Consider the following 60,847-nt stretch of genomic DNA (forward strand, 5'->3'; position numbering starts at 1 on the left):
TTGCAAACCTTGTTTGCATCCTTTGATATGAAACCTTCAGGCTGCATCATATATACATCCTCAAGCAGGTTTCCGTTTAGGAAAGCTGTTTTCACATCCATTTGCCAAATCTCGTAATCGTAGTGAGTGGCAATAGCAAGCATTATTCTGATTGATTTGGACATGGCTACAGGAGAGAAAGTTTCGTCATAATCAATTCCTTGCTTCTGACGATATCCTTTCGCTACTAACCTAGCTTTGTAGGTACTAACATTTCCATCCATGCCAGTCTTCTTCTTGAAGATCCACCTGCACCCAATGGGTTTTATCCCTTCGGGTGGATCAACCAAAGTCCACACTTGGTTGGTGTACATGGAATCCATTTCAGAATCCATGGCCTCGAGCCATGCTTTAGAATCTGGACTGGTAAGAGCCTCTTCGTAGTTTTCGGGTTCATCGTCTAACACGGGAACCTCATCATCATCTCCCACTAGAAAACCATATCTAATTGGGAGTTCACGAACTCTTTGTGATCTATGAATAGGTGGCACTTGAGTCTCATCCAATGGGACTGCTTCGGGTTCCTCAACCGCCTCTGTTGTTTCAGTCGGTGTTTCTTCTTCTTGAACTTCATCAAGTTCAATCATTCTTCCCTTTTCTGTTTCTTCGAGAAAGTCTTTCTCCAAGAAGGTTGCGTGCTTGGATACTATTACTTTCTGATCATCTGGATGATAGAAGTAATACCCCATAGTTTCCTTAGGGTATCCAACGAAGAAAAATTTATCAGATTTAGAATCTAGTTTGTCTGACGATACACGTTTGACAAATGCTGAACAACCCCATACTCTCATGAATGAAAATGTGGGTTTCTTACCAACGAACAATTCATATGGTGTGGAACTAGCGGATTTAGTTGGTACTCGATTTAGGGTGAAGAGGGCAGTTTCTAAGGCATAGCCCTAGAATGTCTTTGGAAGTAATGCTATGCTCATCATAGATCGTACCATATCTAGTAAGGTACGGTTCCTCCTTTCGGATACACCATTATGTTGTGGTGTATAGGGAGGTGTCCATTGTGAGCATATTCCACATTCAGTTAGATAATTCAAAAAATCATCTGAAAGATATTCACCACCTCGATCAGATCGAAGTATCTTTATTTTCTTTCCTAATTGATTTTCTACTTCATTCTTGAAGCATTTGAATTTCTCAAAAGCTTCGGACTTGTGCTTCATCAAGTAAACATAACCATATCTAGTATGGTCGTCTATGAAGCTTATGAAGTATCTGAATCCTCCTCTTGCTTGGACTGACATAGGACCGCATACATCTGAATGTATTAATCCTAGAGTGTCTGATACACGCTCACCTTTATTGCTAAAGGGTGTCTTTGTAATTTCACCTTTTAAACATGCTTCGCATGTTTCCAATGATTCAGAATCAATTGAATCTATAAGCCCATCTTGATGTAGCTTAAGCATGCGTCTTTTGTTTATATGGCCTAAACGACAATGCCACAAGTAAGTCGAATTATCTAGCTTATGTCTTTTGGTATCAATTGCGAATACAGAAATTTTATCATCTAGCACATAAATCCCATTTTCTGATATTCCTGAAAAATAGAAAATCCCATCTCTATAAAACTCGAAATGTTTGTCTTTTATTGAAATATGAAAATCGTCGTCAACAAGACGGCTAATAGAAATAATGTTTCTGGACATTTCTGGAACATACAAACAGTTCCCTAATTCTAATACAAGCCCAGAGGGCAAACTCAAAACATAATCTCCAACAGCGAGGGCGGCAACTCTTGCTCCATTTCCTACTCGCAAGTTTATGCTTCCCTTTTTCAATTCCTTAGTCCGTCTGAGTCCCTGAATATTCATACAAATATGAGATCCACATCCGGTATCTAATACCCAAGATTCAGATAGTGAAATTGTATTTATTTCAATATAAAACATATCAGATGTTGAAGTCCCGGCTTTTCCCTTCTTGAGGGAGGCTAGGTATACCAAACAGTTTCTTTTCCAATGCACGTCTTCACCACAAAAGTGGCACTCTCCTTTGGGCTTCTTCACTTCCTTCCCCTTTATTTCGGTGAGCATGGCTCCCTTGCCCTTCTTAGGATAGTTAGGATTGGGAAGGTTCCCTTTCCTCTTCTGTGATCCTTCAATAGCAAGGGCTGGTATTCCCTTGTTTTCTTTCATATTGGGCTTGACTGTCTCGAGCATATTTGCAAGCTCTTCAAGAGAGGTTTGCAAGCCATTCACCTGGTAGTTCATGATGAACTGTGAATAACTCTCGGGGAGGGATTGAAGAAGTAAGTCTACACTTAGTTCATGATCTATCGCATCTCCAATACTAGAAAACTTGGTAATAAGGCCAATCATCTTGACACAATTTGTCATTACAGATGTGCCCTCCTACACCTTGCATCTATATAACTGCTTTGTTATCTCGTAGCGTTCGCACCGAGTTTGATTCCCAAACAACTCTTTCAGGTGCGCGACCATGGAATAGGCATCCATCTCCTCATGTTGCCTTTTCAATTCCGGTGTCATTGATGCAAGTATGATGCATCCCGCGTGATCGTCATCAGCCTTATGCTTCAGGTAAGCATAAATCTCTTCGTAGGGAGCATCATCCATCGGGTTAGGGGGTATCGGTGTATCAAGTACATACCCTATCTTATCGAACTTCAAAACGATTTTGAGGTTGCGATACCAGTCGGTGAAGTTTGAACCGTTCAACTTGTTATCAGTAAGTATATTTTGCAGATTGGTTTTAGTCATGATTTTAGGAGTGTTTTAATTTAACCTGAGAGTGAGAAAGAGTAAACGTACATTATTCATTTGTTTTAAAGTACATCAATCTAAAACTATAGGTCTTTTAATTCATTTTAAATTGTTTCCACTATTTTGCCAAATTAATAGCCCTCCATATTAATTCGAAGAATTTCACAAATCCTTTAGTGAGCTAGGATCCTAACTCCTGAGATTTCACCTTGAGTTTACTCAACAAGCTAGTCTCATTTGTTAGGTAGATTCATGTAATCAATCACATCTTCAATGTGATTCCTAGGTTATTGGGTTACTAATCACATTAGTAACTAATATGCTATTCATATTAATCCCAACCATATTGCCCATTAGTTTATGATAACATGAGTTTACCCATCCAATTATCACAATCTAATTTAAGTATTACCCCATATTCATGAAAAAATGATTTTTCGATAATTCTGGTATTACCATAAGACCCCGAGCTTGAGTTTACTCAACAACCCAAGGGCCCCCAGTACTGCCGGCTGAATTATAATATTAGGGAGGGGCAACCGATTTTAATAACTTGCTTATTTACTTAACTTTTAATTAGTGAGGGATTTTTATTTTAAGTCTCATAATCTAACCTATTCTTGATTTGCTTTAGCATACATCAGACACATACATTGGCGTTATGGACATATTATCTAAATTATTCCGTTGAGCCAGAAACGGAATAAAAGGCCAAACCTAGGGAAATACTAACTACTACATATTTCTCTTTAGGTCGTCCGTCTTCTCCATGGCGCCTTGAAATTACATATTAATTTCTATACTACTAAAGAAAACTTCAATTAACTTGAAGGGAATTAGATGAGAGGAGAAATTACAATAGATAGTAGATAGACAGGACTCGCAGACCCTATTTCAAAAATACCAAAAGACTAAATAGAGGGTCCAAATATATCCATAACTCCAAACATACATAGACTCAATTGAATAAATTTAATTGCTTGATTACATAAAATACTTATGTAATATTTATGTTAATCACATTAACTCATCAAATTAACTTTCACCCAATTTTAATTCTATCAGTTTCGTATCTTCTAGATTAACCTATTAGATTAATACAACTATACAAAACTTTATTTATGCATATCCCAATTATTTTGATTTTAATTCATTTAATACTTTTGATTTACAAATAGGTAAAACAAACTTTTAAATAAATTTTTCATTCGATAATCAAAACAGAAAACTGTTAATTTCTGAAACTTATATATATAAATATATTTAAAACTATTTTATTTTAAAACGGTTTTAAACAAAATAGGGTTTCACTCGTGTCGGGCCCACAAAGGGGGCCCGAGACCTAAGATACGCTGCTGCTGGCCGCCGCTGCCTTACGGCAACGACGTCCAGTCGCTAGACGGTTGCTGCCGCGATGCAGCAACCATGAACAGTAGTTCGGGTTGCTGCCTCGCGGCGCAACCCGGACTACTGTTCCGTTTTTTTAAATATATATATATATATATATCAGTATTAAAACGGTTTTAAAAAGATTTTCAGAAAAAAGGAAAACCTTTCAAAGATTTTCTGTTTTATCTTTAGGATTAATAAAACTAACTTTTATTAATCTAACTATAAAACTAATAGTTTTTGTTATAATGATTATCAACCAAAATAATCAGGAACATATGTATAATCTATTTTAATTAACAATTAATTAAAACTTATTTATCTTTAGAATTAATTAATCAAAACAGTTTCGTTAATTAACCTAACTATAAATATTTATTCAATCTGATTGAAAAACCTTTTAATTTTCATATATGAAATAACGGATTTAACGCAGGCTCTGATACCACTGAAGGAAAATAGGCAAACGTTTGGCAGCGAAAATATAAAAATTTTAACATTTTTCCATTAACCCAAGATCCGTTAATCGTTATTTCATATAAAGAGGGATAGAAGGAAATACCTTTTGATGTTCTATCTACCGTTGCAATCGAAGTGCCCACAACTCTTACTTCGAGTTCCCGAGCACAAGACAAAAACACAATTCAAAACCAAGTTAGAATTCAACCGTATGAAAGCAATCAAGAATAGATTGCGTCTAATTAATCAACACAAGATCAAGGAATAGAGAAAGAGATTAATAATCAATTGAAACGGAAGGAAGCGGTGAATGATCTCGTCCTCAACAGGGGGTCGAAATTCTCTCTCTTCGGTAGACTATGGCCTTGGCCAAAATTTACATATAAGGGGTTATATATACTCTCTTGTATCTAAACCCTAGTTAGATAGAATTAGGTTACTGAATAAGAATTTAATTCGGAATATAATTCTTATTTATTATCTATAATTATATCTAAATATAAAGATAATAATAATAACCTTTTAGGCTAATAATAGGAGCAATTTAATCTCATTAAACCTCCTAGCTTATTTATCCTTTAATTAATTTAATTCACAATCATAATCTAATTAGGATTGCTTAAAATCAAATTAATTTCTTTATGTATTTTACATACATAAAAATCGCCCCCCTTAAGTATTGGGCCATAGTGGACTCAGTTGGGCTTCCATCAATCAATTAACATCTGTTTCTCTTTTGGGCTCCAAGTCTTATGTGTGACCCATTAGGTTCTTATTGCTTCTAGCCGTATGCAACTATTAAATTAATTTTCTCAGAATTATATTTAATCTTTGCATAATGGAATGAGTACGCGAAATGTGATTAGCAAATCCGAAACATTCCCCCAGAGCTATAAGAAGACAGGTTGATTCTATCGTTGACCTTTCCGTATTAGTTACAGTATAATTCGATCCTTTATCAACTACATCCTTGAACTGAATCTTATGACTATGGATAATGTCAAGTCACATATAGCGAGACGTTTGTTTTACTTGTACAGGCTGAGTTAACTCCAATTAGATAGATTAAGTGAAATCTGCATTTCAAGTCTTAAGCTATCACCTTGCAAGGATTTAGAGTCAAGTCTTCCACAAGCGATCCTTGGACGTATCTCCCATTTATCGGGAGTGACAAATGCTCAATCCAATGTATAACTATCCTGCAATTGCTTCCTGTGATACCAACGTCTGTTGTTCACACTCCAGAGTCATCTCTGTTATGGATCGTGTTACAACAGGATCAAAGCATCACATTCCATAATTCAGAATCACTAATTAACATTCCTTTGAGTCTGAGGATTACTTATACCTATTAATACCAATGAGATGAACAGGTGACAAGGATAAATCTACCCATCCTGTTATCTCAAGTCGGGTCCCCAATCCTAATGAACTCCCTTTCATCGGATCCATGTAACTGTCCAGATATCTGTATATCTGAAGCTTGTGAGATCAGTTCTCTGTCTCGACAGAAGACATTGTTACATGCAAGTCTCAACAGTGATATGTCAATCCTATTGCTAAACATACTACTTGACTTGGGGTGGTTTTAAGTTTATTAGTTTATTATAAAGTTTTGTCTCACTTCATGCTTGTATGAACACTTTATAATCACTTTAAACAAACTTAGGGATTTCCTTTTATTAGACTTATTTAGTTCTTAAAAGAGGTTGCCTTTATATAGTTATGAAACCATATCTTATTAAAACAAATGATATAAAGAACACTTCATTTACATTTAGTTCATATCCTAGAACAATTGTCTATAGGACACTAAACCCCAACAATGCGTAGCACCCGGATCAATAAGCACATAATCATCTTTTCCAAATAAAGAAATCATACGAGTGATAACTTCTGCAGATGTAACAGATTCTTGTGGAGTCATAGCAAAAACTCGAGATTGAGTTGCAGCTCTATCTGACTGAGTACCCTGATCTCTAGCTCCCTGAGAAATATTACCAGCTCCTCTGGCCATATTGGTACCTCTACCATTACCACGACCATTTCCTCTTCCAACTGAATTACCTCCACTTGTTTTGTCACCCTGTGATCCTCGACCTCTCCCAATAGTGGTCAATTTAGGAAAATTAGTACGTACATGCCCTTCTTCACCACACTCATAACATGAAATTCTTCTTTTAGATTCTGTTATCCTCCCTGATGATGGGCAATCCTTTTTCAAGTGACCCCTTCCTCCACACTGATAACACCCTAGAGATCTTTTCCTGTATTCTCCAGAATGAAGTTTCCCACACAGAACACATTTTGGACCATTACCACTACTAGCAATGGAAGGACTATACGAAGCTTGGCTAATAGTATCAGATGCTCGGAAATTAGTACGGCTCATAGGTGCTCCTCTTGTGTTCTGACTCTGAGTTTGACCACCTCGAAACTGAGATGATCCTCATTTCACAAACTTGGATCTCCCAAAATCCCCTGACTGCTTCTGACTATTCTCAGATTCTAACTTGCCTTTCAACTTTTCTTTCTCCAATGCTTTTTCCACCCAGCCTCGGTAATGTGTACCTTCATACAAACTCAGTTCATTCTGATAAAATGCACTCAGACCATCTTTGAACCTTTCACATTTAACTTCCTCAGTAGGAAACCACTGACTTGCATAACATTATAAATCATCGAACTTGTCCACATACTCTCTCATAGTCATAGTTCCCTGTTTCAAATTAAAGAACTCATTCCTCTTCGCTTTCTGAAATGATTCAGTCAGATATTCTTTCATGAATTCACGTTTGAAAACATCCCAGTTGAAACCTTCAGGATACAAACCCCTAACTCTAGTTAACCATGTATCTGCTGGCCCATGTAATAAACCAAACACGGTCTTTACTTTATCTTCAGTACTTAACTGCATAGTACTAAAGGCTTTTTCTGTAGCTTTTAGCCAATTATCAGCTTCCTCAGGTTCAATTGTACCCCTGAAATCAAATACCCCACAGTTTTTAGCATCTTCAATTAACTCACTAGGCCTTCGACGTGCCTCATGTGTTTCCATCATAGTTACTAAAGCTTGAACCAATGTTCGGGGTTCAAGCTGCAGAATTTGTGCAACTTGTGGCATTGCGGCTTGTGGAGCCACATGTGGTATGCGATGTTCAGGTTCGGGTGGTATTGGTGGAGGATTAACAGGTTGATTTTCTGGTGGTTGTCCTTAAGGTTGGGAAACAGGTGGAACTCTAGCATCAGAGGCTACACTATCCTCTGTGCTTTCTGGACCCCATCGTAATTCTCTCCCTTCTGCATTTCTACCTCTACCCCTATTTAGAGATGGTCGGCCACGTCGTCGTCTTGGATGCATCTATATGATAAACAAACTATTACACTTACATTTTTAATATGCGTTATGCATGAATAATATTTATTGGACTTATCAATATACTTTAGTAGGTTATATACTTGACACATATATACCTATATTCATATACCTATGGACCAACCTATTGCTCTGATACCAAAATGTCAAACCCGGCCCAAAATAGGATCGGATATGACAGTGAGACATTACCACAGACGTGTACGAGTCGGAAGTAACATCTCACAATTAAAATTTAAGAATTTCAAATCTTGTTTGAAACTTTAGAAATATTTTCAAAATGTACTTTTACATCTAGAATAGTTTGAAAATCACTTATAGTATCCAATTATGAGTCATTTTCTCCTGCTTTTTAGCAAAACGAATTTGAAACATAGAAAGTTATGTCAATTTTAATATGTTAACTTTTAATCTGCCTAACCTCACAAATTAACGCCATAATTGAACAATTCAAACCAAAATCCTTCATCACACAACTTCATATTCGTTTCAAAATGGGCAACGTAAGTTCCTACATATTCACAAGCACAAAAACACACCTATATCTACATGTACAAAATGGTATGCAATACCCTAAAAGACGACTTGGACAATCGTGGCCGTGTCCAATCCTCGCCCTAGTGTCGAACACTTCCCTCAGTACCTCGTACTTCTTCGCCTAAAACATTAAAACATTTGAAAATATGAGACAAAAATCTCAGTAAGCAACTATCAACTATAGAAACTAGTTTTTACGTACAATAGCTATATGTATACATTTGTGAAAACATTTAACCAAACCAAACCTTAAACTTATTAACTTGTAAACAACTTCAAATTAAAACAGAATTTTAATCAATAATCTCAAATCAAACTTAATCAAAATGTAATGATTCTTATATAAACATTTACTAAAAAATCGAAGTTCAAATCAAATTCAATATCGTATCCATCACTGAGTATCCCCTCGTAAATCAATCCATAACACACAAACATAATCGAGACGTCTCTTAAACTGAGTATCCTACATATTCACAAGCACAAAAACACGCTTATATCTACAATCAAAATCAAAAGTATATAAACGATATATTTCAAACAATTTAATCAAAAGTATTCAAAACAACTCAAATATTATATAAATAATTTAAACTAAACATTTTTATCAGATCGTTTATGTTTGTTACTAAAATTGTAACGCGTAACGCTAATTTAGCATCGTTATTTTAGACCGAATATTTGTCATAAGTCTATTCTAGTGGCGAACCAGGACTCCGGATGATCCGGGGCTCAAACATATCAGTAAAAAAAATTTCAAAACGTAAACAAAAATCGAAATTAACTGTGCGGTTGACGGTATTCGAAGTCCAGCCCGTTAGGGCTGAGCAAAATTTTTTTAGCTTCCAACGCATTAAAACTGTAAAAATATTATCATTTTTTTAAAAAAACTAGCATTGAACTAGTAGAAAATTAAATATGTTTACTTTTTTTTAATGGTAAAGACATAATAAAATGAATATTAAATATGTCTACGTTTTTTTTAATGGTAAAGACATATTAAAAATGAATTCAAAAGTGTTATCAAAATAAATATAAAGAGTCCATTTTTTTTTAAAAGAATAAAAAGTCCATTTAAATTAATTAATAATGGTAACATGTTTTTATAATTATTGAAAATTAAAATAAAAATAAATAAAAAAATTTAAAAGAAAATGAGGTTGAAGGGCGCCGAACATAGGACCTCTCAAATATAAGTAAGCATTCTTAACCATCTCATCTATCTTTAAATATTGAAGTAATACTACATAAAATCAATATAATTCTCTGCAAAATATTACCGGACACCAATACTAAATTTTTTTTTCCTCAATTCTCTGGTCGCCTGCCGGGGCTCGATCCCCCCTGTGGTCTATTCGTACTAATTTTTATCTTCAAATTTGTTAAAATTGTCTGAATATGTAAATATTCAAATTTTGACCATCTAACTGACATCGTTAATTCCGACCAAAGGTTCAATTAAACTCGTTATATTAGAATAAGTTACTTGGACTAATTTTATATTCAAATTCTGGTACAAATTTTACATTGCCGACTCTATTTGGTAAATATCGGTATTAGTCCTTCTATTTTTAATGTATTATAATTCTAACTATTAAAGTTACTTAAAATATTTTATTAATACAATTTAGAATAATCAAAATATTCTTATTGGATTATTTTCGGTCGCTGAGATATTAATTCTAAACCGACTTAATTATTTTAGACCGATTATAATTTAAAACTCGTTACACGGCTAGAAGTCTTAATACGAAATTTCACTTCGATAAATCTAAAGGACAATTAATCTAAAATTTATATTTTTATTAGTAATTTATAGACACTAACTCATCAATCGTAAATTTATTAAAATTTGACGAAACTATCGAAACTAAACTTACTCGAAATCATACTCATAACCTTTTAAAAACAATTTAGATATAAAATACAGTTACCGAAATATCATCGTCGGTCACCAAAAATCAATTGATGTGATTTCACTGACAGCTAATCCAAAACGTAGATCGTCATCGGTCACCGGAAGTTAATCGGTACCCGTTAGACAGTCAAAAGACGTTTTTTCCTAAAACCTCTATTTTTTCCATCTTTTTTGTATTCTCTCCCAATATATATATATAAATATATGAGAACTACTATTTGTGAATACATTTGTAATTACATTTAATTGATTGATTAACCCTAATATCAAATTAGGACACACCTTTAATTTTTAAAAGTTTTCCTTAATTTCCCTTAATTATATATATATTTTAATATCACAACACATATAATTTTCTAAATATTAATCCTAATTTATTATTTAGCTCCCACATCAATTATATTAAATTTTAATCCTTAACTCTAGTTATAATTAAATAAAACATTATGAAACATTAATATTTAAAAAAAAAAACATTTTAATTATTCAAAGATAGATGTGTCATTATATGAGCAACTTTTGAAATTATTATTTTACAAGTGTTTTACACCTCTCCATAACATGCCACACATGTCATCCTTTTTATTTTATATATATACATAACATTTTCTCCCTTTTAATAAGGATAATAATAATAATAAAAAAAAATAATAATAACAATGACAAGGTTAGATACTATTTTCAAATAGTATTTCAAAATTTTAACCATATTTATATTAGTGTAATTGAAATATATAGATTTTAATTTATTATTTCTTTTAATTTATTATTTCTTTTAAACTTATATAAAATTTTAATTTATCCTATGTAAATTGAATCCAATAATGTAGTTATAATGGCTTATTAATTAATAATCTAAAATATATATTATCATGACTGAAACTTTCGGGCACGGTCGTGACATGACCCAGGCCTAAGGATAAATTTTCATGTACAAACCCGAGCTATAGGGACACGAGCGTGGGCGGGTCAAGCGGATATCTGAACTCTTGAACAAGTCTAATCACAACCCTAACAAATAACATTTATATATTATCGCTATAAAAAAAGTGGGTTGTTAAATACCGCCCCCAAATTATTTATCACCACTCTTATTTAGACTTTTTTGCCAACAAAAACTGAAAATTCTCTCTCCAAAATCATAAACCTGAACAACAATAATTGAAATTATGAAAATAATTAATGTGTGAGAACCCGAACCCCAAAAATGGATGATTACAAGTCGAAAACATTAAAATTTACGTTTTTTTTTATCAAAGAACTCATGAAATAATATATATTTTATGACGATTTTGCTTTTTTCGTCATAAAAAATTATAGAATTTTGCATTTTTCGTCAAAAAAATGAACGATTTAGTATTTTTCCTCACTAAAAATTTTACGATTTGCACGCCAAAATTTGGTCTAAACGGATGCCGCATCCGCCCGACCCATGGGTGGGAAAGGATGCGGCATTCACCCCCGCCATGGTTGAAACGGATGCGACATCCGTTCCCGCCATGGACCGGGTGGATGCGGCATCCGTTGAGGCCAAATTTTGGTCGATTGTCTCAAAAAAAAAAAAAAAAAATTCAATTTTGATTTTTTTATTTATGAAAAAGGTAAAATTGTCCAAATAGGAACCGTGCAGTAAATAGCAATACCCTAAAAAAATCAATGCTTAATGCCAACTTAATCAAATCAAATCAAAGTTTAAGGGTTGAAATTCAAAATTTGTTCAAATACATAAATTAAAAAAATTATGCACCACAATTGAGTGATGGTGTTCTTGTGGCTTATAGTATCTGATTTTCCTTGAAAATTTGGCAGTATTTTTTCATGAACTACACACTTACAAATATCATTATCTTCAGAAATTCCAAATTCATTCATCCTCCGCCACACTTTATATTTTCATAAATTACAAAATTTTAGATAATACATTAGTACGTGTGGATACATTGTGTTCATAAAAAATCAATATTTCATACATTTTATTTTTGCTATTATTTATGATTTTATTTTTAATTATTATAGAATTATAGTTTTAAAAAATTTAATATAATAGAAAATAGAGTAAATTACACCAATGGTACCTGAACTTTACCATAATTCACACTTTGGTACCTAGATTACATTTTGTCTCAAAAATATACCCGAAGTAACGATGACCGGACAATTAAGTATATTTTACCGGTTAATGGCCGGTCAATGCGATTTTAACGAGTAAATTACACTAATGGTACCTAAACTTTACCAGAATTCACATTTTGGTACCTAGATTTCATTTTGTCCAAAAAATACACTTCAAGTAAAGATGACTCAATATTTTAGTATATTTGACCGATCAGTGATTGATCAATCCGAGTTTGACCATTTTAAGTTAAAAATTGAGACCAATCATACACTAAATTAACATAAAATTATAATATTGTCATTTGACAATATTATAATTTTATGTTAATTGAGTGTATGGTGAGTCCCAATATTTAGTTCATGTTACCCGGTCACTAACCGATCAAATGAACTAAACCTTTCAGTCACCTTTACTTGTGTTATGTTTTAGGATAAAATAAAATTCAGGTACCGAAGTGTGAATTATGATAAAGTTCGGGTACCATTAATGTAATTAACTCGTGAAACTCGCGTTGACTGGTCATAACCGGTAAAAATATACTAAATTGTCCAGTCATCGTCAGGTATATTTTTAGGACAAAATATAATTTAGGTACCAAAGTGTAAACCATATAAAGTTCAGGTACCATTGGTGTAGTTTACCCATAGAAAATATATTTGCAATTATTTGTTTTTATAAAATATACTTGATAATATAAATAAATAAATATATATACATTCTACTCCGACGCTACTCACTCCAAACCGAATCGTTACAATTAACGCCTAATATTTTTTACAATCTTAAATATTATACATATAGACGTTAATTATTTGGAATAAGTTGCCTGTAGAATATTTTAGGCATTATAATGCCTAAAATAAAATGTATATTACTTCTCAACTATAATCTATATATTAAATAACATTTTAGTTTAAGTGGCATTACATATATATTTGGTGGTCATTATATTTCATATTAAAAAAAATAGGTTTAATACATCATTCCCATCTAAACTTGTCTAAAAAGCTTGATTGGCTTCCTGAACTTTCAAAGTATCCCAATAGTCATCTCAACTTACATAAAATATTCAATTAGCCTCCTGAACTTGCATGAAATGTAATAAATTGATCACTCGGTTGCAGAAAAGTAAGTTAAATGCGGAAGATGTATTGCACAAGTCTTAAAAAAAGTAAAACGACCAAAATCGGGGTATGCGGTTCTAATATTAGAGAATACAAGTTTTTTAGTTGAGCAAGTAATAACTTCCTTTTTAATCTATTTTTGAATTATGTAGTAAAATTCTAAGATGCGTGGAATACATATTCCGTATTTAACTTACTTTTTTTATGACCGAATGATCGGTTGATTACATTTTACACAAATTCAGGGGGCTAACTGAACATTTTATGCAAGTTCAGAAGACTATTCGGATACTTTGAAAGTTCATAGGTCAGTCAAGTTTTTTTTGGAAGAGTTCAGGACTCCAATAATGTATTAAGCCAAAAAATATTAATATTACAATTAACTATAAAAATAATATTCTTAGCCTTCTTTCAAAAAATATTCTTAGCCTTAAAAAATGAGAAGAAATGAAAAAAACACGAATGTGCTTTTAATTATTTATTAAAAGACTAAAAAGCCCTCGTAGCCTTTTACACTGTAGAAATATTTGAAGGGTCAAACTGGTAACTTCACAAACAAAGTAGCAGAGTTTAAATATAAACAATAAACAAAGATTTGGCCTTCATCTTAAGCTTATTCACTTTATTTCCTTCTCATTCTTCTTCTTCCAAGAACTAAATCAAAATGGATCCTTACAAGGTACCGGTTTTCAATGTTTCGTGTCCGTTTCGGTTTCGGTTTCCGTTTCCGTTTCCGTTTTACAAATTTGTTCTAATTAAGTTTTTCTGGTGCAGTTTCGGCCATCAAGTGCTTACAATTCTGCCTTCTTTACCACAAGTTCTGGTGCTCCTGTGTGGAACAACAACTCCTCCCTCACTGTTGGGGCAAGAGGTAATTAATTATTTATTTATATAAGTAACAATTTTAAAATATATGTTATAATTTTAAGAGAAAAATATAAAAATAAATCATTTCGTTTGGCCGATTTGCAAAAACAGTTCTCGTAGTTAAAATTTTCCAAATATGAATTTTGTGCTTTGTGAAATCTGCGGTTAAAGAATATATGAATCAATTTTTCGGTTAAACAATACGGACTCGTTTGGCTACTGCTGTTTACTGTTACGGTTTGTTACGGTTTCCTGTTTGGTTTTGGAAAAAATTGTTTTTCTAAAAAAAGTAGAGATTCTCTGTTTTTATATAAAAAAAAACTACTTATCAGCTATAAAAAGGCAAACAAGAAGTGTCTAACTAAACACCTATAATTCTGTCTTTTAAAGTGAAAAGACAAACAGAAGGTGTAAAGTAGGTAACAAAAAACCCCCCTACTTATGGTTTAATTAATTTGCAAAGTCGGATTTTGTATTTTGAGTAATTTGCAAAATCAGTCTTTTTAATTACTCTAAATAATTCCCTTTGTGAGGTAAATAGTCACGAAAATAATTTTTCATATAATGACTGAGTATGTAAAGTGCACAAAATACAGAACTCGGTTTTACGAACTTTTAAACTAAGAAAACTATTTTTACAAATATTTTTTTTTAACTTTTCTTTGAAGTTAAAGGAATTTATGGTACTTTTTTTCTAGTCAATTGTCAATCTTCTCTTTTCTAATTGATTTGGAAAAAAGAGAAAATAATGCTTGAATGGATAAATTTCAAAATAATAGTGTTTATCTTTAAACAAAATAAATTATCTAGGTAGAGAAAGTGAGCAATTGCATTTTAATTTAAAAAAAATGATTGATTTTTTTTATAAAGTTATTGACCTTTTATTTAATGGTAATACAATGATTCCAACCATTTCTGATAGAAAAAATGACTGGAATAGTGAGCTGACAATCATGTTAGAACTTGGAAATAATTGGCTCATACGTATAACATAAGAGCCATACAATCAATATATATATATATTTTTTAGATATATGCGATTGTCATGTTATATGTAAATATAAATATAAGTTCTTTCCAACGTGATTATCATATCGCTATTCAAGAACGAAAGTTTAATAACTTGTCGAAACAAAAGGGATAAAGACCAAATTTAACATTTTTAAATGAAGTGCAGATTTATCTTTAACGTATGGAATTATGTAAATTTAATCCTAAAGTTTCAAACAAGATAAAGAAAAAAAATTATATAATCCTCAATTTCAAAACATGAAACCATATTTATTTTAAACATTTCCTTCTTATTAGTCATATTTTCAACGTGTGACTAATTGATTAGGTTAAATTATGGTTGTTTTAAAATGGTCATCCAACTTCAATATTTTTTTCTTTTTTCGAAAAGAATGCATTTAATAAGCTTCTACCGGGCAATCAATGTTAAGTATATTTTGCAAAAAAGACGGAAATATCTTAATAAATCATTTAATTTTGAATTGTCTTAATAAAATCACTCTGGTAACTTCCACATCAACAGTAGTCAATTTTCATCACTCATCGAAATGACATGTGATGCTGCCTAACTGATCCAAACGACACGTGACTGCCACCTAGTTGATATATGTTATTTCGATCAACTAGGTGGTATCCATATGTTATCTTGGTGGCAGTCATGTGTCGTGTTGGCCAGTGGTGAAATTGACTACTACTGATGTGACAGTCAGATTACTTTTTCGGATTTATTTTTTTTTCTTAATGTCACCGGACAGACTTTATTGAGATAAAATTCAAAGTTGAATGATTTTATTAAGAAATTGAACAACCAATTCAAGAAGACCTTTAAAATTCAGTGACTTAGGATCCGTTTGTTTTACTTGTTGTTTCCTGTTATGGTTTGCTGTTTACGGTTTGAAAAAATATACTTTTCCAAAAAGCTGAAACTCCATACTTTTATGAAAAGCTGTTTTTCAGCTACAAAAGTCAAACCGGAAATGTCTAACCAAACACTTAAAACTTTCATTTTCAAAGTGAGAAGGCAAACCTGAAATAAAAAAGCACCAACCAAACAACCCTTAATTTGATAAAGAAAATACTAAGTTATATTTAAAGTTTATGTTGGAAGAAATTACCCTTCCCGCTAAATTCAGGCACCAAAGAAAAACATTGTTTAATGTTGTTACATATTGAATTTAGGGCCGATTCTGCTGGAGGATTATCATTTGGTGGAGAAGCTAGCAAATTTCGACAGAGAGAGAATTCCAGAGCGAGTTGTTCATGCGAGAGGTGCGAGTGCAAAAGGATTCTTCCAAGTTACACATGATATAAGCCATCTCACCTGTGCGGACTTTCTTCGAACACCTGGTGTGCAAACTCCTGTTATCGTCAGATTTTCTACTGTTATTCATGAACGCGGCAGCCCTGAAACTCTCCGAGACCCTAGAGGTTTTGCTGTCAAGTTCTACACTAGAGAGGTATTTTTTACAATTTACGATTTACAATTTCGTCCTTATAATAAACTGATGGATTGAAGTAAATAGAGTATTAATTAAACTATTAATTGTGCTGGTTTTTGGTTTATGAATCGATCAGGGCAATTTCGATCTAGTGGGAAACAATTTTCCAGTGTTCTTCATTCGTGATGGGATGAAGTTTCCTGATATGGTTCATGCTCTGAAACCAAATCCAAAGTCGCACATTCAAGAAACTTGGAGGATACTTGACTTCTTCTCTCACCATCCTGAAAGCCTCCACATGTTCACCTTTCTATTCGACGATATCGGAGTTCCACAGGATTACAGGTATGTTATGTTCGTGTAGCACCAATTATCGTGTCAAGTCAATCAATTTCGTATAGTTGCAGGTCAATGTAATGGAATCTAAGTTAACAGTAACATTTAAAAATATCATAACAGGATACGCTAAATTGCATCAATGGTTTGTAAAACGGTTATTGAATTGAATTTCATTTTGTTTCAATAGAGTAATTGAATTGAATTTCATTTTGGCGCAACAGTAAATGTTGTTGTCGTGTGAATGAGAGGTCACGGGTTTGAGTCTTAGGAGCAACCTCTTATCAAAAAAATTGGCAGGGGAAGTCTTGTTGCCAGTACACCCTTATGGTGGGACCCTTCCTCGGACCCTCGCTTAGCAGGGACGCTTAATGCACCGGGACACCTTTTTTTTTAGAGTAATTGAATTTTCATTTTTAGTTTAATAAAGTCATTCCAACCAATTCACATTAGAAAAAGTCATTGGCCCTGTTTGGGAATTAGCTGTTAGCTGATTACATTAGCTGATTTGACTAGCTGTTTGTGTAGACCTGTTTGGTAATTAGCTGATTGATAATAACGGTTTGTGCAAAAAGACGAATAAGGACATTTCTTTTTTTAATACATAAAAATATACATAAAATAATTAGGGTTAAAGAAGTCCATTAATTTTAATATTGCAAAACGCTTTTTGAAAAAGCTCCTAAAAGGAGCTTTTTCTAAATTAGCGTTTTCATCCCAAAACTCTCTCCCAAACCTCTCTCCACCAAACACTCCAATCAGCGGTTTCAGTGGTCAAACCGCTAAAGTTGGTCAAAACCGCTCTTTTTATCCCAAAACGCTCTTTACCAAACTGGGCCATTTTAATTGTGACGTAACAACCACATTGGAAAGAATCTACTTTTCCGTGTAATATGGCAACCACATGTATGCCACACGACAGAAACAAAAACATTAGAAATTGCTACCAGTTGATAAATCTAAGCAGTTGAATTAAGCAAATAAAAAATATATCTTTTTGCTGTCATTTGGCTGCTATGTTATATGTAAGAATCCACCATTTCCAACCTGGCTGTCATGTCATTGCAGTAATTTTTTCTATCTGAAATGGACGTAATGACTTTATCGCAATAAAAGGAAAGTTAAATGATTTTATTAAAACAAAGTGAAATTCAATGAATTTTTAGAAACTGATCTAGAACTCAGTGACCATCGGTGCAGTTTACTCTAGGAGGATATAGTATGGAATACTTCTAAATATTTATATTATTTTTGGGTTAGCCGGCTAACTTTGACGATTCAAAAGTTTGGCCTAAAACAAACCTTTAATTTCTTGCTATCTTGTTGAGTTTGTGTAATGTGTTTGCAATTCAAATTTGACTTTATTATCTATCTCTATTAAGAAATACATGTAAAAATAACGAAGTACGAGTCATGTTCATAGTTGTAATTTCATTATTTAAAATAGTTGTAATTTCATTATTTTATTAATTAAAGTGATATGTAAAAACATGAAAGAGTGTAATAATACTTAGGCTTAATACATCATTTGCCCCTTAAACTTGTCTAAAAAGTTTGATTGCCCCCTGAACTTTCAAAGTGTTCCGATAGCCCCATGAACTTGCATAAAATGTTTAGTTAGCCTCCTGAACTTGCGTAAAGTGTAATCAATTGATCATTCGGTCGTAAAAATGTAAGTTAAATGCGGAAGATGTATTCCACGAGTCTTAAAAAAAAGTAAAACAACCAAAATCGAAGTATACGATTCTAATATTAGAGAAAACAAGTTGTATAGTTGAGCAAACAATAACATCCTTTTTAATCTATTTTTTAATTATGTAATAACATTCTATGATGCGTGGAATACATCTTCCGCATTTAACTTACTTTTTTACGACCGAGTGATCAATTGATTATATTTTACGCAAGTGCAGGGGGCTAACTGAATATTTTATGCAAGTTCAGGGACTATTAGAACACTTTAAAAGTTCATGGGGCCAATCAAGCTTTTTGGACAAGTTCAGAAGGCAAATGATGTATTAAGCCTAATGGCTTATAAGGCTTAATACATTCATAGCCCCTTAAACTTGTCCGTAAAAGCATATTGCCGTCCAAACTTTCAAGTTGAAGCGTGTTCACTTTAATCAAGTTTAGAGTGTCAATGGGCCATTGTAAGCAAGTTGAGTGGACCAATAGTCACTCTAAGCAACTTTAATGAGTTAATCTGTCGTTTTTAAAGTTCAGTGGCCCATCGGCTTTTATAGCCAACTTAAAAGGGTCAACATGTATTAGGTCTACTTTTAAATATTCGTGTTTTTTTGAGTTAGAGATTAACCCAACTCAATCTAAAAACTTACATATTAATTTCGTGTGAATCCAAATTACTTATTTAATAAAACCCGAATCCACTTAATTTGCATTGTATTCGTGTCGTTATTGGATTGTGTACATAATTGTCACCTCTAAATACATATAGATGTGTTTATTCGAATTATCGTATCATAACTTGTTAAACATATCATATCAGTTGAATTGTTTTTATAAATCCTATTATCGTGTTACAGGCATATGGACGGCTCTGGTGTTAACACCTATACTTTGATCAACAAGGCAGGAAAAGCACACTATGTGAAATTCCATTGGAAACCAACTTGTGGAGTTAAGAGTTTATTAGAAGAAGAAGCCATAAAAATTGGTGGAGCAAACCACAGTCATGCTACTCAGGATCTTTATGATTCAATTGCAGCTGGAAATTATCCAGAATGGAAGCTTTTCATTCAAATAATTGATCCGGCAGAGGAAGACAAGTTCGATTTTGATCCGCTCGATGTTACGAAGACTTGGCCTGAAGATATATTTCCAATGATTCCTGTTGGTCGTTTGGTTTTGAACAAGAACATTGATAATTTCTTTGCAGAGAATGAACAGATTGCGTTTTGCCCGTCTATTGTGGTGCCCGGTGTGTATTATTCGGATGATAAGTTGCTTCAGACGAGGATTTTCTCGTATTCTGATACGCAAAGGCATCGGCTTGGACCGAATTACTTGCAGCTTCCAGTAAATGCTCCGAAATGTGCTCATCACAACAATCACCATGAAGGTTTCATGAATTTTATGCACAGAGATGAAGAGGTAATAATCTCTCTTTCTTAATTCCTCTCATAAAACATGTGTATGTGTGGAACTACAGAGGTTACTGAGGCTCTGTCGACCCCGTTTCCGGGAAAATAACGAAGATTAGATTTATCAACGGAATGGTCCATAGAAATAATTGGCAGCTTTGGCGCAACGTTGTTGTCGTGTGACCGAGAGGTCACGAGTTTGAGTCTTAGGAGCAGCCTCTTGTCAAAAATAATTGGCAGGGGAAGGCTTGCCCCCAGTACACCCTTGTGGTGGGACCCCTTCCCGGACCCTCGCTTAACAGGGACGCGTAGTGCACCGGGCTGCCCTTAATGGTCCATAGAAATAACGAAAATGAGATTTATCGATGGACCCCCGAGTATTTAGTTTTCGCTCTGGCATTGTGCATTTTTTTTTTATGATGTATGTTCATACTTATTTCAGGTCAATTACTTCCCTTCAAGGTATGATCAGGTTCGTCATGCTGAGAAGTACCCGATTCCTCCAACTATTTGTACCGGGAAGCGCGAAAAGGTTCGTTTCTACTCTTATTCAGGGATAGAGAATCAAATTGTTCTTTCAACTTGACAAGCATTAATGAACTATGTTTAAAATAAATTAAATGAAAATTCGATCTCCGACATACCATTTTTTTTTATCAAATTAGTTCAAGATCACGTTTGTCGTAATTTGACACGTGTAATGACATTGGTCACTTCTTTTAGACCATTTTACTAGACCTGTTTATAGATTCATCGACCCGATCTTTATGGGTTAGGTTTGAACATATTTATTTGATATTTGATCCGAGTTGAACAAATCAACACATAAAATCAATGAATTGCGCTTAGAATTTGCTTCAAAAGCCTAACCCGGGCCTGACCACTTTTATATTTTTTTTTTCTTTCTTTGATTTTTTTTATTGTTTGGTTGTATTTTCAATTATTGTTATTAAATATATTTTAAATTTATTTGTAATTTTGTTTTTTTTAACTTGTTTTTTATTATTATTATCATCAGACTATCATTTCAAAGGAGAATAACTTTAAGCAGCCTGGAGAAAGATACCGTTCTTTTTGCCCAGACAGGTACTTACATACTTTGTTTTTCATCTACTTGATTGCTTGCACATTAATATGACCAATGTTGTCAAATCCGGACCGGACCGGCCGGTTCCAACCTGTTGGACCAAGAATCAGCCAGTTGAACTGGGAATCGGTTAAATCTCTAATCTAGGTCATGCTGAGTTTGTTAATCTTCGACGGCCCGGTAAGAATTAGGATCAACTCGAGGCCAGTAGTCCCACTGGAATGACTCCAGTTTTTTATTTTAAAGAACTAGTAGTAATAAAAACGTAAATAAAATGCAGGAAAACTTTGGATCTTTAAGTCTCCTTACTTTCATAATTTGTTGAGTTTTTTTTATCTAAATAAGAATAAGTTTAGCTTTGAAATACTAATAATTTGATGCGGAATCAGACTGAAACATGTAGGGCTGTAAACGGGGCGGGTCGGGGCGGGGATTGCATTAACCATCCCCGACCACTAGTCTATCGGGGATTCCCCGCCCTGAATAACATATGGGGAATTTTTTGGTTACCATCCCCGCCCCGCGAGAAATCCTCATCCCCGCGGGAAATCCCCATCCCCGTTTAACTTTTTAATTTCTTTACTTTTTTAAGATTTCCAAGGTTTTGATTATCTAAGATTTTCATCCTCTCGGGGAATCTTTATCCCCGGTGCATGCATTACTTATTAGCTTTCAATTTTTTTTTATTTTAGAATTTCTACTATTAATTGCATAGGTTCCGTTTTAATTTTAAACTAATCTAAGATCTCTTAGTTAATCTAACATGGTGGTGATGAATCCATAGAGCTTATTAGGTTACAATTGAAAAAAACAAATTCAATTTCTAATAATTTTAAGTTATATAAAGATATATAAGTTATTTATTACGTCATTCGGTATGACCAACTCGAGTTATTTAGTTGAACCAAGTGATTCATGTCCCAATTATAAATCTGGTTTGATGTCGTGTCCAATTGTGAAAATATAAAAATACTAAAAGTATTAAAATGCTAAAAACCGGTACTAAATATAAAATATTTTTTTATATAAAAAATTAGTTCATAATGTTTAACTTAAAATTTAAGGTAAATATTTTTAGAATATGTGATTTTTAACTTAATTGAATAATCTAAGTGATTGAAAAATAACCACTATTAACTACACGAGCTTAAAATTTTAATTTAAATGATTAATTGAGCGATTAATTGAGTTATCAAACAGGGTCTAATATTAATATTTTATAAATATTATTGTTCAGGAAAGAGCGGTTTATTAGACGGTGGGTTGAAGCGTTATCTGACCCAAGAATTACCTACGAAATCCGAAGTATTTGGATCTCGTACTGGTCTCAGGTATTGTGTTTGTTAATGTTTTCTCATTTTTTTATTGAAATTTGACTATTCAGTTCGAGGTGATAAAATACATTTCAACCGTTAATTATAAATTGATAGTATTAAAATTTAATTATTCAATAAATAATTAATTAATTTCTAAAATTTAGCAATTAAATCTTAACTATTGATATTTACTTAGAAAATGGTAAAATTTGAACTACTATTTGTATCACAAGGATAAAATTGAGCTAGAAGTTCTGTTATAGTAATGGGTATGGTATTTGTGGATAATTCAAATTCTTACTCGTTTATTTTTTCATTACTAAATATTCCAAATTAAAAAATTTCTAAATCAATCTTAATAAATAAAAATTGGATTAGTGGTAAAAATCAATGGTTGGTACTGGGTAACGGATACCCGAAGGGGTATTCCTATAATCGTTCAATACTCGTCACGGGTAATTTTGTTGAGTTTATACCTGTTCCATACCCTTTTATATAGGGTACAAGTTATCACATTAGGATCGGGTAGTGCCGGGTAGCCGCGGATAGCATACATGTTGCCATCCCTAATTATCGGAATAAAATTAGGTTATTTTGTATATTTCTAGTAATCATAGGGGTAAATATGGTAATTTTTGCATTTGTTTGTATGTTAATATTTGTGATATGCCTATTTATTTATGTGGGTACAGGCTGACAAGTCTCTGGGCCAGAAAATAGCTTCTCACCTCAACATGAGGCCCACCATGTGATTTGATTTTCTCAACTATATATTATATTATTGTATCATATAATATACTCAAAAACCCATCTCATACTGTTCCTTATTATATAGTAATTATGTAATTAAATTAGAAAAAAAAACATTCCATTTTTGCCACATATATATTGATGATTAATGATTAATTGAAGAGTCTGTTGCTATAATATGTTTTAATTATTGAAATTTGGTTCGAGTATAAATATTAAATTAATTTAGTAGTGTTTATTTGGATCCTAAATGATTAAATGAATTTTATCATTCATCGTTAGATCTAAAATTTATTTTAGGGTTAATTACAAATAACTACCCTGTGGTTTGGTCGATTTGCAATGTGGTACCTGTGGTATGTTTTTTTACAAAGGCAATCCTATGGTTGCAAAATTTTATATGTTTTTTTACATTGCCAAATTTGACCGATAACCATCTCAAAATGAAAATTTTCAAGAATTAAACTTATTTGATATCAGATTTACTATGGAACCATATTCTTAATTTTTCAAAATCATCATTTTTGAAGTTTTCTCTCTCTAAACATTTTCTTTCTCTCTCATAAAAAAAACAACACCTAAATGACCTCAAACCTAAAAAGTTGAAGAATTAAAGTTGCTTAAAATATCGTTTAACTCTTGAAAATTTTCATTTCGAAGTCGTCATCGGTCAAATTTGGCAAAGTAAAAAAAACATGTAAATTTTTGCAACCATAGGGTTGTGTTTGCAAAAAAAAATACCACAGGTACCACATCGCAAATCGGCCAAACCACATGGTAGTTATTTGTAATTAACCCTTTATTTTATTAATTATAAATCTTAGAATGGTTTGAATTTCCATCTCCTGCTGAGTCAACATGTAGCCATGAATTTAAGATGACAATCATCCCTAACCTTTAGCACAAATAAACACTAAAAAAATCGATTCGCTTCTGGATAGGAAAATAAAAAATTGTGCTTATCAGTTGGAATATACGTTTTCCAAATTGCAATTTGCAATAGAACCATGACAATCTCTAAGGACATGACTGTCTATTTTAGCGAAGAGTCCAAACCGAGCTCTGGGTAATGTGGTGGCGAAAATGTTCATTATTCGTGAGGAGCTTGTGATTAGCGTACAGCCAAGCGAAACTACAAAGATCGTGAGGAGCTTGAATAGCCCATAATTTTCGCCAAATAGGATCAACAGTAGAGTCATCAAAGCCACAAACGAGTTTATAGGCAGATGTACAATTGAAGTCCCCATTTTTTAGTGAAGCCCAAACACCTCTTGCCTAAATTTTCATCCTCCATACTAATATGAATCAATGTTATAAATTCGGACAAAACCGACTGGTTCAACTGGTCAAACCGAGAACCGGTCAGGTTTTTGGTCTGAGGCAAACTAGTTTGATGCACTTACAACAAACCATATTGAACCGGAAACAAGAGGTCCAATCGTGAACCTGTGTGATTCGGGTTGAACCAATTGACTCCTGATCCAATTGTCAATCCAATTCGATTTCTAATCCGGTTTTTTAAACATTTATATGAATTGTTTGAAAACGGAGAAGCCACTGGTTATTGAGATAATGCCCAATCAAAGGCCATCTCGAATTACCATCAGAATCATATAATCTTCTACAGTGAGACCCAAAACGGAAGGAGGTAGGGGACGGACAGCGACCTTAATTAAGGCAGAGCCATTAAACCATTTATCTGTCCAAACCTTAACAACTTTACCATTCCCCATGTCACACAAAACACCTTTACAAAATTCCTAAAAAGTATTATGAAAGCTTTTCTAAAGATAAGAATAACATTTCACACGACCTTAGGTACCTCTAAACGCCTCATCCTTCTTATATTTCCCATGAAGCAGCGTTACCCAAAGCGTTGTAGGATCCTTCCACATTCTCCAAATAAGTTTCATTAGAATCGCCTTGTTATTGTCCATAGATTTTCGAATACCAGATCCACCATGGATTTTAGGCTTACAAATATTATCCCTAGGTATGAGGTGAAATTTTCGTTCCTCCGTCTTTCCCACTCCAAAGAAAATGACGGTTCAACCTATCAATCTATTTATACACCGAACTAGCCAGAAGGTTACATTGCATTATATGATTAGGGGCAACACTAATGACTAATTGCGCCATTCGACTCGCTAGACTGAGAGAGTGAACCTTCAAAGAGAAAACGAGACTAAACCGAGTCAATGGTTTTCTTGAAAAAGGCCTTAGTCACCCTACTACTAAACATTAGAACCCCAAAATAAAGCCCTAAAGGCTAAGATAGAGGAATACCACAATGATTATTGAGCCGGTTATATAAGGGCCCGCCATGTTCTTAGAACAATACATTCTAGAATTATGAAAGTTTAAATTATATCCTGAGGCTGTGCAGAACACGTTTAGAATATCCATGATTATACCAAGTTTATCCTCGTCCCCCATTTAAGAAAAGCATAACATCATCTGCAAAGAAGATATGAGAAAATGTCTCACAATTTTAACTGGTCGAAGTTTGCCATTGTTAATAGAATCGTGAATAAGGTTAGCTAGATGCTCCATGACAAACACAAAAATATAAAAGTGATATAAGTTCACCTTCACGTGAGTCAAACATAGCTACCATTGATCAACACAATAGAGACAATCGAGCAGTAAAAAAGAATCACTTTAGACCAATTGGGAGAAAATCCCGTTAGATAAAGGGTTTTAGAAATAAAGTTCCAGTCCAATCGGTCATATGCCTTTTCAAGATCAAGTTGCAAGGCAATAATTCCCATTTTCCTTTTTTAATCTGCACGGAATGAACTATTTTTTGAGCAATAATAATACTATCAACCATCTACCTACCTAGAATAAAACTGCCTTGATTCGGGCCAATAAGAGTGGGAAGAGAGCTATATAACTGGACAACCATGGCTTTAATATCCTCCTCTATGAAAGCCTATTGACCTTTCTCATTTTTCATGGATTCTAGTATGTTATTTTGTCTAGGGATAAGAGTAGAATGATGGAAAAATCTGGAATTGCAGTCCCTTTGAGTAATCCAAGTTTTTCTTGACTTTTGAAACCATAATAACTCTTCTCGACTAAGAACTGTGATGAGCTCATCCTAAAGTTTGGTTTGGATACCCGAGATCATGTCATCATACCAAGCTTCTACTTGCCTTTTGAATGTCTTTAATCTGATGAAATAGTCATTCATTTTGTAAAGAATGTGGCAAAAAAAATATGGTTCCAAGTGCCAACTGCAAGTGCATAGTCATGTTAAGTAAAAGGTTGATGGTTTACCGGACGGTAATATAGTAACTAATCACTTTTCTATTTCTAGAATGGACCACCAGATAATATAACGATTTAATAGCATATAAAAGTATTTCGGTGTCAACAACATCAACAATGAACCAAATTAAAATAGACTTTTTTTTTTTATAAAAATTAAAATAGACTCTTAATTCCTTAACATAGTGTACGTTTATATGTGCACATTACATATATTAAAGTTTTTATTCAATACTAATTAAATTTGGTAAATTATACCCATGACCACTGAACTTTGCTTATTTTAATAGTATGGCCACTGAACAGTCGTTTTAAGACCGTCAATGGTCATTTCGAAACATTGAGTGACTACGTATATTAAAAAGCGTAAAATTGAAATATCAAGTTTTGAACCATACCGTTAAAAAAGCGAAGTTCAATGGTCATGGATGTAATTTACCCTTATTAAATTTCATTAAAGGTAGCTGTATATAAACTTATAAATTGCCTCCTATAAACATAAATGGCCACTTCATATAATTATTAACTCATTATTGCACTTCGAGCATAAAAAATTGGAAATGAATTCAATAAAATTATAAACTGATTTTATTTTCCATAAAAAAAAAATTATGAAATCCATTTGTTTTTTTATCAGGTGAAATTCATTTATTTAAAGCGGGAGTTAATTTAAAAATGAAAATAGAAAAAAACCTGTATCTCATCAGATCCAACGGTGGAGATTGAATACCAAAATTATTGGAATTTGACCATGTCAAGAAAAGGAAAGCTGTGGAGATTCGTTAATGGTTACCTCTTACGGACCACCATTTCAGAGCTCCGAATTTCACGCATCTTCCCTCGCCTATCTTCAAGCCCAAATCAGTTTAACTTTTTTACTTCTTTTCTACAGAAACTAATACCAAATTTTTGAAAAGTTTCGTTATTTTTCTCACTATTTCCAGAGCTAAACTTATATACACTTCCTTTCACTACTTCGATCCGATCTCATACCTTTCCACTTGTTTCTGATCTCTTGCGTTAAGGTTAATACAATTCACTGCTCTCTCTTTTCTCTTCAATTGATCCTGTAATTGGATTGAATTTTGAGGTTTTCTCTTTTAGGTTGTTTTGCGTTAATAATGATGGAGAGGGCAGAATCGGGGCAGAAGTTATATACACGTATGCGATTGTGGGAATTGCCAGATGAGTATGTAATTGAACCTACTGATGGATCTTCTGGTTCTCCTTTGTCTGTAAGTCGGATTGATGGTTCCATGAAGCTTTCTGGTTCGTATTTCTCTGTTTTTCGATTCTCTTCTATACCTTTTTCTAATTTGATCGATTTCTATATATTTAATTGTTGTTGTTATTAAGTTAATTGTGATTTTGATGATAGATGGAGTTCCAGAGAGCAGCTCTCTTCGAGTTCCTAAAATTAAGACTATTTTCGGCGTTGTGGGTATGCTTAAACTAGTGGCAGGTAAAACTACTTTTTGATTAGATTAAATCTGTTCCTTAATGCTTAAAAATGTTCTATGTTGCACGGAAATGGAAATGGGAAATGAAACCGAAACAGATACCGGAATAGGAAACAGTAATGGAAACTGGAAATGAAAAGGATACCGGGAAATGTTATTTCTAAGAAAAATTAGCTAGGAAAGGTAATGTAAACTGGAAATGAAACGGAAATGGATACTGGGAAATGTTATTTCTAAGAAAAATTAGCTAAGAAAGGTAATGGAAACCGGAAATGAAATGGAAACGGATACCGGGAAATGTTATTTCTAAGAAAAATTAGGTAGGAAATGAAGCTCGAGGATTTCGGTGTACGGACACGGACACCGGAAAAGTTATTTCCAAAAACATAACCTTCGTAAAGTACCAATACGGACACGAAACTCCGAAAAGCCGCTATAGAGGAGTGTACATGTAACATAGCTTAAAACTATTAATTGGCCGAACTACCATAAAGAGAATGCATAAAATTCCCAATTTACTATCAAAGTATGTGCTTTAGATTTTCATTTACTAACACTATGTTTTGTTTTTCTTTTTGGCTTCTGAATTTATAGTTCCCCTGATCTTACCTCTGACATTATAATGATTCTATTATGCTTTAGGAGCATACTTAATAGTTATAGCGGAACTTGAATGTGTTGGATCGTACTTGGGACATCCTATCTTAAAACTGTTAATTGGACAAACTACCGTAAAGAGAACGCATAAATTCCCAATTTACAATCGAAGTTTGTGTTTTTTGATTTTTCATTTACTCTATTCTAGGAAATGGTGTGGAACACTATGTTTTGTTTTTCTTTTTGGCTCTGAATTTGTAGTTCCCCTGATCTTACCTATTATTGTGATTCTATTATGCTTTAGGATCATACTTAATAGTTATAACCGAACGCGAATGTGTTGGATCGTACTTGGGACATCCTATCTTCAAGGTCACAGCATTGAAGATTTTGCCTTGTGACCATTCTGTGAAAGATTCTCCAGCAGGCCAGGTACAGCTGTTGCCTTATTAGTATGTACTCTTTTCTGGTTATGCGAATAGTGAATGATTTCGACTGCGATCTTTGCACTGATTATTTGGCAGAAAAAGGTGGAGACTGAATTTTCTGGGCTGCTTAATGTTGCAGAGCGGACTTCGGGTCTGTATTTCTCATATGACACCAATTTAACACTCAGGTGAAAAATCGATCTGCGTTGTTCATTTTCATCTATCTAGATTTGTGTAAGATCTCCATTTTGTTTTAAATTGTTGTGGCAAACCTTAAGAACGTTCTTAGATGATCATATACCTATTGCATTCTTTCTCTTTTCTTCTTTGTTCTCAAAAACTAGTAAACAAAGAAAAATTATAGTAGAAGGAAAATTTTGTTGTAAGCATGTTTTGGCTAGACGAAAGACGTTTATTTCTTAATTACTTATAAGAACAAAAATACGGAAACTTATAGCAGTTTGCTGATTGAAAGATTAGTGAGAATCATACCTTCCTTCAGATTACTTTGACCCGGGTTGATATGTGGTTGCATAAACAGAGGTAACTATCAGGCATATAAGGTAATTATAAGCGTTTAACAGACAAAGCTTACTACATAATACATGGTTCATCTTTGTGGAAGCACATTTAAAGCTGGCTGCTGTAGTTTCATTTAAATTAGGAAAAAGATGCCTGTTTTATCTTGGACATATGCTCAAATTACGTTCCGCTAATTTTATTTATCGATGTTTTTCAATGTTATCTTGAAGGTGAGACTGCTTACAATTGTGCAAACTTATTCTATTTTTGATCTTTTGATTTTTTTTTCAACGGATACAGTGCTCAGCGATTGCATGATCTGGGTGATGAATCTAAATTACTTCCTCTTTGGAGACAGGTAACTCTTTAAATTTAAATTATTGCATTAATTTCTGGTTTCATAGCGAAAACGGAAAAATGAACCTTTTTCGTGTCCCTTCATTTAATAACTCTATTACTTGCACATATAGTCTCTTATGTCATGTTCTTTAAATATTTTCAATGTACGCTTTGGCTAAATTTCAAAGAGATTTAACGTTTTGCTTATGTCACCGAACTTTTGTTACAGGCAGAACCCAGGTTTCTTTGGAACAATTATATGTTGGAATTGCTTATAGATAACAAGGTGGAGTTCCTTTGGTGATATTTGTTATTTTATGGTTCGGGTATTTTGTAGCTAAAAAGTTCTAATTATTTGTTGGATATCTTATCTGCAGCTCGATCCATATCTGCTTCCTGTTATCCAAGGGAGTATCCTTATCAATTTCTTTTATTTTTTTAAATGTTTGAAATTAAAACAAGCTCATTTTAGCTATGAATTTCACACTGCCAATGTATTAGTGTCTTTCAATGTTGCACGGGAACAGAAACAGAAAATGTTTCGGTTGACACCGGGAAAAGTTATTTCTAAGAAAATTTAGCCAGGAAACGGTAATGGAAACTGAAAAGTAACGGACACGAAACGTGGAAACGCTAGTGAAGAAGAGTTTCCGTGCAACATAGGTGTCTTTCCATTTAAGTTCATCCTTAACTGATGCTTAGGCTTCCACAACTTCCAAGCTGCCATTGGGAAAGATATAATTGAGGTTACTCTGATTGCTAGGAGATGCACAAGGCGAAATGGTAACACGACATTCATTTAATCCTCCTTGGACTTTTTCTTTTTTCTTTTTTCAGTTCACAATTGTGTGTCCTAGTGAAAGGGATTTATTTTGCTTTTGATTACATATGAATTGCTCAATTATTAACGTTATGTCCTAGTGGATTCTGAAGGAAGCATGATGAAACAATTGATTTCAAATGTTTTGGTAGTAGCAGCTAAGCTGATATATCTACTAGTTTTTTCTTTAAACAATATAATGAGAATTTGCATCTCCCGGAAGGCACTCGCATGTGGAGGAGAGGAGCTGATGCTGATGGTTATGTTGCCAATTTTGTGGAAAGTGAGCAAATTGTACAGATGAATGGATATATAGCTTCCTTTGTCCAGGTAATGGTTAATGCATTAGATTGTGTTTCTGTATACGTTATTGAAATTGAGCCCGGAATCACTGTATCCTATGAGCTTTGACAATTTAAAAGAATTCTGGACAGGAATGGATATTGCTAAACGTAGAAATAAAAGAGAAATGTTTGCCTAAATATTCTGAAGTACCCGTTTTTGAAAAATAGATATCATCAATAGATTGAATAAGGCATTATTGAAATGCTTGCTATCTGTTTCAGGATTAGATAGTTCAATCGTGATAACTGTTGTTAGAATGGTACAGCTCTATTTCGAGCAGAATCTATAAGGCGAATCTAAATTATAACAGAACCTTATGATTCGCGATCTGAATCATACTATTAAATTCGATTCAGCTCTATTTCGAGCCGAATCTTCATCATAGTTTATCAAAAACTTCAATAACACTAACTACTAAACTCACTCTACTCTAGTCAGATTGTTATTTATCAAGTTATCAACTTAAACTAGTTCCATTCCATCATTATCAAGTTGAAAACAAAAAAAAAAACAGAGTCAGGAACTCAAACACTCCATTTCCACTAAATTATTAAACAAAGTCCAATTTGTGAATTAGTTTGGTAGATATGATTTCTTTTTTGACATGAAAATTGCATTTCTAGACTAATATTTGATAATATTTTGAGTTCAACATAGTAATATTTTATTTTTTATAATATTATGAATTTAAACCTCACTAGTCATGATTCACAAAATGAGAATTTTGATTCACGAGTCGAATCTCAATTTGACAACTATGATTAGTACCATCAATAAATTGAATAAGGCAGTATCAAAATGTTTGCTATCTGTTTTAGGATTAGATAGTTCAATCGTGATATACTTTAGAGCCTCAAGTTATTTATTGTTGAGACTCATGGACTCACAATAGTCTTGCATCATTTCTTCTTTTGATCCTTTTTAGGTTCGAGGGTCAATGCCATTTGTTTGGGAGCAGATTGTCGATTTGACATATAAGCCAAAGTTTGAGATTGTCAGACCTGAGGATGCTGTGAGTGTTATTTGTTTCTCTAGACTTTTATTTGATTGCACATTGTTTAGTCATTGTTCGTTGAATTGACTGCTTTTCTTTACCATTTTTTTCAGCCTAAAGTAGCGGAGCGGCACTTTCTGGATTTGAGAAAAAAGTATGGAAGTGTCATTGCAGTTGATCTTGTCAACAAGGTGCGTTTAGCATTATCTCTTCGTACATTGAGAATTAAGAGATTTTATCTGCTTAATTATATGATTATGTCATCACTTCATTTTGGATGTTCATTCTTATATACTCCATTGCTCAAGTCGGTTTTACTTTTTTTATATCATTAAAGTAGATAAACAGACTCATATAAGCTTGTAAGTTGTGAGCATCCTACTCATACTTGTATTTTTCCATACTCATGCATGTGGGGCTCTGTATATGAGACAAGGCACATATATATTTGGACCACTGTTATCAAGCTTGTATGAGTCGCGAGTCCAGTCGAGTCAGCTAGGTTTCAAATCGGTCCTGAATCAGGCGAATGGGGCGATTCAGCCAAGTCGGCTGAGTCTTGGTCATGGCTCATGATAAGTGGCAGAGGCAGAGTGGTGGTCTGGAGGTGATCTCAAGCAGCCCTCCGCCCAAAATACTCTGACCCCCAAACTGCGGCGAGGCCAGAAATCAGCGAGATTGGAGTTGATTTAGTCTTTCTAACAGGCTCATTATCGTTTGCTGTCCACAAATTCATCGTTGCTGTGAAGACAAAGGAAAGGAGAAATTCACTTGTTACAGAAATGGAAAGCAGAAATTAAGAAAAACTAGACTAAAAAGGAAACCATATTTCTTGAATGGAAAGCAGAAATTAATGGAGAAATTAAGGGTTGAATTTGAGGAGACAGAAAGTGGGTCGGCTAGGGTGTAAAAGGAAAGAAAGTAAAAACTAAAATAAGAAACTATAGGAATTAGAAAAGATAAACAAACATTGACATAATTTATTCATTGCTTTCAAGTTTCTTTACTTATTTTATTTTAATGATATCATGAATTTGAACCGAATCTTATGATTCAGTTCGATTCACAAAATGAGGATTTCAATTCACGAGTCGAATCCCGATTTGACAACTATGATTTGGGTTGCTATTTTGGGCTTATATTGCTTTGTTTTCTCACTTTTCAGCATGGTGGTGAAGGACATTTAAGTGCAAAATTTGCCGAAGTGATGCAGAATATTGCCAGTGATGATGTAAGGTAGAACCTTCTCCCATATTCTAATTTCTTATTTTGGTTTTTAAAATGTTTTCTCATTTAATGCTAAAGAGCCACTGAATTTTGCAGATATTTGCACTTCGATTTTCATCAAATCTGTGGACATATTCACTTTGAGCGCCTTTCTATCCTGTATGAACAAATTGTGGATTTCCTTGAGAAATGCGGGTATGGCTTTCTTAGGTTCAACAGATGTTAGCCTTAAATTTTACAGTGAATATATATATATATATATATATATATATATAGGTTACTTTGGCTTCAATGTTTTGATATCTGTTTTTGTATTCATAGGTACCTTTTGTTGAACGAAAAGGGTGAGAAAATGAAAGACCAAAGTGGGGTCGTGAGGACCAACTGTATTGATTGCTTGGACCGTACGAATGTCACTCAGGTATACCTTTTCCACTTACACATACTGCCCTTCTGGATTTTTGCAAATTAGAGCATCTCCCGTGGAGGGTGCTTGAAAGGGTACTTATGAGGTGGAGGGTGTTTGGAAGAGTGCATTTCCATTGGAGTAATAAGGGTTGCGATGTTGCCACTTTTTGGCACCCCTTAGGCGCATTTTTATAATAATATTTATACTTATTATACATAAAATAATGATTTGTGGGACTATAGTGGTAACTTTTAGAGTTGCTTAGCATTGGACTATTTTCTTAAAAAAAAGTTGCCAAAAGTGATGTGGATGAAAGAGAAAATAAAATAATATATTTTAGGATGATGTGTTAGTTTTGGCAACTTTTGAGGTTGTTTGCATTGGAGATGCTCTTAGAAGTCTGATTCTCTGGCATTATGTGATGCTGGGCGTGTATATGTTTGTATATGTCAATTAATTTGAGTGCTTATAAGCAAGAGATCACAATTTCGTTGGAAGTGCCTATTTCTGTCTTCTGACATATGTATGATTGTGTGACATTTTTTTTTTGAGATATCTCGATCAATATATTTATTAACTCTGGTTTTCTTTTTGCAAAGGAATTACATATGACAATGTGGAAATTGTAACTTGAAAAGTTAAGAATATTGTCATTGATGAAAGTGTTTTTTCCTTTTTCCAAACATACCAAACTGATTAACCTGCCAAAACGAATAGCTTTGTTTAACTTTTATTTCCTTTTAACTCCTTTAGTCTTGTGTGTTGTTGTGGAAAATTGTTTCTTGTTATGATTACTCGTTCTCTTGTTCTTTTTCTCTTCACTGGCATATGTGGTTCGTAAAATGTATTTTAATTTTTGGTCACAGAGCATGATTGGTAGAAGAATGTTGGAACTCCAACTTAGAAGGCTTGGTGTTTTTGGAGCAGAAGAAACTATTTGCTCACATCCAAATTTTGATGACGGCTTTAAGATATGTGAGTTAATTCATGTTGTCTAGTTGTTCCGAGAATAGTAAAATTCCATATATGCCTACTATTGTTAGCATGATTGTACAAAATTTTGATATTCAGATTCTTTTCTACTATTCTTTTATCTTCAGTGTGGGCTAATCACGGGGATGACATAAGCATACAATATTCTGGAACTCCTGCTTTAAAAGGGGATTTTGTCAGGTACTTGTCCGCGATTCTAATGCATTCCTTTACCATATTTGTTCAAAACCAGCTGCAAATAGCTCCCGAGTTTATCCTGAAATGAGGTTTGCAAATGCGTAGATGCATGTTTATTTCAAGTATTTTTTTTTATCGATGCGTGGTAGAGCATGAATGCTAGTTGGTCAGGCTTTTTTGTGTATGTATGTGCGCGTCTAAAGCTAGAGATTGGTCTAATATGGTTATCTTTTTTTAAATTATGATAATATCTATTGGCTTCTCTCAATTAGTATTTTTGTGTGGTGACAGCTCACGAAATTGATCGGTCTTAGGGGTTCAGTTATGGTAATTGAAAGCTTGGAATTAGGATTAGGAGGTCGACTTAGAGTTTATTTGAAAGACAAAAGTCCTCCATTTGGATTATTAATCCTTGAGTGGGAGCAGTGTAATATGAAATAGAACACGAAAAACTAATAAGAAACTCCCTAAAAAAAGTGTAAAAATCCAAATTCTTATTAAAAAAATGCTACAAATACAACCAAACTTTAATCTGGACTAAGTCTGGCTGACGATGTGGATCCCACTTTTTCAATCATCAATCTCTTGAAAGATCTAGAAGTTGGAGATCATTTTTTATAACTTTCATGATTTATATCGAAGTAGGAGTTTTTAATGCTTTTCTTGACGACATCATCTGTGTATGTGTCTGTGGCTGCTGATAAACTGCATCATTTTCATGTTCGGTGAACTTAGAAGACAAATTACATGATTGAGTTCCTTGAGAAAATTTACTTGATCTTTTCCACTTTCCTGTTGGCAGCCTTTTGGAGACCTTATGTTTGTTGCATAGTTATTAAAGGCGCGTACCAGGCGCAGGCCTTAGCGCCATGACGCGCCAAGGGGCAGGTGCGTCTTGGTGACATAGGGCAGTTACAGGCAGTTTTATGGTTTTTTTGACAGTTATATATCTGGAACAAGTGTTCTGAAGGGTCCCAAATGAGAAAAAAAACAAATATTAAAAAGGAAGAGAGAGATTATACGTTTGGAGTCTTATTATAAGAGGAAGAAGTTCAGTAGAACAAAACACATTAAAGGAATTCAAACAGAAACAAAGCAGCCAAGGTGAATTCGCATTCAACAGGAGTGATGAATTTGGAGAGTTTTGATCAGGAGTAGAACTTAGGATTTAGTATTCAACTTTAGTTTTCTAACATGGGGTTTATTTTGCATTTTAAAATTTATTCATGCTCAAGAATACTGTTATGATTTAGTATTCATTGCATTCTTATGTTAGTTTTATAGTTTTATAATTTTATGGTGTGGGCCATCCCGTGCGCCATGCGCCAAGGCTCCAGGACCCCTAGCGCCTTTTATAACTATGGTGTGTTGGTATAGATGGGTTGCTCATGGTAATTTATGTAATAATTTGAACTACTTCCGTGGTAATTTGTACATTATAGTTTAAGTCATCTCTTCTTCTTAGACTCATTTCCATGTTAAGAAATTGCTGTTGACTTTAGAGAAAAAACTGAAAGATGCAAATTTTTTTGCTCCCATTGACAGATCATTTAGTTTATAATGTGCCATATGAACGTTATAATGTGCTAAAGTATCGATTAGATGAAGCATCTTAGCACAATATTAAACAAAAAAAAGGTTGTTGCTTGTAATTGTCTATTTTCTCTTTGAATTCTTCGGGTCAAAAAGCTACTTCAATATCTGCAATAGTTGTTATTATGTCTTGTCTATTGGCTTTGGTGACTGCATATTTAAACTTCGGTTGAATTTCAGATGTGGCAAGCGGACAGCCCAAGGAATTGCTAAAGACGGCTGGAACGCCCTTGCTCGTTACTATTTTAATAACTTCTCTGATGGTAAAAAACAGGTTAGTTTTTTTTCTTCAAATCAAATTATAAATTGGCAACATTTGTGTGTTTGTGTGATGAACTATGACGAAGTTAAACTCTGCTGCTTGCGAGTTGGGCTACAATCATTTATTAAAACTTCAATGAGCTTATGTGTTTAATGAATTCGGTTTGGTTGGATTATCATTTATTTATTTGTGTTATAAAAGACCTTACATGACATGCTAAATACTAACTGACCCATTTTGTTCATTTTCGGTATATGAAGGACGCAATTGATCTGTTACATGGACACTACATCGTTTCTGTTAGCCGAGATATGAGCCCTCCGTCACAAACAAGCAGTGGCATTGAGAGCATAGCTGTGAGTACAATTGAAATAAGCATTTAATTTAGCAACAGATTTTGTGCTCCTTCGGATTTTCATTCTCCGTGTTAATAAAGGTTACAACACGGAACATATTCAAATATCAAATCCGTCGTGCTAAATTAATCTCATTGTCAAGCATATTGGTCTAAGAACATTATATTTTCCATGATAATGAATTTGGTTTTCAGCAACAGTTTTTGCTCATGTGCCTCCACCTCTAACCGGAAATTCGTTTTGCAGTCTTTTCCACTGGCTTTATCTCTGGTCTTGATTGGATTCTTTTTTGCCATGATTTCACTTCGACAAGGTGAGTCCGCTCTGATATCTTGCAATTCCAGTAACCATGTTTACTAAATCTCATCATCCCATGTAATTTAACTTGTTAGAAGCAATCTGTGTTGGATGTTCATTGTTTTGGTTTTAGCAGATAGATACACATTGACTCAGTTATTTATTGACAATACAAAAACTTCCCCTGATTCTAACACCCGAAAAGCACTCACGAGTACTTTATTCGACTCACGAGTTGGACTAAATTGGTCCAAACTGAATGGTGACGCGGATTGAATTGATTGTTAGGCAATAAAAGCTAAAATTGTCACTTGATTTTATTGATCTATGAAGTTGAATATGCTTCTTATACTATCATCTGCAGATCTTGGTTTCCAAGGAAGTGTAGTGTCGTAATTGTGCTATATTACTATATGCACGATTATATCTGATATAAATGCAATAAAAATGAAAATCGTATCAAACTTGTCATTTTTTACTGTAAATTTGCAAGGAAGTGCCGTGTCATAATCGTGCTATATTATCTATATACTCCAAACGATTATATGTATAATATAAATGCAATTACAGTGAAAATCATAATGAAAGTTGTTTTTTTAACTGTAAATTGTGTTATCGTGTCAGAAATTGCAGTTCTCAGCCGTTTTTTTTTCTTCTGGTGTAACGTTTATCGACTTTGTATGCAGTTCGATATGATATGAAGCACTTATTCTTCTCAATAATGTGGACAAGCCTTGCTGTTGGAATCGCAACATTCGTGAGGGCGAATGGACGGGTCTTCTGCAACCGGCCACGTCTGCATAAGCCTCGCCATTGATTTACAGATTAAGAATGCATGCTCACACTCCAATCCAGCAAACATAAATATTTTTTTGTTGTGAAATCATTTGGTACATTAATTCTTTTTATTATTCTACTTCTACTTCCACATTCTTTTTCTTTTTTTTTGTTTTGTTTCTATGTATAACCACACCTTGTTCTTAAAAGGGTATACGAACGGAAATCATTTTGCAAACTTCAACATTTTTGTATCAAAGCCATCATAGAATGGCCAAGTTTGTTTATTAGCTTACCATCTTCATGTGGTCATTTTGTTTATTAATGCCAATATATTATTTACTAACTTTCATCTGCAAGTAGAATTCATTATTATTATTATTATTTTCTTGAATTTGGTTAGTTGGTTTAAAGAGAGAAGTTTAGAAACAATAAATGAAAGAGAGAGAAAATAATGTTTTTAATAATGAGAGAAGTCAAAAAGACAAGAAGATGATGGAAGGGTATTAAGCATGTACAGTGGAGGTTACCTCACTTGCCAAATATACAAAAATAACTCATACAAATAACATACTATTGTACTACTCTCTTACTTTCAATTTTTGTAGGACACTATACATTTACTTAATTAATATATAATTAATAATATTTACTCAACATAATAATTTTTACCCAACACAATATTTATTCAACAAAATAATTACCTCAATACTAAATATATTATAAAAATCATAAAACAACTTAATTTAAATACATAACATTACATAAAACATAATTAATGACATTACAAATCAAATAAAAAAAACAATAACATCAACAACAACAACAACAACAACAACAACAACAAAGCCTTAGTCCCGAAATGATTCGGGGTCGGCTAACATGAACCATCATATAAAACCGTGAAAATCAAGTCGTGTCAGCGACACAGATTCGCTCCCTCCACTCCGTCCTATCCACTACCATATTTTCCTCAATTCTCAGTAAACTCATATCACTCTCGATCACCTTCCTCCAAGTTTGCTTAGGTCTTCCCCTACCCCTCACCACTACATCCATTTGCCACTCTTCGGTTCTCCTAACCGGCGCATCAAGCGCTCTACGTCTCACATGGCCAAACCACCTTAGTCGGTTTTCTCTCATTTTATTCTCAATAGATGTGACCCCTACTTTTGTCCTAATTATTTCATTACGCACCCGGTCCTTTCTCGTATGACCACACATCCATCTCAACATACGCATCTCCGCCACCGACATCTTATGGATGTGGCAGTGTTTCACTGTCCAACACTCCGTACCATATAACAATGCTGGTCTAATTGCCGTTCGGTAGAATTTTTCCTTCAATCTATTAGGCATGCCGGGATCACAAAGGAAACCCGTAGCACTCTTCCACTTCGCCCAACCAGCTTTAATCCTATGAGCAACATCTCCATCTACTTCTCCATCCGTTTGGATAATAGATCCTAAATACCGGAAGTAATCCGAGGCCTGAACAACTCTCCCATCTAGGGTGATTGTCCCTGCCTCCCTACTCCTACGGCCGCTAAACTTACACTCCAAATATTCTGTCTTACTTCAACTCAACTTAAAGCCTCTAGATTCTAGGGTTTGTCTCCATAGTTCCAACTTCCTCTCCACTCCTTCTTTCGTCTCATCAACCAACACAATATCATCTGCAAACAGCATGCACCATGGTATACCATCTTGAAGTGAATTTGTTAGTTCGTCCATAACGATGGCAAAAAGAAATGGGCTTAGTGCGGAACCTTGATGCACTCCAATCGTAATAGGAAACTCTTCAGTCTTCCCAACACTAGTACGTACACTCGTGCATACTCCCTCATACATGTCCTTTATGATGTCAATATATTTCCGCGAAATGCCTTTCCTTATCAAGGCCCACCAAAGTACTTCCCTTAGTACCTTATCATATGCTTTCTCCAAGTCAATGAAAACCATATGCAAGTCTTTCTTCTTATTTCGATAGTGCTCCATTAATTGTCTCATTAGATGGATGGCTTCCATAGTTGATCTTCCCGGCATAAAGCCAAAATGGTTTTCCGAGATCTTCACCGTCCTCCTTAGCCTTTGTTCGATCACTCGCTCCCAAAGTTTCATAGTGTGACTCATTAATTTGATTCTCCGATAGTTGGCACAATCTTGGACATCTCCTTTGTTCTTATACAAAGGGATTAAGGTACTTTTCCTCCAATCTGATGACATCTTATTGTTTCTCCAAATTTTGTTGAAAAACGTCGTCAACCATTCGATTCCTCTTTCTCCCAAACATCTCCAAATCTCAATAGGGATGCCATCAGGTCCTACTGCTTTCCTCAACTTCATCTTACTTAATGCCATTTTGACTTCACCCTTTTGAATTCTCCGCAGGCATTCATGATTTATCATATCGTGATGGATACTTATATCTCCAACATCTTGTTGGCGATCTCCATTAAATAAGTCATCAAAATAGGACCTCCATCGTTCCTTGATATCCTTATCTCCAACTAGGACTTTCTGGTCTACGTCCTTCACACATTTAACTTTTTCGAGATCTCGCGTCTTCCTATCTCTCATCCGAGCAATTCTATATATGTCTCTTTCCCCTTCTTTCGTATCCAATCTTGTATACAGCTCCCGATTCACCTTTGCTCTAGCATCTCGTATGACCTTCTTTACTTCCCTTTTAACCTCTTTGTATTTGTCGTAGTTCTCGTCACTCCTACATTTCCGCAATAGTTTATAGGATTCTCTCTTACTCTTTACTGCTTGTCGTACTTCTTCTGTCCACCAAGATGTGTCCTTACCCGGTGCCATGCTACCTTTAGATTCCCCTAGAACTTCCTTCGCTACTTCCCTTATACTATGCTCCATCTTATTCCATATCGAATCTATATCTGAATCCATATTGCAAGTCCAAATATCTTTTTTGGTCATCTCATCCACAAATTTTTGTTGATTCTCCCCTCTCAATTTCCACCACTTAATCTTAGTCTCTACTTGTGGTGTTTGTTTTCTTATATATTTCCTACTTCGAAAATCTAGCACCACTACTCGATATGTGTGCAAATTTTTTTTATGTCGTAACAATTGCTTTGCATCCATTCCCGAAGTATCTTTATCGAGACTTTCGAAATCTTTTTATTTCATTTGTTGTTCCTGAATCCGAAGAAAATTTATCCCTTGTTGCATTAAATTTTGGTTTGTTTTAACTTTTTGCAATTGTATTTCTTTATAGAATTCCTCATCTATATTTTGAGAAGATTCACTCGTTTTTTTCCCCTTTTGACGCTTTCTTAGCCGCTTTTTGACCTGTTGGACGTTGAGGAAACAATTGTACATCATTGCCACTTTTGTTGGTCCCTTGTAACGTGACAAGGTTAGTTCCAAGGGGGGGAGGGGGGTTAGGTACTATTTAAAAATTTTCACGTAAGGCTGACTTATTGCTTTCAAACGGTAATAAACACAACGGTAATAAATTTTCATATTTCAAACTTGTAATTTTCAAACGGTAAAATTGTAAAAAAACGCTATAAATACAATACAATTTTTTATTTTTCACTACAACATTTTTTCTTATTCTATCTCAATTCTAATCACATTTTATTTTTAAATGGAGAACAATCGAGATAATTTTAGATGTGATAAGTTTAGGTCATACCTGTTAGGATCTAAAGTTATTATCTATACCGATCACGCAGCTTTAAGGTATCTATTTGCTAAAAGAGATGCAAAACCGCGTCTGATTAGATGGGTTTTGTTATTACAGGAATTTGATATAGAAATTAAAGACAAAAAGGGAGTAGAAAACCTTGTCGCCGATCATCTATCAAGACTCGAAGATGAAAACGGTCCTATAGGTGAAACTATCGGTATACGAGATGATTTCCCTGATGAATATCTCTATCAAATAAAAAGTGTCATGTCACCATGGTATGCGGATGTAGCAAATTATCTCGCAGCTAACGTTGTTCCAGAAGGGTTAAATTTCCAACAAAAGAAAAAATTCTTTTCTGACATCAAACAGTATTTTTGGGAAGATCCTTTCTTGTTCAAAACTTGTGGGGATGGTATGATTAGGAGATGCGTTAGTGAAAATGAATACGGGTCTATAATGTCAGAATGCCATTCTAGCTCTTATGGAGGGCATAACGGCGTTAGTAAAACATTAGCTAGGATATTAGAATGTGGATTCTTTTGGCCTACGTTGTTTAAGGATGTTCATTCATTTATTATTCGTTGTGACAAATGTCAAAGAACCGGGAATTTAGGAAGGAAAGATGAGATGCCTCTCACAAACATATTAGAAGTTGAAGTCTTCGACGTGTGGGGGATTGATTTCATGGGTCCTTTTCCCATTTCTTTTGGTAAAACTTATATTTTAGTAGCCGTAGATTATGTTTCAAAGTGGGTTGAAGCAATTGCAACCCCTACAAATGATTCTAAGGTTGTTGTTAGGTTTCTTGAAGATATATTTTGTAGATTTGGATGCCCTAAAATCATGATAAGTGATGGAGGTACCCATTTCATAAACCGAAGTTTTGAAACACTTATGAGAAAATATGGAGTACACCACCGCGTATCTACGCCATACCATCCTCAATCGAATGGTCAGGCGAAAATATCAAATAGAGAAAATAGATTCTAGAGAAAACAGTTTCGACTTCAAGAAGAGATTGGTCTTGCAAGCTTAACAATGCGTTATAGGCATACCGTACTGCATTTAAAACATCAATAGGAATGACACCATACCGATTAGTGTATGAGAAAGCATGTCATTTACCAGTAGAATTAGAACATAAAGCCTATTGGGCTATTAAAACACTTAACTATGATTTGCAACAAGCATGTAAGAAACGTTTGCTCAACTCAAATGAGTTGGATGAATTACATCATTTATCTTACGAAAATGCAAAAATATATAAAGAAAAAGTGAAAAAATGGCACGACGTCAAGATTAAAGTCAAAAGCTTTAGCATTGGAGATAAGGTGCTGTTATTTAATTCACGACTACGATTGTTTCCAGGTAAACTTAAGTCCAGATGGACAGGACCATATTTAGCCGTTAAAACGTTCGACTATGGATCTTTAGAACTTGAAGGACATAACAGAGTTCGCTTTAAGGTTAATGGTAATAGATGAAAAATTTATTATGAAAATGCTCCAATTAAGGAAATTGATTTCATAACAAAATTTCATGAAGGTTAATTTGTTAATTCTCGTGTACTTTTTCTTCATTTTGTTCTTGTTTGAATTTTTGTTAGTTTAAATTTTTTTAGTTTTATTTTATTTTTACACATTTCATTTTTATGATTTTTAGTTATTAGATGAATTTATATTAAGTTTTAGATACATGAAAATATATTTAAGTCATGTTTTTAATCAAATTTTAGGTTAATAGTTCGAATTAGAAGAAATTCAGTGATTCTCAGCCGTGAATTTGAGATTCTCAGTTGAGAATTTACATTTTCAAATTTGTCAAGAAGGTAAGGGATTTTTCTGATCTTACCGAGAATTTATATTCTCGGCCGAGAATCAGAAAATTGGGGTTTCGACGCATGATTTCCGAGAGGAAATCAGCGTGTCGCGACCGAGAATCAGGATTCTCGGTCGCGACACAGGTGTTTTCTGCACCATCAGACCTGTTTCTTTTCCTCCTGCAGACACAGCCATTCAAACTCGAAAAATTGAGTTTCTTCAACCCCAAAAGGTCTGATTTTATGCCTTTTCGCATCAAAACAACACCTTCTTTCGTCCTATGATTCCTATAAATAAATCAAAGAGGTTCAGATTTCTGTTATAACTTTTCTATTCATCTCAGTCAGACAAAAATCTGATATTCTAAACACCATTTTTAAACAAAGTTCCAGAAACATTTTTGTTCCTCAACCCAATGACTACCAAACACAAATCTTCCAAGCAGATTGCTGCTTCACGCAATAAGTGTCCTGACTTATCAGAACGCTACGGTGCGCCATTTCCTATATACAACCATGACGAAGGCAGACGCTACTACAGACTTCGCTATAAGTTCTTCGTTGGTATGCTGTATATGGACGAGTTCTTAAATAATGAACTTGGGATCAGCGATGATATGAATCGCTATCTAGAGAGATTGGGATGGACCATGTTCGCCCATATGAGGTTTCCTATTATTGGAGACTGGATTCTCGAATTTTTCTGTACAGTCCGTTTCATGAACAATCGACGAGTGCGTCTCAGTTTTCGTAGAGATGGTGAAACCTTTACGTTTGGATACCCTGAATTACATGTCTGGTTTGGTTTTCCTCTGAGGGATACAACCAAACATCATCCTGGCAGAGAAATGACATCCAGAGATATATGGAGGATGCTAACATGATTTTGGTGTTTCAATCCTCGTCTCGCCTACAACCAATCCATCAACTCCAATTCGATGTTGTATCTACACAAATTTTTGTGTCACAGTTTGTTTGGACGCACATTTAGTAGTGTTGTCAAAGACACGGATTTATATGTCCTTGGAGATATTTTCCAAGGCAATACAGTTGATACCTCCAAGATTTTAATGGAAGGTCTTGTTGCCGCTTCTCGATCCAAGGATAAGAAGATTGGTTTCGGCAATATCATATGTGGGATAATTCTCGGGGCAAAGGGAACTATTTCTGTTCCTTGGAGCGATGCTGAATCTTTTCCAACATTGGACTATGAGTTCTTGGAATACGAAGGCCTCGTGAAACGTATTTTTAGGACAGGCCCGCATTTTCTTTCTGCACCAGAACGTCAAGCTTTCGTGCAGTTGAAATTAGAGCGTTATAGGGCTAGACGAATCCCGATTGATAGGGATGAGTATTTAGAGTAGTCTAAGTTTGTTTGTTTTTCCGTTTGTAAATATTTGTATATTTTGTGTATATTAAATTTTTCTTTGTTTTTATGTTTTGATTCATTTTTGTACATATATGTTGTTCAATAAAAATTTCAATTCATTTTAGTTCATTTCTTAGTTTGATCTTGGTTTATATATATTTTTTCCACTTCCTATGCAATCATGAATCAATCTATGCTAAATCCATTTCATGTTGAACAATTCTAATCATTCTTGCTTATATGAAGATAATAATGCTTGTAATGAACTAATATGACTTTTATTAATTAACACATATGTCCATACTTTCATCATATTATATATCTAATCCATTTATATTTTGTTTCAATAGATTAAGGTTTTAATATCAGTTAATAAATACATGAACTTGTATTTATTTCATTAAAGATAATTCATTTAACTTACATGCTTAAATGTACATTAATGCTTCATTAAAATCTCATTAAGGCATTTATATCTCATTATTTTCCAATTAATAAGGATAAACCTTTGGTTTTCCTTGTATTTAATGCTTTTAATTTATGTTTTTAAGTACAGGTACAGTTTTAATTAGGTTCAGGACGTAATTACTTAGAAAATTGCACGAACAGAGTCAAAATGCTCAAATAAAAGCCACCAGGGGCTGATTCTCGGCCGAGAATTATTAATTCTCGGTAAGTCCAGCGAAAACAGGCCAATTTCAGAGCGAATTTTTCTCTGAAATTGCCGTGTTGCGACCGACAATCCGGATTCTCGGTCGCGACACACGTGCTGTAGGCGTGGAAATTTTGAATTTTTGCACTAAATTAAGCCTATTCCTATTCCTAATCTACCTATAACTCACTCTATTCACCCCTATAAATACCTATTCCTTACACAAACATCACATCACCTCAAATTATACTCAATCCCTTACTCTAAACTCTTCCCAATACATCACTTTTACTCTTCCCAATTTATTCATCACTATTCACAATCAATTACCTCTTCATCTACCTTCTCTTTCATTCAATTAAACCTTACAACTCCCAACTCATCTTCAACCTTTGGTTTTTCTCTCTTCATCTCTTCATCTCTATTTTTCAAACCCTAAACACCACAATCATGCCTAGAACAAAGCGTGTTGGTCATAAGCCACAAGTTACGGAAGCTAATCGCCTTCGTATATGTTGCGGGGCTTATTTTGACATAGCTTCCGAGGAAGAAGCGAATCATTTCACTCATTTTTCCAATTCCAAAAGGGAGTTCGTGGACATGCACTTCCTTGACTTTGATTCGGTAAGAGAGTTAAATTTCTCTACTCAGATTAATTCTTTCATTGAGACTTTGGGTTGGCAAACATTTGTTTCCATGCGTTTTCCTAGCATTATGGAATATATTGTCGAGTTTTTGGTTACTTTGCAACTTGATAAGAAGAAAACTTCCATCTCTTTTAGAAATAATGGTATGACTTACACCCTAGATTATGAAGCCATGGGAAATATGTTTGGTTTTCCTACTAGTGATTTCCATGACAAGCCTAGGGATTTTGATAATGACACAATTTGGAATACTCTTTCGGGTCAAGCATATTTTAACTCGAAAAACACTTCAAGTAAGATGATTAGGGACAATTGTGTGTTCTTCTTTCACAAATTCTTGAGTTTTTCCTTGTTTGGTCGTGTTGAGAGCTCCAAAATTCAAGTTAGGGATTTGTTCGTTCTTGATTGCTTGTTTAAAGGTTTGAGGGTTGATAACATAGGTATGCTATTTGATAATTTGTATCGTGCTTCGAGGGCTCACACCATTCAAGTCCCTCTCGGTAATTTTATTACCGCTATTGTTTTGGGTGCACATGGAGAATTGGCCGATTATGATATGTCTTCTTACCATGGATATGTGCCAATTTTGGATATTTCGGCTCTTGAGCGGGCTCACTTGTTGCTTACTTTGGTTCCTCCCGTCTTTATTTCTTATGAGTCTCGTATTGCCCATCTTCGTGGTAATATGGGTGGAGGAGCTTCGAGTTCACAATTTGTAGGTACCGAAGAAGGAGGAGAGGCGAAAGAAGCGGAAGATGCACCACAAGCACAAGCACAACCCCAAGCACCTCAAGATGATGATCCGGTTGATTTGAGGCAGATTTTGAACCAAATCAATTCACATAATCGCCAAATGAATTTACGGATTGATGATTTGGTGAAAAACAATATGGTGATGAATGACAACCTCAACAACTTGAGGAGGGAGCACAAGTCTACCCATCGTCGGATGCTTTCGTTTTTCCATCGACAAAACGTTGAAACCACACCGCCTCCAACAGATTCACCTCCACATGATTAGGTTTTATCTAGTCTTTTTCTTCCTTTATTTATCTTGTTTTGTTATTTTACATTAAAGTTTGGTACAATGTTTTCTATTTTGTATTATGTTTATTATATTTTGCTTATTTTATGATGGATGCTTTGATAATTTTTCTTTCTTTATCCGTATGATTTATTTCGTACTACTTTTTCGTGTTTTATCCATTTTTGCACCAATGAGGACATGGTCCAAATTAAGTGTGGGAGGAGATATTGCATATATCATTTTATTACAAGTACGAATGAATGCAACGAATAAGCAGGGCCGGTCCTGACAATTTAGGGGCCCTAGGCAAAACAAGTAGTAAGGGCCCCTTTAATATAAAATTTACTAATTGATTTTGGGTTAAAGTGCAAAAACACCCCTAACATATTGGATCAGGAGCAATTTTACTTCTAATGTCTAAAATTGTGCAATTTTACCCCTAACGTTAGAAGCCAAGAGCAATTTTACTCCTAACATTGATAAATTGGGTTAATTTGATAAATATTTCATCAAACTGTTTTCCAATCATGAATCTTGTCATCTACACTTCACACATGCGTTATTTTATCAGTAACAAATCACAAACATATGTTGGGATGTAAAAAAAAATAATAAATAAAATATAATGTCTTTTGTATGAATTGGACAAAAAAATTCAAAAAATTCACCGAATTTTTAAATATTAATCTCCAGTTCTATTATTAAATTATAAAACACATTAAATCTTTTTTTAGAACGAATTGATATGCAATTGGTGCAAAATGAGAGACAAAAATATATGTGTTTTATAATTGTGTCTGAAATTGACCTAAATTATCAGCGTTAGGGGTAAATTTGCTCTTGGCTACTAACGTTAGGGGTAAATTTGCACCATTTTAGACGTTAGATGTAAAATTGATCATTACCCAAAACGTTATGAGTAATTTTGCACCTTAACCCATTGATTTTTATTCATATCATTGTATAAATTAATTTTTAATTTTCAAATTTAATCAAGGTAATAAAATGAAACTTTTTTTTTAATTTTTAAATTTAATCAAATTAAAAATAGTTATTCTAAAATGAGGTAATAAAATAAAACTTGTCTTATTACTTTTACCCATAACATTTATATATTAAAAATACATCAAAAAAAATGACAAAGATGAGAATTGAACCCATACCCTCTTTGGTGGGAAGACAATGAATTACCAGTATGCTAGTTTGAATTTATGTATAATACTTAAAACATATACAATTTATTTATAAAACTAATTTTTTTGGGCCCCCTTCCGGCCTTGGGCCCTAGGCCGGCGCACCCCGGGCCTAGGCTCAGGGCCGGCCCTGCGAATAAGAACAAATGACATCCATATTAACATAAATACATGTTAATATTTTTAAGCAACATTTTCAAATGCAACACTTGTTTTATGCAAATGCAACATATATTGCAACACAAATTATTTAACATTATTTTTCACACATTATTTAACCTTTTCTCTCGTCTCTTCTGTTAGAGGATAGTATCGGGGTTAGCTTCCCTAGGCTAATCCCAGACTAGGTTTTTATTTGTTTTTTCTTTCCTTCTTACCAAAAAAAAAAAAAAATTGATCATAATTTCAATTTTTCACCAAATGATTATTTTTAGGTTATCATTACCGATAGAAATAATATTTCTATACGGGCAATATTTTTCATACTTTTCACAAGTCTCCGAAACGATTTTAAGTAAAATTGTCTCGAGTGAATATATTTAAGTAAATAAATTCTTTTCAATCTCTATCTTATATCATGCAATTCATGATAAAATAAATCTTATTTTAAAATTTTCAGTTAGGTTTATAGGCATTAAATTGAACTAACAATTTTAGCTCGGTTTGATTTCATCTTACATTAACACCAATTGAAGTTTTTAAGGAAACTTTAGCCATAATACATGTTGAATTTTAAGTCAATATAGGATGAATGTGCTATTTTTCTTTTTCCCAAGTTACAATTCTAATTTCATATAATCAATTAGTTGAATTCTTGACTTTTGGCCACGATTGAGACCAACCTTATCACAATCGAGGTATGAAAGGGAAGAAAATTAAGTATCGTTTACTTTTGGCCACAGTTGCGACACCCTTATCACAATCGAGGTATGGAAGGAACGTTAAAAAAAACAAAAATTAAGCGTGTTTTAAGTTTAAAGTAACGATTGTGTCCACCCATGACATGGTCGGTACCTCTTAAGCAAACACAAAGCAGATAAAAAGCATATAAAGTTACGATCGAGATCATCCTTATCTTGGGCGTAACTAAGCAAATAATTAATCCAAATACTTACTCAATTCATATAATAGTTTAGTTTTGGGAAAGGAAATTTTGTGCTTTGAAATACCTTGAGACGAATGACTCAATAACATGTGTGCTTATATCGTCCCGAATACTTCAATTTAAAATTGAAATACAAGACGAATGATATATCATATTTATACTAGTTAGTTTGATATTTTGCGTATAAATTTGCCATGCGAAGTTAGTCTTTTCGGCTTAACTAATTCAAAAAGGAATACAAAGATATATGTTTTATTTACATAAAGAGATTAGTTAAAGAATAAATTCAGTGAAATTTTGATCGGGACTAGCAAAAGATTAAGTGTGGAGATTTGTTAAGCCCAAAATATACCTAAAATATCATTAGTATTTACATCAGTTTTGCTATAAAATCGTACTGTTTATATCTATTTCATATACTTTTACGTTCGAATATGTTTCTTTCATGCAAGGTACCTAAATATTTGATAAAATCCAAATAGGAACGAAAAGAGGTTAAAAACGAAGGAAAAACCCTACAAAAGGAGTCAAGGACGATGAAAATCAAACGCGTCGAAACGAGGACGAGGACGAAGTCAGAGACGGAGAAAAATACTCTGTATCGCGACCGAGAATCCTCCATTCTCGGTCGCGACACGCGTCGCCCAGCTCTCCCCCTTATCATTTCGAAGACTGAATATCTGTTCCCCCATTCTCGGCCGAGAATTTACATTCTCGGTAAGTTCAGATTTTCAGGAAACATAATTTGCACATGTTCGTTTTCAACAAAACACGTCCGTTCAATCGGATAAGAACGCCTCTTCGCAGCAGACACGTTCCTTAGACACGACTCCTCAACATCTATAAATAGAGAGTTGATTTCAGAGTTAAGATATATTGAAGAGAAGATTTAGTACAGAATTAATGCAGAAATTCTGAGTCAAGCAATTCAGAGTTAGAAGTTTGATTTTGTAAAAAGCAATATGATGTACACGCATTGTTTATCAAATAACTACAAACACAGTATCATTTAGATTTAGATTAAGATTTGTTCATATTAGTTTACATTTTGGTAGTAGAAGGATCCGTCACTATTCTGAAGATTCAGCGAGAAGATTTAGTAGAGGATTCGACCCAGGAGCCTGACAAACTCTAATCGAGGTTCAAGGAAAGGATTGACAAACCATTCACTTGAAAGTCGACGAAAGCTTCCATGCTTCTTTTTCTCTATAAACTTGTATCAAATTCATACTTCATCTAATAAAGTTTATTCAATTCAATAGATTTTTATGTAGCACTTCTGTAATTGATCCGAAGTGAGTTCTGGTGTTTTCATTAAAACGTAGTTGAAATCAAAATCTTTACAAAGAAACTTTGTTGGACACTTAGGCAAATTGATATCTTGGATTAAAGTATTAATTTGGTTAAGGAAGCAATCAAACCAGATTAGGAGGATTGTCTGCGTTCAAAGCCTTTTAATTGAAGGAGTTTACGTTATTACATTTATATAATTTATACAAAGTTTAAAGTTGTTTTCTTTGCTTAATGCAAATGAATACATTTATTCCCTTTTCTAAAAGCACTAAACGTTTCTGTCTTGTAAATTCATACTCAAAACAGAATTGATTTCTAACATTCTACATACTCTAATCTAATTCTTATTCTATCAATTTCAAAACCAAATCCAATTAAACGATTTTCCATATTATAAACCTTAAAAATAAATCAAACCGATTTAAAATAAGTTTTCGTTAAAAAATATTCCATGTGGGATCGATATCTTTTTATTACTACAAGCGAAACCGTACACTTGCGGAAATCGCTCAACAGGATACTGAATGTTTGGAACTTGAGAATAATATTGGCTAAAATTATCTCGATTGTTCTCCATTTAAAAATAAAATGTGATTAGAATTGAGATAGAATAAGAAAAAATGTTGTAGTGAAAAATAAAAAATTGTATTGTATTTATAGCGTTTTTTTACAATTTTACCGTTTGAAAATTACAAGTTTGAAATATGAAAACTTATTACCGTTGTGTTTATTACCGTTTGAAATATGAAATTTTTTTAATAAAATGTTAGTATTGTTTGAGTGTTATAAATGTAGAAAAGAAAAAAAATGTGAAAATTGGACTGTCCATGAAAAGAAAAGAGAGAGTAGCCGGCAATGTCTGACAAATGCTTGTTATTAGAATTGGTAACTTACCAATTGGAGTAAGAACATCTCTAGTGTCAAATAAGAAAGTTTGTAACTTTTGCTATATGACACATATGAAAGTGAGAGATGGAAAGTAACAATCCATTAGAATATGTTGTTATTTGAAAATTGTATGGATAAAAACTGTAAATATGTAGGGATCAGATAAGTAATTATCCAGGAAAAGAAATAAAATTTTACCGTTGAAAGCTTGATTTCAAGCTTTGGAATTCAAAAACAAAGCTAGGCAGGCCCACATATCAGTGTTATTATGGTTTTATTGTGTTAAGCTGGCCCACAAAGCTTTGTTACTGATTTTAGTACCACACTAACTTTAGTAACATACCACCTAGTGGTTAGTTACAAACTATATGGGAAAGTTACAACAAAGTAACACCCATTATAGTTGCTCTAACAATATGTTTAGTGGTTAGTAATTACTAATTAAGTTTACAAAGTAGCACCCTAATAATAACCACTGAAGATGTTGTTACAGAACTAGCTAGTAGTGGACCTATTTTGGTACAGTGGTTAGTCATTACATTTCCATCTTTGATACAGAACTAGCTAGTAGTAGACATATTTTGGCCGTAAGTGTCTCATAGTCCTAGAGTATTAAGGGTATATACCAGAAGGTCCAAGGGCAATGGGGGTAAAAGAGGTATGAGCTGGCAAAGTTAGTTAGACCTAGGGAATAGTGAAGTGAGTGATATATTGTGTAGGGATAGTGATCTCAAATTTTGCCTCTTAGCTTTCAATCTTTGAGTTAGGGAGAGTCCCTCGAATTCTTTTGCTATTGTTGGTTTGTTTGTTTTTTTTTTTATATGTATGATTTTATTGAGAGAATTTGTGTCGCTGACACGACTTGATTGCACGGTTTTATATGATGGTTCATGTTAACTGACCCCGAATCATTTCAGGACTAATGTTTTGTTATTGTTGTTGTTGTATTACGTATGATTTTATTAGATAATAAAGTTCAGAGATACAGATATATGAAGAATAAAACCTCATACCCATACAGGCTAACGCCAGTACAAGATCAATTAAAGGAAGAAAAAAGACTACAAAAAGCAATAAAAATCATTAAAGGTAGAACTAATACAAAGGAAATAGATACCATATACTCCTTGAAAGTTGAATCTCGTTGAAATACTGCTGCAACCCATTCTTCATCCTTTAAACTCTTTCGGACATTCGGATCCGAGTCCCTTTCTACTGTGCAGCCACGCAGATCTATAGATTTACGGATAAGATAAACCTTTCCGCTTGTGCTAAAACCGAAAAAAATGATAAAAGATAGAAGTATAGCTAACAAATGTAGATCTGACAAAAAGAACTTCGATAAAGTAATAGATTTCAAACCAACTAAAGCTACAAACTAAGAAAATGCAAAACTAAAAATAAATCTAAAACATAGATGGGAGGAGGAAGAAGGACGAAATAGATCCGGTTAGAAATGAGCCAGAGGAAAAGTGAGGGAAAAAAGAAGGAAAGAAGAAAAAGAAGTAAGACCAAGAAGGACGATGGACTTTGAAGGAAAAGAAGAAAGGAGGAGAGGCTATTGTTCTTTCTTAAGTAAGTACATTTTATCAATATATTTCAGATCTTCTCATTCTTCTAATCTTCTCTAACCTGTCGGATTTATCAATGGAGACTAGAACTCAGACCCGTTTGGAGAGCCACGATGATCAGATTCAACATTTACAAATGGATATTAAGGATATTAAGGTCTTCCTTCAAGCATTAGAAACTAAGCAATTAAAACAGGGGGGATTTCAAACATACCTGATGAATTGTATTAAGCAGTAGGGAAAACAACCGGCGCCTGATGCCGACGAAAACTCTAGAGGGGCTACTGGTTCCTTTTCGCCACTAACGGCTCACCAAGATTTAGTTAAACCTCGAGTACCACCATTTGGGCCTCCTTCCATCCATTCAAAACCAAATGAGGAATTTTACATTGCTGCTAAAAGGATGAAGTTGCCTGAGTTTTATGGGTATGACCCTAGGGCCCTCAAAGTTTCTCTCACTCAAATGGAGATAATTGTTCGATTCTAGTTCTTCAAATAAAGTGAGATTTTGGTGTAGGTCGCGTCACTTCGGAAATTCATTTTCCAAGAAAATAAATTCACGTTATTTGAATTTTGTAACTCTGTCATCCTCATTTTCACCCACTAAGGCATATCACTAGGATAAGTCAAGAAATCTTATAAAGATACTTTTTTTTTATCTCTCTGGCCTAGTTTTCCATGTACTTGAGGTGTCGTGAGAAAAAAAAATGATATAACCATATGGTTTAAGATCACTTAAATTAGGTTTACGACCTATCCATAACTCATGTGGAGTAGAAGTTACAGATTCTGAGGGTACTCGGTTTAGGACATAAGTGGTTGTGAGAAATGCATCGCCCTAATATGAAATTGGTAGATTTGCTTCAGCCATCATTGACTTTACTATATCAAGAAGGGTTCTGTTTATTCTTTCAGCAACACTGCTCTATTGTCGAGTATGTGGGACTGTGAACTGATGTTCAATTCCAATTTCATCACACAAAGCTTGGAATTCATCTTAAAGGTATTCCCAACCCCGATCAGTTCTCAAAGCTTTCATTTTTCTATCAAATTGGTTTTCAATAAGATTCATAAACTTCTTGAAACAGCTCAAAGCCCCCGACTTATAAGAAATTACTTAGATGTGACCATATCTTATATGCTCGTCAATAAAGGTGATGAAATAATAGGTGACATGACTAGCTCTTCCATTCATCAGACCATATACATCAGAACTAATTAATGCAAAGGATATTCAGCTTTGGTTGCTTTACCAAACAATTTTCTTAATATTTTTCCGTTAATGCATGAATGACAGGGAGGCAATTCTACTTTAGTTAGATTACCTAATAAACCTTCTTTATCATGTTGATTCATACGATCTTATTCTATATGATTTAGTCTAGCACTCCATAATAAAACATCCTTATCAAAGACATGAGAAGACGTAGTATTCAAGGAAAATTAATGTTTCCATTATTTTCTAAATATATGTTCAAAATAGTTAAACCATTTAAAATTAAACCAAAACCAAATATATTCCAAATACAATCTTAAACTATTATCCTTAGAATAGAAATTATACTCTAATTTTAATAAGATAGTAACAAAAATTAAATTTCTTTGGATTTCAGGAACAAACGAGACATCATGTAGGAGAAGAGTCCCACCACCTCATAGATTTAGTCTACAGTTCTGACCCTTTTAACTTTAACTCTAGAATTATGGCCTACACAAATCCACATTGATCCTCCTAGTATCCATCACAATTCGACGAAGGTGTCTTGATTTTTAATCACATGGTTTGTGGCACCTGAATCAACAATCCAGATAGGACTAAATTCAATTAAAAAGACAGTAATAGATACATTTATTTCACTTATCTTTGAGTTAATAAAATGTAACTTTATAGCTTTGCAATCTTTTGCATAATGTCCTTTCTGTTGGCAGTTGTAACATTGTTACTTTACTGATGTCTGCCTTCTTTCTGTTCTTAGGCTTCTTGTTCCTTTCTGTTTAGACTTTTGAGTGCTTTTTTTGTCTTTCCATTTGCCTTTTCAATAAAAACATCTTCGAATATCTAGAAAATAATAATAAATATTATGTCCACCCAAAATTAAATAAAATACTCCAAATAATCAGAAAAATTACAAAAACATGGTATGCCAAAAAATAGATGTCGAAAAACTCATCTATAGTGCTTCACCCGTCGACATGTGCCACTCAGGTGGTCGACGCGTGTGGCACATGCATTGTTAAGTGGAGAATTCATATTTTCCACCTCGGGCGTTACATGGCCCAATCACAGCGTCCTAGATGGTGCACGGGTTCAAACACAGATTCCACGACTTTGATACCATTAAAGGTTTTTTACTCAACTAATCATAAGTTTCAAACACGGTAGTATTCCGATGCAATTCGTTAATTTTTTATGATTAATCCCCAACATTCTGGGCCTTTGATCACTACTCCAACTCCAGCGCCTTTAGCGGATGACACTCTGTCTGTGTATATGGTCCATTCTTGTAGCTTGGCTTTGGGCGGATTCATGTACTCCTCCGTGAACTCATTAATGAAATCTGTTAGGACTTGGCTCTTGAGGCCGGATCACCCTTCATACCGGATGTCAAATTCTCCAAGGCGTATAGACCACTCCATCAATCTTCCGGATGTTTCTGGCTTTTGCAACACTTTCCTCATTGGGATACTGGTGCATACCACAATTGTGTGTGCCTGAAAATATGGTCTGAGGCGGATAGATGTTGTCACAATCGCCAAAGCCATTTTATCCAGCTTTGAATATCTTGTTTCCGCATCCTTCAACACCTTGCTAACATAATAGATGAGAAATTGTTGACCCTCTTCTTCTCGAATAACCATTGTGCACACAGCTTTATCTGCGACGGCTACATACAGATACAAGTCTTCTCCTCGAACTGGCTTGTTCATTAAAGGCGGTTCTACCAAGAATTGTTTTATGCCTTGGAAGGCTTGCTGATAATCCTCCATCCATTTGAATGTCTTTTGCTTTTTGATTGCTTCATAGAAGGGTAGTCATCTCCTGGCTGAACAGGATATGAACCTCCCTAACGCTATGATCTGCCCATTAATCGCTGTAGTTCTCTCACATTCTGTGGGGCCTTTATGTCTAATACAGGTTTTACCTTGTCTGGATTGGCACCAACTCCTTTTTGGCTAATGACATAGCCAAGAAATTTTCCTGAGGTTGCTCCGAACGTGCACTTCTCAGGTTTGAGCTTGATGTTGTATCTACGAAGCACCTCTAGAACTTCCTTGATATCCGTTGGGTATTTTTTCATGGTGGTGCTTTTAATGATCATATCCTCCACGTATACAGAGAAGTTGTTCCCATCTTTACCTTCGAATATTTTGTTCATCATTCTCTTATAGTGGCCCCAACATTTTTCAACCCAAATGGCATAACTTTAAAGCAATATGTTGCTTCTGACAAAGGAGGTTTTGATCTAATTTGAGGGTTCCATTTGAATATGGTGATAGTTGGACTTGATGTCCATGAAAGAATATACCTCGTATCATGCGGTTCCATCAACCAAAATATCAATGCAAGGTAGTTGATAATTGTCTTTTGGACATTCCTTGTTTAGATCTGTGAAATCTACACACATCCTGTAGGATCCGTCCGTCATTTTAACAAGCACTACATTCACCAACCACTGGGTGTATATCACCTCTTCAATCGCATCCGCTTTCTTTAGCTTTGCTATTTCTTCTTCTATAGCTTTTTGCCTTTCGGAGCCCATGGTTCCGTCTTTTCTGAGCAACTAGCGTTGCATCTTCCACCATGTTTAGCTTATGTGTGATCACGTCTGGACTTAACAGGAGTAAGTCCAAACTTGATCACACATATGCTAAACATGGCGGAAGATGCAATGCCAGTAGTTCAGAAAACACAGAACCATGGGCCCGAAAGGCAAAAAGCTATAGAAGAAGAAATAGCAAAGCTGAAGAAAGCGGATGCGATTGAAGAGGTGATATACACCCAATGGTTGGCGAATGTAGTGCTTGTTAAAAAGGCGAGCGAATCCTACAGGATGTGTGTAGATTTCACAAATCTGAACAAGGCATGTTCAAAAGACAATTATCCACTATCTTGCATGGATATTTTGATTGATGGAATAGCAGGATAGGAGGTATATTCCTTCACGGACGTCAAGTCCAGCTATCACCAAATTCGAATGGAACCCTCAGATCAGATCAAAACCTCATTTGTCACGCATCAAGCAACATATTGCTTTAAAATGATGCCAATTGGGTTGGAAAATGCCGAGACCACATATCAGAGAATGAACAAAATATTCAACGGGTAAAAGGGATTATCATATAAATAATCATTTTAATGCAATAAAAATAATAATTACATTAAACTAATTGTACAAGGCAAATTATTTGTGTTGTAGAAAAACACATGAAATTAAGAATAATTTAAACAGAAAAATTGTATAATTTAAATATAATTCATTCTTCCTATTTGGATCACTTTAAATTGTAATTAAAAATAGTCATTTATTCTTTAAAAAAGATAGTCATTTAAATAGAATTCATTCTTCCTGTTTGAATCACTTTAAATTGTAATTAAAAATAATTATTCATTGTTTTAAAAAAAATAGTCATTTTATATAGAGACCATAACTTGTTTATAGGTTGTTTGGTTGCTGTGATAACCAAACTTACTATAAATTTAATAGATAAATTTTTTATTAAATATAAATAGATAATTATGTTAATTCATAAATTATATAAATAATTAAAATCATTATATTATTTTAATGCTTTTACATATCATATCTGACATTTTAATAGGCATTATAAAATTATAATTATAATTCTTAAAACACGATTCGAAAGTCTCATGAGAATACACGTAATATGAGAATACACTAATATGAGAATACACTACATATAAAGCTTATTTGCTAATCCAAAAATAACATAAATATTTTAAAAGTATTATCTTTTTATATATTTAGACATCACGATTAAACGGTAAACGTTGTTGTCGTGTGACCAAGAGGTCACGGGTTCGAGTCGTAGGAGCGGTCTCTTGTCAAATAAATTGGCAGGGGAAGGCTTGCCCCCAGTACACCCTTGTGATGGGACCCCTCCCCGGACCCTCGCTCAGCGGGAACGCGTAGTGCGACGGGGCCGCCCTTTTTTTAGACATCACGATTAACATAGTAGAACTATATGTATCCGGTGAAAACGACAAAATATTAGATTGATAGGAATATGATAAAAAAATTTAAGTTAAATTAAAATTGACTTATAACCCGATAATTAACAAAATAAAAACACAATTCCATCTATCTAAAGCAAAAAAAAAAAGGCGGTCTGGTGCACTATGCGTCCAGGCTAAGCGAGGATCCGGAAAGGGATCCCACAACAAGGGTGTACTAGGGGCAAGTCTTCCCCTACCAAAATTTTTTTGGCAAGAGGCCGCTCCTAAGATTCGAACCCATGACCTTTCGGAACGTTCATTATTGCCCCCAAGGCTCATCATCTATCTAAAGCAAATTAAAAAAAAAAACCTAGAATCTAAAACATGAAATTAAGAAGACTTAGATATATAAAATATCTTTGGGTTAAGGTGCAAAAATACCCCTAACGTTTTGGGTCAGGAGCAATTTTACCCCTAACGTCTAAAATGGTGCAATTTTGCCCCTAACGTTTGTAGCCAAGAGCAATTTTACCCCTAACGTTGGTAATTTGGATCAATTTCAGACAATATTATAAAACACATATATTTTTGTTCATTATTTTGCACCAATTGCATATCAATTCATTCTAAAAAAAAGGATTTCATGTTTTTTATAATTTAATAATAGAATTGGAGATTAATATTTATAAATTAGGTGAATTTTTTGAATTTTTTTTGTCTAATTCGTAGAAAGGACAGTATATTTTTTTATTATTTTTTTATTTGTTTCACATCCCAACATATGTTTATGATTTGTTGTTGATAAAATGATGCACATGTGAAGTGTAGATGATAAATTCATGACCGAGAAGACAGTTTGATGAATTATTTCTGAAATTGACCCAATTTATCAACGTTAGGGGTAAAATTGCTCTTGGCTACAAACGTTGGGGGTAAAATTGCACCATTTTAGACGTTAGGGGTAAAATTGCCCCTGACCCAAAACGTTAGGGGTATTTTTGCACCTTAACCTAATATCTTTTTATATTTTTTACGTGTCACAATTAACATATATGCATCTGGCGAAAACGACACAAGCCCTATTAGATTGACACGAGTATGGCGAAAACACAAAATTAAGTTGAATTAAAATTGACTCATAAAACACTAATATAGACCCGTTTATTATATGATGTTTGATGTTACTGTTTGTTTAGCCAAACACCTAAAACTCTCATTTTCATAAAAAGCAACAAACCAAATATCCCTAAATTTTGCACACAATGCGCTTACATTAAAAAGAAAAGAAAAATCCCCACCAGACCCAGATGTGATTCGAAACTCATGACCTCCATAGTTATAGGTAAGCTCTCAACCACTAGGCTATGAGCTTCACCACAAATAATACTACATCCTCTTTCCATTTATCTATCTTGGAGAAAGCAAATTAAAAAAAATACAAAGAAATTTAGGATTATAAAATTATTAATTAATGCCTAATATTATGATTTGTAATGAATTTTTATTTGTATAAATAATACTTTGATATTGAAGACTGAATAAATAAATATTAATTTTTTAAAAACTAGAACATGAAATTAACAAGACATGCTCTGAGAGAGATTGAATTATTTTTTCCTACCTTTAATTATTGTATTATGGAGCTTTCACTTCAAATTGTAAGTAATGAAAATAATTAGAGAAGGATTAGTCCTTTTTTTTATAGCTTCTTCAATTAATCCTTGGGGTTCGGCAGTAGGTGAGGCGCTTTTGGGGTTCGGCCGTGGTACCTCAGATCAGGGAAAAATTTAGGATTTCTCTCCCATGGGGGCAAACAATACGATTAAAATAATTTTATCCAAAAAATAATAATTATAGAAAGTCAGAGATCAAAGCTCAAGTTCAAGTAAAATAGTAGCAGAAATAGCAAAGCGGAAAGGCAAAGATCGGAGATGGAGTGCTGGACCAACGATACAATTACGGAAGGATTGGCTG

General features: G+C 34.0%; 2 protein-coding genes across 2 annotated transcripts; both read left to right on the plus strand.

Annotated features, from left to right (window-relative positions):
* The first annotated feature begins 14,219 nt into the window (after positions 1 to 14,219).
* On the plus strand, positions 14,220 to 23,764 carry LOC136208806 (catalase-2). The gene is made up of 9 exons (XM_066000049.1): positions 14,220 to 14,375; positions 14,471 to 14,567; positions 16,754 to 17,031; positions 17,150 to 17,358; positions 19,893 to 20,460; positions 20,893 to 20,982; positions 21,469 to 21,536; positions 22,775 to 22,868; positions 23,546 to 23,764. Exons 1-9 carry the CDS (start codon positions 14,361 to 14,363, stop codon positions 23,603 to 23,605), a joined length of 1,479 nt encoding a protein of 492 aa, XP_065856121.1. The 5' UTR covers positions 14,220 to 14,360; the 3' UTR covers positions 23,606 to 23,764.
* A 3,893-nt stretch (positions 23,765 to 27,657) lies between these two features.
* Positions 27,658 to 38,762, plus strand: LOC136208796 (phosphoinositide phosphatase SAC7-like). Its single transcript, XM_066000024.1, has 21 exons — positions 27,658 to 27,901; positions 27,981 to 28,145; positions 28,255 to 28,338; positions 29,238 to 29,365; positions 29,458 to 29,549; positions 30,184 to 30,241; positions 30,452 to 30,508; positions 30,600 to 30,633; positions 30,925 to 31,005; positions 31,266 to 31,372; positions 32,313 to 32,399; positions 32,495 to 32,572; positions 33,547 to 33,617; positions 33,705 to 33,803; positions 33,930 to 34,029; positions 34,884 to 34,992; positions 35,118 to 35,190; positions 36,961 to 37,054; positions 37,303 to 37,398; positions 37,645 to 37,711; positions 38,382 to 38,762. The coding sequence occupies exons 2-21, from the start codon at positions 27,998 to 28,000 to the stop codon at positions 38,510 to 38,512; spliced, it is 1,794 nt and encodes a 597-aa protein (XP_065856096.1). The 5' UTR covers positions 27,658 to 27,901; positions 27,981 to 27,997; the 3' UTR covers positions 38,513 to 38,762.
* Positions 38,763 to 60,847: the final 22,085 nt, after the last annotated feature.

Source organism: Euphorbia lathyris, chromosome 10 (genome assembly GCF_963576675.1).
Source record: "Euphorbia lathyris chromosome 10, ddEupLath1.1, whole genome shotgun sequence".
Lineage (NCBI taxonomy): Eukaryota > Viridiplantae > Streptophyta > Magnoliopsida > Malpighiales > Euphorbiaceae > Euphorbia > Euphorbia lathyris.

Coding starts and splice junctions, on each gene's coding strand:
- LOC136208806 (XM_066000049.1), top strand. Junction 14,568..16,753: donor CCTCACTGTTGGGGCAAGAG/GTAATTAATTAT, acceptor TATTGAATTTAG/GGCCGATTCTGCTGGAGGAT. Junction 21,537..22,774: donor CGTTCTTTTTGCCCAGACAG/GTACTTACATAC, acceptor ATTATTGTTCAG/GAAAGAGCGGTTTATTAGAC.
- LOC136208796 (XM_066000024.1), top strand. CDS start 27,998: ATGATGGAGAGGGCAGAATCGGGGCAGAAGTTATATACACGTATGCGA. Junction 28,146..28,254: donor TGGTTCCATGAAGCTTTCTG/GTTCGTATTTCT, acceptor TTTTGATGATAG/ATGGAGTTCCAGAGAGCAGC. Junction 37,055..37,302: donor TCTCTGATGGTAAAAAACAG/GTTAGTTTTTTT, acceptor CGGTATATGAAG/GACGCAATTGATCTGTTACA.